The sequence below is a fragment of the Panicum virgatum genome, chromosome 4K (assembly GCF_016808335.1).
Source record: "Panicum virgatum strain AP13 chromosome 4K, P.virgatum_v5, whole genome shotgun sequence".
In the NCBI taxonomy this organism is placed as follows: Eukaryota; Viridiplantae; Streptophyta; class Magnoliopsida; order Poales; family Poaceae; genus Panicum; species Panicum virgatum.
Window position 1 is genome coordinate 13,098,786 of NC_053139.1, and position 72,089 is coordinate 13,170,874.

The 72,089-nt window shown below is 44.3% G+C and overlaps 1 protein-coding gene, 2 long non-coding RNA genes, 2 other non-coding genes and 1 pseudogene across 6 annotated transcripts; 5 read left to right on the plus strand and 1 right to left on the minus strand.

Moving 5' to 3' along the window:
- Nucleotides 1-5,765: 5,765 nt before the first annotated feature.
- Nucleotides 5,766-9,061, plus strand: LOC120703196. Of its 2 annotated transcripts, XR_005686829.1 has the most exons (3): nt 5,766-7,533; nt 7,824-7,971; nt 8,706-9,061. It is a non-coding gene; the product is annotated as an uncharacterized LOC120703196 (long non-coding RNA). The 2 variants fall into 2 exon arrangements; XR_005686828.1 differs by lacking the exon at nt 8,706-9,061 and having other exon boundaries at nt 7,824-8,515.
- Nucleotides 9,062-9,377: 316 nt separating this feature from the next.
- Nucleotides 9,378-15,936, plus strand: LOC120703198 (protein BOLA4, chloroplastic/mitochondrial-like). Its single transcript, XM_039987207.1, has 3 exons — nt 9,378-9,705; nt 9,797-9,864; nt 15,473-15,936. Exons 1-3 carry the CDS (start codon nt 9,442-9,444, stop codon nt 15,624-15,626), a joined length of 486 nt encoding a protein of 161 aa, XP_039843141.1. The 5' UTR covers nt 9,378-9,441; the 3' UTR covers nt 15,627-15,936.
- Nucleotides 15,937-16,234: 298 nt separating this feature from the next.
- LOC120703197 lies at nt 16,235-19,477 on the minus strand (annotated as a pseudogene).
- A 20,765-nt stretch (nt 19,478-40,242) lies between these two features.
- LOC120705395 lies at nt 40,243-40,349 on the plus strand. Its single transcript, XR_005687973.1, has one exon. It is a non-coding gene; the product is annotated as a small nucleolar RNA R71 (small nucleolar RNA).
- An 18,083-nt stretch (nt 40,350-58,432) lies between these two features.
- LOC120705074 lies at nt 58,433-59,008 on the plus strand. Its single transcript, XR_005687771.1, has 2 exons — nt 58,433-58,709; nt 58,826-59,008. It is a non-coding gene; the product is annotated as an uncharacterized LOC120705074 (long non-coding RNA).
- A 10,927-nt stretch (nt 59,009-69,935) lies between these two features.
- LOC120705273 lies at nt 69,936-70,042 on the plus strand. Its single transcript, XR_005687862.1, has one exon. It is a non-coding gene; the product is annotated as a small nucleolar RNA R71 (small nucleolar RNA).
- The last annotated feature ends 2,047 nt before the right edge of the window (nt 70,043-72,089 follow it).

The window sequence follows — 72,089 nt, forward strand, 5'->3', positions numbered from 1 at the left end:
AATCTAAAGCCGATCTAGTATGCTTCTAGCAAATAAGTATGATAATGGCCAAAAAACATTGGAAAAACCTACAAATCTAGCAGATATCGATAAATTGTGAATAAATCTAGACGAGAAAACAACGATGCGCCCGAGATCAAAGCCTAGATAAACTCGATAACTTTTGAATAGATCTGAACGAAGCCACAGCGATGCACCCGGTAGCTAAAGCTCAAATATACTCGGTAAAATGAAAACTCACCAGCAAATCAAGTCGCCCGAATGTGAGGCGTCCTTGATCGACTTGAAAGAACTCGTCGAAAAGAAAAAGAAAAGGCGAAGTCACCGGAAAAGTGCAAAGGAATTGTAAAGCTTTATTGTATTGGATGTGTATCAAGTTTTTCTGGTCCCTTACAACTGATATATATAGCCTAGCGCTATCGAGTCCTAGCCGATTACGGCAAACATTACTTGACTATAAAGAAAAGACTTTCTAATCTAAACTATACTAAAATATTACAACCGATTCGCCAGAACCCTTGTAGAATTCAGGTTTTTCTTCTTTCCGCCTTACTTCATCGGCAACTCCCATCGGCTGAGCACTAGAGTGAGCGGATCAGCATCTTTAAAGCATATTCCTCTGGTCCATCGGACGGGCTCCATCGGCCGATTCTAACCTTGTACATCTTTTGGTTTCTTTCAAATCGGCCATCTTCCCTTCATTAAAATCACCTTTCTTGACATGTGTCAAAAAATGGTGTCAACAATTGGTGATGCCAAAGTGTCGTGATTTGTGCCCATATAGAACTTCAAATGGCGCGTGCTGTAATGCAGAGTGGAATGAGGTGTTGTACCAAAATTCTGCCACAGGTAACAACTTAGCCCACTGTTTTGGACAGGCATGGACAGTGCAACGAAGGAAAGCTTCCATGCATTGGTTGAGTCGTTTAGTCTGCCCATCAGTTTGAGGATGGTATGATGAACTCATCAGGAGTTGAGTGTCAGACAGTTTAAAGAGTTCTTGCCACAATCTGCTTGTGAAGATCTTGTCTCTGTCAGAGATTATGGACTTAGGAAGGCCGTGGAGCTTGTAAATCTGATCCATATAAGCCTGAGCCACTTGTAATGCTGTAAAAGGATGAGCCAATGCAATAAAGTGGCCATACTTGGTGAATTTGTCAACTACCACCAGGATCACATTCTTCTTATTGGACATTGGTAAGCCTTCAATGAAATCCAAACTGATGACAGTCCAAGGAGCAGAAGGTACTGGCAAGGGCTGCAACAGACCTGGAGTTTTGACATGCTCCACTTTGGCCTACTGACAGACAGTGCATTCTTGAACATACATCTTCACAGTGTCCTTCATATTTGGCCAAGCAAACAGAGCTTTGATTCGGTGATAGGTTGCATGAAACCCTGAGTGACCACCTACTCCACTGTTATGCATGGCCTGAAGAACATGCCGCTGAGCTAGTTTTTTATGTCCAACCCAAACTCTGCCTTTGAATCTAATGAGTCCATCCTGTAGTGAAAACCCTTTGGCATTGGGTGACTGCACAGATAATTCAGTGAGCAATTGTTTGTCCAACTCATCATCCTGGTAACCTTGCATAAGATTTTCCTGCCATGTTGGAGTGCAAAAGGATACAGCCAAGAGAGACTCAGTTACTGGACACCTAGATAAAGCATCAGCAGCATTATTTGTGACACCCTTCTTGTACATTATTTTGTACTGGAGATTCATTAGCTTGAGTAGGGCCTTGTGCTGTAATTTAGTGTGCACACGTTGCTCTGTCACGTACAAAAGGCTCTTGTGGTCTATCCTGATGATGAACTCCCTTTTTTGCAAATATGAGCGCCACTTCTCTACAGCCATAATGATTGCCATGCACTCCTTCTCATAGGTGGATAAGGACAGATTCTTCTAGCATAGAGGTTTGCTTAAGTAAGCCACTAGGTGACCTTCCTGCATCAGAACAGCCCCTAATCCATAATCACAGGCATCTGTTTCCAGCACAAAAGTTTTGGTGAAATCAGGCAAAGCTAGCACTGGGGCCTCTACCATTGCTTTCTTTAATAACTGAAATGCCTCTTCAGTTGTGGGGGTCCATTAGAAAGGAGTGCCCTTCTTGAGGAGCTGAGTCAGAGGTCTGCAAATGATTCCATAATGCCTTACAAATTTTCTATAATATCCGGTCAGACTAAGGAACCCTCTGAGTTGTTTGAGATTAGTTGGGACAGGCCAAGATTGCACAGCAGTTACTTTAGAAGGCTTAGTTGCCACTCCATTGCCAGAAAATATAGTGGCCCAAGTACTCAATTTGCTGCTAAGCAAAAGCACACTTTGATAGTTTAATCAAAAACTTGTGCTGCTGAATTGTGTCAAATACTCAAATACTTTGGTCAGAAGTTGCAAATGTTCCTCTAGTGTGGAAGAGTACACCAAGATGTCATCCATGAATACCAGAACACCATGTCTCAGCAGAGGTGCAAATATTTGATTCATCACTCTTTGAAATGTAGCTAGTGCATTTGTCAGACCAAAGGGCATTACCAAGAATTCATAGAGACCACTGTGTGTCTTGAATGCAGTCTTGTGTTCATCCCCTTGCACAATTCTGATTTGGTGATACCTAGATCGAAAATCTAATTTAGAAAACCATTTAGCTCCAGCTAGCTCATCAAATAACTCCTCCATAATAGGCAATGGATTCACAATTATATTGTTCAAATGCCTATAGTCCACACAAAATCTCCAAGTACCATCTTTTTTCTTGACAAGTAGTACAGGAGATGCATATGGGCTAGCACTAGGTCTGATCACTCCATTTTTTAGCATCTCAGATAACTATTTCTCAATCTCAGACTTTTGTGAGGGGGCATACCTATAAGGTCTCACATTCACTGGGTGTGCTCCAGGTATAAGAGAGATACTGTGGTCAAACTGTCTGACAGGTGGTAGAGAGGATGGTTCCTGAAACAAGTGTATGTACTTTGAAATGAGCTCTTGCACCTCAGGTAACTCATGCTGGAAACTGTCAGCACAAATAGAATGAACCACCAATTCCTAGTCAACAGTTTGCAAACTGGAAGGGAGCTGCTTTAACTGAATGCAGTGAGAGATGGATCCTCTTCTGATGAGGCCTTTCAGTTTTCTAGCACCAATTGTAGGGCATCTCATGGTTTCAGATTTAACACCATGCTGTGTGATTCTCTTGCCTTGGTGAGTGAATCTCATGAACTTGTTCCTCCAATGCACCCACATAGGGCTACACCCACATAGGGCTACATTCCTCTAGCTAATCAGCTCCTAATATCATATCATAGCACTGCAAGGGTAGTATACTAGCATTGACAGTGAACAAGTGGCCCTGAGCTTCCCATTGTAGCTCTGGAATCCTTCTAGTACAAGACATTGGGCTTCCATCTGCTGCCAAGAATTTGGTTTCAGTGCACAACTAAGTGGAACATTGGAGCTTAACAGCTAAGTGCTCACTGATGAATGTGGCCACACTGCCTGAATCCACAAGTATCAATACATCCTGAGTGCCAATCCTGCCTTTCAGTTTTAAGGTCCTTCTCTTTACAGCAATTTGGGTGGGATGATCCTCTACTGCCATCAAGACATTAGTGTCGGAGTCACCATCAGATTCCAGTGTACCATCTTCAGGTTCCTGTTCTAGGGCATCCCATAATTCCTCAATGACATGGAGGGACACTTGGGGAGGGCATTTATGATTATGCCCCCACTTTTCCCCACACTTGTAACAGAGTCCATTCTTCCTTTTGAAGGACAACAGATTCTTCAGCTTGTCATCTGCCTCACTTTTTTCAGATTTGGTCTTGGATGGCGCTGACTTGTCAAGAGCCATCTGCCTAGGCTTGTCAGAGAATATACCAGAGCGATAGCTTGTTTTGTAGACCTCCTTTGATGATGCTTTCCTTCTGGCTAACTCCACTTCTTCCTCTTGAAGTAGTGCCAATGTGCTAGCTTCTTGAACATTAACTGGTCGATGCAGTGCAATGGCTGATCTGATTTCTTCTTTCAGACCACCAAGAAATCTTGTCACAAAGTAAGTATCATCATACTGGTCATTGTACAACAGAATTCCATGGGACAACTCCTCAAAACGCTCCAGGTATTCTGTCACCAAACCAATCTGGTGTAGGGCATCCAGCTGTCTCAACTGAATCTTGTACTGATCCCTGTCGAAACGATCCAGAACCGCTGAGCAAATTGAATCCCAATCCAGCACATGACCCCGGTGCTCAAAAGTCTGCAACCATGCCGCAGCCGGACCCTTAAAGTTGAGGGCCGCAAATCACGTCTTCAATCCCGCACTCACAGAGAAAACCTCAAAATACATGTTACATCTATCACGCCACAATCGAGGATTCTCCCCATCAAAGATAGGGAATGAAAGCTTGGGTAAATGCTGAGATCTCGGCAGAAAGGCCGCAGCCGGATCATGCGATTTAGAATGTAGGAGCTCAGGTTCAGGGATCATACCTATGACTGGGCATGGCGGACGAGATCCAAGGACCCCCCCCCACCAACATCCCGGTGATTGACATCCATGCGGTGCTCGCTGGGCCGCTCCGAGCCTGCCGCATATGGGCGTGACGGCTGAGGCGGAGCTGGGTTGAGGTCGAAGGGGTCGACCCAACTTGATGGCGGCAGCGGAGGCGGCGGAGGACGAACAGGTGGCTGTGGCGGCGCAGTCTCTAGGTGATGCAGCCATGACGCCGTCTCCTGCGACTTGGCGAGCAATGTGCCCAGTGACTCCTCCGCGGATGAGAGCCACGCATCGATGCCGCTGACCTTGTCCAGCGTCTGCTGCATCATCAACTCTAACCCCTCGAACTTCTTCGCGAGGTCGTCCATGGTGGTCGTCATTGTCGCCTCAAATTTGGTGGGTTTGCGCGGCGCCAGCTTGCGGTACCCCGTAGGGAATCTTCGTCCTCGGCTATCCTAAGCGGCGCGAACAGGGGTGGGCGACGACGCCGGGGTGGCTAATCGTCGCTATGCGGTGGCCGCGGGCGATGCAGTGTCGGCGGCGGGGCGTGGACGCCGGGATCAGGGATGACCCAGCGGAGCAACTTGGAGCGATAGAGATGCCCCTGGTGAGTAAGCGATTTTTTTTTGGGCGGAATCGAGAGGGGAAAAGGCTCTTGATACCAATTGTAACGAACTCGGGTAGCTGGGGAAAAGACTTGGACGAATCGACCAAGAATCGAGAGGACAGGAAGGAGAAAACAGAGGAAGGAGAAGAACAGAGGATAGGGTTGGGAATGAGTTGTTATTCAGTTCATGCCTAATACAATAGAGTCCTGGGGTTTATATCTCACCCCGTACAAGGCCTTGGGCCCAAACAACAGGTAACGCCTGGGCTTAGGACTCCCAACACCGTAATGGGCCTACAACTCCACACTACCCAACCCAATATATGAATCAGCCACTCCCGCCTGTAGAGATCCTGACACTTTGTTGGTGTCTCTTATTTACTTTTGTAAACTTTATGAGTGTGTTTGCAGACAGAGGTACTGCAATTTGATGTAATGAGTGGGCGGTAGGCTGTAGCCTCTATGAGATCAAGGCCGGGATGCTTTTTCCCGTCATCTAAAAAACAATGTACTTCGCCCTAACAATATGTAAGTATGTTTTCTTTGTAGTGGTATGGATCCAACTGACGCAAGACTGCACCAGCCCTTCAGATTTTGGATTTCCCAAATATTTTCTCGCTCATGCGTTCTTATCAGACCGTGACGGGTACCACGCCGCGGCCGCCGTGCGCCGGTGAATCCACCGCGGCCGCCGTCCGCCCTTCCGCTCCACGCTCGCCGCGGCCCCCGTCACGGTCCACGCCGGGATGTGGTGCCCGATGAGCGGTGGTGGCGCGCGCGAGCTGCCCAAGAAGGTGACCTTCATCTCCGCGTACAGGATCGTGCCTCCTCCGGTCTGCCGTGCGGAGGGCTATAACGAGGGGCTGAGCGTGCGTCGCCGCCACGGTGCCTGCCGCGGCGCGTGCTCGCCAAATCCGGTGGGGGAAGACGGCGCAGCAGTTGAGCTGGCGGCCGGGGGGTGGGCTCACTCTTCCAATGCCGTTTTCAGCGATTCCATGTGCAATGTTGCAATGGCGGCGCCGGCAATGACGTGTTATTGGAGTGCAGCGGCCAGTAGGGTTCGATCCTGCATTCCTGCCCCTAGCAGCGATGCTAGACCAGGTGTTCGTGGCGATGTCCACCAGCGCCGGGCGGTGGTCCGCGCTGTTCTGTCCTTGTTACATGAGATCGACGCGCTTGTCTGACTCGAGGTATGGACTCGTTCTTTGGCTATATGGAATAGTGTACTTAACTGTTATTTTGTTGGGCAAAGCTCACCCCCTGACTGTGCTGCAGATTGAGAGGAAATGTAGGTTAGCTGTTCGAGCTAATGCTTGAGTAGCCGTCAGTATATTTGTTGATTAGATGTTGTCTTCCTAATTGAAAATTTCAACTAACATGAATTCTGACTACTAATTTGGACAGATGATTTTGCCAGTGCCCTTCTTCATGGCGGGCATCAGTGAGATTGCTCTTGTTGCTTGCAGCATTATGATAAATCAATGGTGTGTTCAAAGTTCGCATCTTTCTGAAATTTGTTGTGCTACTACTTCTTATCTAAAGAAACTTTTGAAAGTCAGTACAAGAATAGTTCTTACTGGATGGCTTTGTAATATCATTGAAGAGGATGTCAAGCACTTCCATTCTGTATATCTCCTTCACTTGGTCAAAACATAAATATAAGTCCAATTATGCTTTATATTTTTTTTTGTTTGAAAGTAGCATGTTCAAGGTGACATTTCTTTAGTTCCTATGTGTGTTTGTTGAATGTGAACATATCAGGTGCAAACCAACCCCTCCGTGCAAACCATGCAAACTTTAACCTGGGCCATCGGATCAACATCCAAGGGGAGGAGCGCAGGAGGTGGGAGGGGGGATTTGCAAAAGTGTGATTACCCAATCCAAGGGCGGACGGTTAATTGTAAAATTACCCAATCCCCCATGTCCTTGGATGTTGATCCGGTGGTCCAGATTGAAGTTTGCACGGTTTGCACGGAAAGGTTAGTTTGCACCTGATATATTCCCTTGTTGGATAACTCATTTGTGTTCTATTATTGGACCCTTACAGGTTTAGAAACAATTATGTGATAAATTTGATCCTATATTTAAGAAAATGATGCAGTGACTACTTTTATATCAAGGTTAGTTTGTTCAGCTGTTCATATTATGTTATTGACTATCGTAATATTTTTAATTGTCAATTTTCTTGTTGCTGACACATGGCAAGTCTCATGGTTGTGTTGATCCAGACATCTGAAAAGCACTATTATGTTGGCCTTCTAATTGAGTGTTGTGCACTAGATAGCTATCATGCTTGTCTGGTTGCAAGATGAAGTCGTGGAGATGATTATTCATGTTTGACTGCAGCATCATAGTGAACGACATGGGAGGGGTGGAATTCTTTTGATGATCAGTATTATTAGAAAATTCTCCTTCTGTTTGCTACAGGTATCAGAAAATTCTCCCATTCAAAGTGGATCATGAGTTGTTCATGATCTAGTACAAGATGTATTTGCAGCTAATAAGTCTTAATCGATTCGTTATCTTAGTGATCTTATTGAGATTAACTTGCTAAAAGAACAAAATAATTCTATTGCAGTTTCAGACTGTAGTTTGTCTGATATTTTTTCTATAGATTAATTTGAGATATGCATTTGATTAGTTATTTGTGGTAGCATTGGACACTAGGATATTCTGTAGTAATTGCTAAACTGAATTCAAGAACTTAATTCAAGCAGTAAAGCTCACACCATCTCGCGGTGGGCTGGAGGTGCTGGTCATGGGTTCCGGTGGCTCTGTGGCCACCTGCCACGGTAGCAGAGGGGTTGTGCCTGATGCCGCGATGCCACACTTCACTGGTTCTATGTCCGCACCCTGAAGCATGAGGTAATCCTCTATTATGCTTCTCGAACTAGCCTTGGAATGTTAGTTGTGATGAGGATTTTGTGGGTGAGTTTTCTGTTTGTTACCCAGTTGTTATGCTTGAGAAAAATGCATGAGAATTATGTAGACAAATAATGCACGATTGATTCTTAGTATCTTCATAAAAAGCATATTCCAGATTATGTTTTTCTAAAAAGAATGGGCAGACGCAATATATTAGCTTGGCTGTCACAAGGTGCATCCGCTGAAATCAATTATGCTCTTATCCTCCCAGTTATTGTTGTACTCAAGATACTTTGGGGAAAATTTGATGTAGCTCCAACAGTAATTCCTGTGCTTAAAGAATTTTTTTCTTTTTTTTTAGTGTGGTGGACGAAAGAAACATTCTGATTCGTTGCAATGTGGACAACTTTTTTTGTTCCTTTTCTTGAATAATTCAAATCATCAGGCAATGAGGGATACTGATAGCTGTGAGTTAGATTGTGTACTTTTCAAATTCTGTTATTCCATTTCTAAATATAGAGAGTGAATGCTGTTGAAATTTAAAGCACATTGCACCAAATGCCATACTGAATTTTGCCAAAAGGACAAGTTGAAGGCATATGGCATTTGAATTGAGTTGCACCATCATAAATCATAGTTTCTACCCGATTTTAATGTTCTGTTGTAAAACTAAGCTCTTCTATGTCCATTTTACATGTACATTTGTATCTAACTCATTTTATGATTAATGCCAGATTTGTGCCATTTCGACTGTAATCACCAGTAAAAAAGATGGATCCAATAATGGACTGGATTATTATATGTGAAGCTCTGTCCAAAAAATTTAGACTGTCATTGCATCTCACTGTGCCATCTCCACCAACAAATACTTTTGAGAGAAGCGAATATCCGAGAAAAAGCAAAAATGAAGTAGCTTTCTAATTGCGACACAGATGGTGATCCATCTTAGTGCATTATTTTCAACATTTCTACAAAGTGTTTTTAAATTGTCAACCTATTGTAAATGGTTGCACTCAACTTTGGAACAGTGAAGTTTAAAAATATTAAAACCTCATGCTAAACGCTTCAGCTCGTCTAGCCTGTAAAAATAGATCTGAGCTTTGAACTGCCATTTTGTACACCGTATGGGCAATCAACTATAACAAATAATTTTTATGATGAACTTTTGTCACCCGTAGCAACGCACGGGCATTCACCTAGTCTAGAAAAATGCCGATCAATCTCAAAAAAAAAGAAAAAGAAAAATGCCTATCGAATTTTTCAGCCATCTGGGACGGAGAAATATGGAGACGAGGAAATCCTACTGACTCCATTTTCAGCCCACGAGAATTTCGTTCGCAGGCCGCAGAGGTTTCGGGCCCAAAACTAGAGGCTACACGCCACACGCCCACACGCCCACACACCGCACCCGTAGAAATTAGAATCCCCTCCTGAGTCCTGACCTCTGCCTTCGCAGCTCCGGCAAGACCGATGTTGCCGATGAGGTCCGCCGCCGCCGCGCCGTGCTCGCTGGCAGCGCTGCTGCTCCGCCGCCTCTCCTCCCACTCGTCCTCTTCTGCCTATTCCGTCAGCCGCCGCGCCTCCTCTGCCCTGTCCTCTCAGCCCTCCGCCTCCCACCTCGCCACCAGCCCCCCTTGCCCCCTTTCCAGCAGCCGCAGGACCAGGGGATTCGCGGCCTGGGCCTCGGCGCCGGGGCCCGCCGAATCCCCCGCCACTAAGGCGCTAGAGGCCAAGGTACCTTCCTTTGCCACGCGGCCACGCGGGTTCAGCTTGCCGCTTCTAAGTTTTTGTTGCAAGTTCCAGAGATTCTGTTGTTTCTTGGCAGATCAAGGAGCAGCTGGAGGCCGACGCGGTCAGGGTCGTCGACAACTCCGGGGACGGCCGCCACGTCTGGTAAGTACCCACTTCTTCGCCTACAATACTCTCTTTTTCCTGCTGCTCGTTGGGTGGATTTTGCGAGCTCAGAAGGACACGGATTAATTTCTTGCATCTTGTTCTAAGCATTGCTGCTGAATGGTTCGGGAACGAAAGTCATATGCTCGATGTGAATCTAGGAGATATAAGCTTTTGGGAGTACAGTGGTTCTTCTCATTAGACAAATTAGAACTTACGTACTGGCTTTGCATCTCAGCACTGCTTTGAGTTTTCTTGTGGAATGCAGCTTACATCACTTTGGAGCATGTCTAGATAGTTTCTTCTCCATAAATGACGGGAGCAGTTCTCATAAAACTAAACAGAATGTACTGGTTCTGGCGTTCTGCATCTTGGCTATGCTTTTCTTTATAAGAGCTCTAATATATTAAGACAGTGAAAACATATTACAAAGCTCTGGGATCCCTGGTCCCAAAGAACAGACTTGTAGCTTCATAGCTATGACTAATGAGTCAACACAGTGACCAATACAGTGGTGCTCGATAACAGGGGAGCAGAGCAAACTAAAAAAGAGTAACCTGGACTCCATGGTAGCACACATAGGTGGTATCTTCTTCGAGGGCACCGGGCTCCGGAGAGAAGTGGCCATGACTTTAACACCTGGGATCCTCATTGCCGCACCCGATAGTATAGCCGGTGCTCCCCTTAACTGTCTGATCAGCCTTTATCGTCGAGGATTTGAGGGCTTGAGCCGTAGATATCGAATGAGTGTTGCTGGACTCAAGCGGTTGGCTCCATGTCGGAGCAACTTCAATGGATGTCTGACCGGTAGCAGACACTTTGCCACATACATGTTTGCTAGCAGATAGATGCACAGAGCATTGAAAAGTATAGTGCTCTGCTATAACTGAAGCTATTTTGATTCCTGCAAACTTGCTCGTGCATACTTCAGTTGCATGCAGCACATGTGCCCCCATGGCCCCATGTGAAGCTCTGCCCATGAGTCATCTGCACACAGGACTCCTAGGGACTGTCAAGGACAAGAGACACTTAGCCCACCATCAGAACTACAACAATGAGGTTGCCGGCATGCCCAGGGCTTTAGGCAGCACATGAGGACAGCCATCCCCACCACACAAGATGGAGGAGGTGCAGCCCACACCACCTGGTAGTAGGGAGGACTCAAATGCAGAAGGCATCCGCTTGTCAAGTTTTTTTTTCCTCGAACGCTCTGGAGAACTGCGCATCATTATATTAAGAAGAAAAGGGGGGGTTCCCCCCCCCCCCAAATGTTACAGATGAAAAGGGGCTGTAACCCCCCTAAAACAACTACACTGACTTGTCAAGCTTGCAGAAGCACCCGTGTGATCAACGGCGAGCGGGTGGTCCGCATACCGTCCAAGATGACAACGCTGCTGGACGCTCGCCGGCCCAACCTCCATGAGTGCACCCTGGGCAGGGTCTGGGAGACTGTGCCCAAGTTCCCAATCATGGAGAGTGGCAACAGCTTCGGAGTAGATGGTCACGTGTCCCGACCAGGGTTAACCAAACCGGTGGGAACCGGTCCGGTTTGACCGGTTACCGGTCCGGCCCGGTTCCGGTTTGGGCCGGTACCAAACCAGCCCAAATTCAAAATTCAAATTTAAATTTAAAAAAATGAAAAATTCCCAAAAAATTCCTAAAAATACTTCAAGGTGCGATGAATCTAATGGTGTCAAATTTTCTCAAAAATTCGTTCATTTAGTATAGTTTGCGGGGATTTGAAGTTAAACAAAAAAAAGTGTGCATACAAAAGTATACAAATACAATGTAAAAGTAGTACAAAAGAGGGTTGGAGGGTTCATTTAGGCTAAAATATGTTATACAAACATTTATTTAGTATACTTTGCGGGCATTTGAATTTAAACCAAAAAAGAAAAAAAATTGAATTTGGCCGGTTACCAGTCAAACCGACCGGTAAACCGGTCTAACCGGCCGGTATACCGGTACGAACCATTCGCACAGCGGATTTTAAATTCAAATTTGACTTCGACCGGTTTGGACCGGTTTCCGGCCAAACCGGTCCGGTATACCGGTACCGGGCCCTGCCGGTTTGGCCGGACCGGTCGGTAACGTGAACCCTGGTCCCGACACAGCTGGAGCAGCACCATGCTGCCCCCATGTTCACCGAGAACACAAAGAACCACAAAAGGAAAGGGCTTTATTCGATCACCCACCTCGTCTCGCGGGTGGAGTACACTGCCGGCAACCTTGCTGGCAAGTAGCACGCCCACTACCATCAAGACAAGGGAGAGGAGGACCTCCGTCCTTGACACGGCACCCATACGGGCCAAACTAAACTATTTGACTAGGCCTAAACTAACTAATAGGAGAAGGGGCCGTCCATCCTCCCTCATGCCGCCGGTGAGCATGCCGGAGGAGCGGAGGGAGGGGGCCGGAATTTGGAGAAAATTTGGGGCTGCTCGCACGCAGTTGGAAGAGGCTGTGTATCTCAGCATCTGTAAAGTGTTGGCCTGAGTTTGCTTGTGGAATGCAGTTTACATCACATGGAGCATGTAAGGATTGTTTTTTTTCCATAAATGGGGGTTTGTTAGGTTCCACCTGGGTGGAGGTTAACATTGCCTCCACCCACCCAAACAGACGACAGGTCAGCTCATAAACATCTCAAAAGGCCTAGATCAATTTGCCCTCCCTCTTAGCTTGTGGCCCAGATGCTTATCTCAGCACGTCACTTAAAAAACATTGGGCTAGCTAGTTTCTACTATTATATTTGTACACTATCCAAATAGCCGACAACATTTTTACTCACTCTTAGCACGGCCAATGGAAAAGAAAGAACAAAATTAAATAAAGGAAAAATGAAATGGGCTGTTAGCCAGTGTTGGCCTGCTTGGATTGGGTGGGTGGAGGAAGGTTTCCTTTCACCTGGGTGGAAGGGAAGATTCCTGTCATAAATGGGACCTTCACAATTGTCATGAAGTCCATATGACCAGTCACTGAAAAGTAAACATCTTCTAGTTTCTTTTGGCACTTGTAAGTTTAAACATTGATTTAACGGATGACAAGCTGGGATCTTTTACAAATGTGATGTTTATAAGCCTGTTCAGTATGGCATGAGATCAGTTATCAATTTTGCAGAAGTTTATCTGTTGTGTTCTGAATTAGAATCGTTCACAGTTTATAACTTTATTATCGATCTTTGAAAAAGAAATGATATAATTGTAAACAGCCAATCATGAGCAAGGTTTTAAAAAACGCTAGACGCTAGGTGAACGCTAGCCTATGGTTTAGAGTTTTTTGTGATTAAACGTAGATTAAACGTCTTTTGTAATTAAATGATACTGTGATTAAACGCAACGCTAGGCCAAAGTTTAGAGTTTAATCAAGATTAAACGTAGTTTTAAAACGTTTTTTAAAACAGGGATCATGAGATGTTATGTTATCATGGACCAACAACTAAGAAAATTCTACTGTGAGTTGAATGAGTGATCAGTGGTAGTGACTGTTCGGTCAATTCAAAAGAAAACAGATGATTCAACAAATGTACTTTTATTTTTTTTCTCGAACACGCAGGAGAGCTGCGTATCTTTGTATTAAGAGGAAAAAGGGGTTGGTCCAATTACAATAGACATCACGTCACCTTAGACCAGAGTGAGGGCTGCAAACTTAGTAGACTGTTACAAACAAGAGCCTGGGACCTTACCACACAGCACCTAACGTCCTAAACTTGCTCAATCAACCTTCCTGGGTTCAGGGCAGCAAGCCCCTTAGCCCAGCAAACCTCCAAAGCATGGATTCATCCTTGAAATCCTGGAGTGCCCGCTGCAAATTTGGGGTCATCCCATCAAAGACACATGCATTCCTATGTTTCCATAGAATCCAAGCTCCAAGAATGCATAGGGAGTTGAAGCCCTTCCTATGAACTTCTATTGAGAGTTCCAATGAATAATTTAAGATAATTGTAAGACGTTCCACATTTCATAAATTGCTGCATGTTCTGTAAAATATTAGGCATACAAGTTTGAAGCAATTATTCATCCTTTTGTTCATTTACACTTACAGAGAGTTAAGAACATAGCCTGTAAGTTACAACTCAGTTGGAGCTACTCATGCATGCAACGAATGCTAATTATGCATGCTCACTTTGATCACCAAAAGGGCGTACCCAGTGCCGTAGGCTTCCCGCACTGTGCGGGGTCTGGGGAAGGGTTGTTTTTAAGCCCCAAGCCTTACCCACACAAATGTGCAGAGGCTGGGGCTTGAACCCGGGACCTTCCGGTTACAGACGGTAGGCTCTACCGCTGCACCAGGCCCGCCCTTCCTCACTTTGATCACCAAGCATGACTAATTGGCAGTTAGAAAGCGGATGCCATTCGTTTAAAAGTAAAGGGTTTATGGCCTTGACATGGAGAGGACAAGGCTTTTAATGATACAGTAGAAGCATATCACACTGTTTTAACTACCATTCAGACCACTAATCCTAGCATTCATCAACCATTTATAATTCATTGTGATACCATTAAGTTTTTAATCATTTTATCTGGCATTTAACTTTCGGATGTTCTGCTGAATGTTCATATACATCAAAGCTGCTCTTTTCTTCAAACTCTGTGTAACACACTTCTATAAGTTGATTCCAAGAATTTAAATCATCCTCTCTACAACATAACACACTTCTTTTGTGAAACTCGTCGTCATTGTTTAGCATTCAGTTACTGAATAAACAGTTAATAACAGAAAACCAGGGTAATATTTATGCTAATAAATGATACTTCATGGTTCCTTCTATTCAACCACTGCACACATCAGCTGTTGTTTGTGGTTTTATCTCACGTCCTTTGGTGTTCAGTTTTTTCCCATCACATGTTACTGACTTTACCAGTCCATTAACTTGGGATGGAGTAAATTGTAACAAAGACGGTTGAGGCCATATAAAATGTTTGCAATCCATCATTACATTGTCCAGCAGCTTCTTGTCAATGTCGATGCATATGGCCACATTAAGCTCAAAAATCATAAGATCCATCATAAGTTGATCTGTTTATGTGCCATGCCCTATGTTGGCCGCACAAGTGTTAACTGCCTTCACTAGATTTTCGAACTAATGATGGAAAATTAACAAAATGATGAGAATTTCTCCAAGGAACATAGATATTTTCAATTAAAATTTTGATTATTTACTATAAGCATGTAAAAATGCAGCATGAAAGTAAATAGGAAAACATATAAGGGTAGGCTTCAATGCAAGAGCCTTTTGAAGATGAAAAAATGTAAGATGTGGAAAAGAAGAACGCAGGAACAATTGTACAAAAGATCCTTAAGAATTGTTACTGTTCCATTACTTCTTAGATGTAACTGAGTAACTCCCCAGGGACCCACTTGTTTTCTTGTCATATTTGTGATGATGATTTTCAGCCCTTTCCCCCTCTTTTTATTGTATTTCAATTTTCAAATGATTGTTTTGGACATTATGCGGATGATATGATTTACAGATTGGCTGACAACATTATGTTTTATTTTGGATATGTAGGATGTTTATGCATTTTTTGTAGAATTATTTATCATTGATGTCATTTTCTGTTAAATGTAATTCTGAAGCTGAACTAACCCCAATCTGTTATATTCTCAGCATAGATGTGGTTTCCAAGGTATTCGAGGGAAAATCTGCAGTAAATAGGCAGAGAATGGTCTACAAGGTTATATGGGAGGAGCTTCAGAGCACCGTGCATGCCGTGGACGAAATGACTACCAAGACACCAGATGAAGCTGCTGCGAACAAGTAATTCAATACTCCTGTGGAGGCAGTTAAGCTCTCCGTCGAAGATCAGGCCCTTGCCTTCACCAAGTTTCTGTTTTTTTTCCTGAATAATCAATAATTCGCGATGTGATTAGTGTGCTTTCAAAAAGAAATATATGCCATTCGATTTGCCTCCACAAACAAATTGTGATGCTATGTGCAAGCGTCTGTGGCTGCTAATTAGCTGTGTAAGGGCTAAATATAAGTCATGCAGAGTATAAAGTGGGTAGACAGGTGTAAACTCCAGCACGCCGATGTATCCAAAAAAAAAACTCACGTTTTAGGCCTACAAAGCTCATGCCCAATGTCTTGAAGTCTTGTAGGCTGTAGGCTGCCTGTTACGGCAGTTAGGGGTGATGGGATCGTCAACCTATTTCTCGTGAATGTGCTAACTGCTTAGTAATTCTAAACTCACCATTCCGTAACCTCGACATGAGAGGACAGTGGTACAGAATAATCAGAAGCGAGAAGAATTCTGATCCGCAGAGAGATTCTACCACTGAGCAGAATAGACGGCCTGCTGCTACAAAGAACAATTCTAGTACTAGCTGTGAATGAGCAGAATAGACGTCGTCCCTCACCTTTACTCCCAAGTTCAGTTTAATCCTTTGACATTCATTTTTTGGGTTCAATCTAGTCCTCGTCTGCGGTTTTATCATATACTCGTCTGCTGTGAATTAAGCAAAGTTAACCGCAGAGTTATGAGTATTGATCAATTACAAACAAATTTGTGCTTCTTAGAATGGCCTGATAAAGAGTATATAAGAAGTTAAGAACAAATTTGTTCATTATAATCTTAGATTGAGCACAAATCCCTTGTCTACCAAACTGATGTGATGGAGTAGTCAATTTTGCTTAATTGCTGCAAACATATCCTGAAGAGGGCGATTTGGGGCATCAGGGCGGGCAATAATCTCAACGACCTTGTACAAGATTCTTGACACAACAATGCTTCCACGGCTACGTCAGCAACCTGGTCCCTAGATATGGATCCCGAATAAAGTGTGTCCTGAAAAAATGCAACAACGAAATGGCATGCACTAATTATCAGTTCAAAACGTTTTTTTCCTGGTAATCCAATGTAAGATGAGAAAACACTAAAACGCACTGGGGGGGCAATAAAATGTATTACTGTCGCGTAGAATAAAAACATGTTACTTATAAATTCAGTCTATAAAAAGTAACCCCTCCAGTAAAAGAAATACTAACAAATTATGAAGACATTGAAATGCATAGTGAAACCAATTATCATCAGTAAACGAAATGCTATAGAGTGCAGATGTGCTAATCCCAATCTTGGACAAGATCAGTTATGAACTTAACATTGTGTCATGTACAACAAGAACTTATATGTTCTAAAATTCTTTTCCTTCTTGGCCAAACCTGACTGACTATATCTGAGCAACTAAGGAAACACCAATGCTAAATTATGTAAATCCACTAATATACACATACAATTTTGTTTTGGTAATAACACCAGCAACTAAATTTAAAGCTTTTACCTCAGGCTCCATGACTATATTTCCAGTTGGTGGTTGATCTGTCAGCCCTCCAGGCCTTACAATGGTGTAATTTATTCCTGATCTCCTGATGTGTTTCTCTGCCTGAAGCTTTGCAACCAGTGTTAACCCAAGCAGGTTGAGCACAATGTAGGCTGGATTAAGAAGTTGACCCATAGCTGCACCATTTACTAAAATGGAGCTGACGAGAATGAATCTCGTGACACCTGCTTTTCGGCATGCTTCAACAAGGTTCACCGTGCCAAAGTTGTCTACCTGCAATAGTGAAATTCTAACATGGTTGTCATTTATGAAACAAGAGTATGCATTGGCATCCAATGAGATAATATGATCAGAGTCCTAAAGCTTTTATTTGAAAGACCACGGACTGATAATTAGTTAAAAATAGTTAAAATATAGAGGCATCAGATTTTAATAATACTATGAGTATTTGTGCCAATATTTTTTTTCCCTGAACAAGAGAACAAGAGATTTGCTGTGAATTTGTTAGAAGAAAAAAAAGAAAACACACAAAAGAACAAAAAGGTTACAACTGATGGAGACCCTAGCCATGAACAAGCCCCCACCCCAAATCAAAACAAATGCGGAAGTAAAAACCCCTCAGAACCTGATGACCAACTAGAAACTCAAGAAGCAATAGATTGCAACAAATCAGCTCCCCCAGAAAGAAACAGCAAAAGCCTCACAAAAGGTGATGGTGGACAGTTAGTCAGACTATGCGTCTGTTATTGCTGAAGGGTTTGGCTGGCGCGTCGTTGAAATGTCATTACTATTGAATTGCTTCTTAATGAGAGGTATGCCCCTTCGATTGGAGCAAGGGATTGTCTGGAACACACGCCAGTTTCTTTCCTTCCAAATCTGCCAACAGAAGTAGATAATGATCCCAGAGGTAAAAGCTTTCCTTCCTGAAGTTCTCTGCCTAGATAAAGCCCCTTACAGATTGACGGAGGACAGTCAAGTCGAACCAAGTTGTAATCAGTTCCCATACTTGCCTGGAGTAATCCCAGTGTTTACAAACTCAGAGGGTATATGGGAACATTGATCATCCTCTGAACGAAAATGCTTATAATTGCTCTTCTGACAAAAGAAGGCTAGAATCTAAACTTGCATTGTCCACATAGGCATCCATTTCAGGGGATGGAAACTCTTACTGACGGAGTGGATCCATTTCAGGGGATGTAAACAGGCTATATCAGATCAAACATGAATCGTCCACATAGGCATGTACTGAGCCAAAACACATTAGGAAAAGCAAAATAATTATGTGCCAAATGCCAACAGTCAGAAGATAATCTTCTTTGAACTAGATTGGAGAACTAGACACCACATGTGCAAAACAAAACAACAATATCGTATCTTTGGCTCTTTTAATTTGTACTTAATTAAACAAGGACAGCATAACTCTTGACACAAACTAGGCAACTAGCTAAACATGTACAATGTTGTATTAATTCGGTTCGCGTTCACGTTGGGTTTAGGAATTGGGCCAACCTACGTTTACAAAGCTTCTACCAATTTTCAACACTTCTCACAGGCACAAACATTTCACTATTTCAGGGCACATCCAGTAAAGAACTTTTCCCACACAACATCGAGATTCAATCCCATACGAGCAGAAAGATCATCGAATGTAATCAATGGACAAGAAAGAACAAGCTGCCACTTTCTCTACAGTCTACATATAAATAATCGGGTACAAACCTTCCACGGAGCAAAAGGGTCGAAGGACCGCCGGAACCCCGTCGCGCAGACGACGGCGTCGACACCGCGCACAGCCTCCACCAGCTTGTCGGCGCCTTCCGTCACATCAGCTGTGACCTTCACTCATAGCACAACCCCAATTCGCACCACCATCACCACCACCGACCAATAGAAATTGGCCCATTTAACACGGGCAGCGACACAAGCGGAGCAGCTCAAAACTCACGAATCGAAGGTTGGGGTCCGGGGGCAGGCTGCCGCGCGCCCTCTGCAAGTCTGTGGTCCCGGCGACGACGCCGAATCCCTTCGCGAGCAGCTTCTCCACGACGCGCTTGCCGGTGCGCCCCGTCGAGCCGGCCACGAAGACGGTCGTCGTCTTCTTCTCGGAGGCCGGCGAGCTCGCCGAGGCCGCGTACATGGTGGAGGCGGCCCTGGAGCGGAAGAGGAACTTTCTTGCGGTGGCTGCAGGGAGCTCGAGGGCTACGGCGGGGTGTAGGTGGGGGCGAGCGGTGACGGCGCCGAGAGCGCTGGCCATGAGTTTCCTGTGGCGTGGGCGAGTGGGCACTCTGCTTGTTTGGGATGTTTCTAGTGCGGTTTGCATTTCTCGGTTTCTCGCCCCTTTTTGGACCTTATGTGTCCATATATATTTTTATAGCAAATGTCCTTTCTCTAACATTAGATGGAGAGAGATGGAGCCTTTATTTGGTAGGATGTAGTACAATGCTAATTTCTCGCAGAAACGTAGCAAGGGGATATATAGTGTGCACGTGAATTTTGATCATGAGAGCATGAAAAAAATTCTTCCAAGGATCACAACAATTGGACAATGCTCAATGCAAAGATAAGTAGCATATGCATAAAATTTTTAAAGTAACTCATCATATGGCTTTGGTAGGACTTTGACAAATCAAAGAAGAGTGTGTAAAGACTTTTTTTAAAGTTTTTCAAATAAAATTTCCCAAGTACTTAAGATTAAGAGTGAAGATCGGATCATCGAACCATATCACATCAACTACTTAGATGAGCATGCTGTTTTAAAGATTTATTTACAAGCATCAAAATGATAAGCATGGAATAGAACTTATGCAAGCCAACCATAGAGGATGCATTTGGTTGTTAGACTAAGCATAGCATGACTAGGATTCTAAGCCAGGTTAGCTCAAGCCATAATAAGATTGTGCAATAGAATATGTTTGGTTGGCTTCATTGGATAAGCTTGGCTCGAGTAAATTTTTGTTTGGTTTCCAGCATAATGTGGTAGAATAACCTTGAATGCGTTGAAGGCGAAGTTCCCACTCGAGTTATCTCTCTCCCTTCTGTTTTGTTCTCTCCGTTCATTATCAATGGTGAAAACATCTGAACCCCCATCAATAAAAAAGAAAATATTTGAGTAGAAGCTAGCTGGTAAGCAACTCGACAGAAAAACCAACGCAAGCGTAAATAAAAGACGAATTACCAACAATCATCCAAACTTCAAATTCTAAAAGAGGTGAATAACCCATCAAACAAGAATAAAAGACAAATTACTCGTCATCCAACAAAATGGGTAGGTTCAACTGGCGGACTCTTTCCTTTGGTGATGATTTTCTTGCACTTTCCAGCCAAATCACGCCCAATCCACACGTCGTGCTGCTCAGTCTAGCACGAGGACAGGAAGCGAGATTACACCGACACTCAATCCAAGCACCGTCGCGCCTTCAAGGACAGCAAAGGGGGAGCAGCATCCCGTGTCAGATCTAGCAGGGCCAGCTATCATCTCCGCCGGATGCGTCCGCCTCCACCGTCGGAGACGACGAGCAGCATGTCGGAGCGAGCGAATCAAGAAGAAGGACCTCCATCTCGCCAGAAACACCGCGGGATTGGAAAACGCGCGCCGGCTCAGCGCCTCCATCTTAAAGGACTATGCACCTCCGAGGAGGCGAGCTCGCCGGAGCAGCACCTCTCCGACCTCCCTTACCAGGCAGTTTTGACGGCAGCAGTAGACTCAGGTGGTGCGGGAGGTGGCGGCGGCGACAACAGGAAGTAAGGCAGCGGGAGGTGAGGAAAGCTAGGCCAGTGCCTTGTACAAGCCTGGCTTAGTTAGTATGCTCGGACGGAGCGTTTTCAGCAAGCCTGGCTAGGGGCGGCACTTTGCATAAGTCTAGACTGGCTAGCCGGACTGACCAGGCAATCAAACAAGCTCATCCTGTATTACAGAAGACTGGCTAGGGGATATACACCCAATCAAACAGCCCCAGAAAGTATGTAGATCATGTTGATTCATTTTATTTGAGTTTGATCTAAAGGATTTGATCTAAAATTCATTTGAAACTCAAGAATCAGGGAGATCATGGAGTTTAGAGACACAAACCGACGCGGTGGATGAAGATGGACTTTTGAGTGGGCCACCCTTTTATGTGTATGCTGGTGCAGCGTGGTGTGCTCTTTTCGTGGGTGCCTGTGCATCATTTCAATCCTAGAGAGGCTATGGCTCTCCCTCATACTTATTTTGTACCTAGGTGCTACTTCCAAAAGACAAGTCGGTGACATAAGGACTCTACCAGGTTAGATGACCGGTGAGTCAAAACTTTATTGCATTGAAAAAAAGGCATTTTTCCTTAAAAAGTGGTTCATTTATCAAAAGAAGCCTATGATCCAAGTCGTTCCATGGTAATCTCTTGCTCAACCAGTTTAGTGGATCAAATAATGTCTCGGTTGCAAGGTTAGTGCACAAACGCAATAACAAGCCATGCATAGATATTATTATAAAGCAGAACCAAAGCACAACCTTCAAAAAGGGCACCAGGGGGAGTCCCTAAGATGATCATATGGCTTGCAGTGACTTGGTACAACCGATGGTAGATCTTAGAGATATCAAGGATGAGCATTACTTTTGTGATGAATCGAGATGAATCTTCATGCTCATGGAATGAGTGGCTGAATCTCCAGGTAGAACAACTCAAGAATGTTCATGGCACCATAATGAAAGAGGATGTGAAACTCTACGGGCCATATGAACGATTCCGAGTTTGGATCATGAGGGAAATGAGTATCGTCTTTCAACTCATCCCCTCCTTAGGTAGAAAGCCTCGTGTTTCATCATAGATGAATTTAGTGGCAAAGCAATCTAACCTAAGCTTCCAATAGAAGTTTATTTGATATGAAGGGTGAACATAACTTCTATTGGGCATCAATCATAATCAAGGAATGAGAAATGAGCTCTGATTCACTTGATTTGATTAGATTGGCATCGATCGATAATCGAGGGAAAGGGAATGAGTTTAATTCACTCGATTCAATCAGTATGGCGTGAGGATGAATCTCGTAACTGGATAAGAAACTGGGTTACAGAAAAGACAGCTCTAAAGACTCACCCGAAGGGGCGAAAGGTGTGTACAAGGATAGCCTTTCGTGGATAACAGGGGCAAAGGTAGAGATAAGAAAAGCTAAAAGAATGGTTTGAAAGGTGTGTACGAGGATAACCTTTCATGGATTGCAGGGGTGAAGGTAGAGACAAAGAAAAGAAAAAAAATATGAAGATCACTAGGTTTGCAAATAAGCAGCAACTGTTTCTCAGCAACGGCGCTAGAAAGCTTGTTGGGTATTTTAACGACTGCGAAAGTAAATCCGCAAGCGCACAGATACCGCTGTAGCTTCCCTTCAGAGAAGAGTATTCCAAGGGTATCCGATCCGGGGAATGTGTGCGTATACCTACGACTCTAGTAGTACAAGGACACCCAACCATCTACGGTAGGTAAATGGTAGAGAGAATTCTTGAGGTAGCACTATAGATGAGTTAAAGGTCAATCTCTCGGGTAAAAATACTCACTTCGGACACTGGCTTAATCCTGAAATGGCCAGGAGATTCGGGCCAATGAATCTACATTATATTCGAACGTGGAGGATTACGAAGGACCAACAGAGCTATCACCACATGTGACCTACCTCTGCAAACTGTTGGATATAAGACAAACAAAGGTAACCCTTACACTAGACACCACGTCTATGCTATTGATTACTATGCAAGACAAGAATCATAAATACTAACTTATTCATATCAGAGGAAGCCAACATCTATAGAGGTACATATTTGGAACAAAGTGCTAAGGAACTCAGTACTCCTCCGAGCTACTCTCTCTCTCTCTCTCTCACTCTCTCTCTCTCCCTCTCCCTAAGGACTATATATCCTAGGCAGAGCTTCGCCAAGGAGTGGTGCACTACATCTTCAAGTGGAGATGCTGGTCTTGGTGGTGGTGTGAGTTGAATGAGGGGGGTGAGGAGCCCTTTTATAGTGCTCAAGGCCGGTTCTCTCCATCTCCAAGTATAGTAAACTTAGCCACGAGGATTAGTAGGGAGCATGCCACGTCGAAGTGCACCTAGACGAGACTCTGTCCAGGGTCGACCGACCCCCAAGTGGAACTTCCCCGGCTCAACCTTCTCCGGCTCGCTAGCAGGTGGGCCCTTGTGTAGATTCTCAGGTGCATCTTGCTTGTCGTGTCCGTTTGCTATGCCAGGTGGGCCCTCTTTGTAAGTGAGACGCCGAAAAGGATCTTTTGTGCATTCTTGTGGTGTCTTCTGCATGTTTTCCTCTTATTTTCGACATTGTTCCTGAAATGGCTGCGCATACAATAAATGTGGAACTAAGTTAACTATAACTCCTACCACTACTATTTATGTTCACTCTTTGTTGGTTCAATCAGGAGTTGACGACATATATTTTGCACTTAAGAGCCGTCAACACCATCCATATGCAGCTTTAAGTGGACTATACTAAGGATATCAAATAATTCAAGTTAAAATTTAGGCTTTCCTATGCACAAGAAATAGTATCAATAATATCATCCACATTTCCCGACATGGGCCATTCCAACATTTAGGACCCCTAGTCAACTCACACCTTCCAAACCACCAAGTTGGCACGAGAGCTCCCACTCCTCGCACCTCAGCTGCACCCACAGGAAAAGTCACTGGAGGAAGGTAGAAATCGAGTAACACTAAATATGAAAGTGAAGCTAGATCAAGAGGTGTACATGACTAGTACGCGGCTATACATATAGTTTTCACCCTGTAGGGGTTGTACACTTGTACCCACTCACCTTGACTTTAGCCTACAACAACTCTGACTAACCTTGAGGCATCGGTCTACTAGCACGAAACTAGCGACTACGGCCGCCATCTCGCTTTCCTGTGTCCAGGGTACGTCCTCCCGCGAGAGGTTGCTCCGAGACTGTTAAGCCTGCTACGCCTCAATCCCACATACAATCCTGCTATTCTAGGGGATGTAAGGTCAATACCTCCTCCCCATAACACTGATACTAAATCCTCCTATAGGCTTGGTGCCGCACGTAGCTAGCTCTGACTGGGTTCACCCTCCTAATGGAAAGTGGTGTGCATGTTTGACAAAGTTCCATCTCCAGGTCCACTATCTCGGCCTTATGTTGCCGAGGTGAGTATCTTCATCGCTTTTGCGCATCCGCCGCAACGGTTCGTATTTGGCACCCGTTACCAATCACCATAAGTACCACAAGTTCCTTTAAGGAATGGTCTCCCATATGAGACATGCACCCGCAACAGGTGCTCCGTAGGATGTGTGTCCAACACACACCCCTAGCCCCTGATCTGAGGATCAGGTTAATTCACTCCCCCCGCTAGAAATCTCTATCCACCAACTCCTCATGTGCTGTTCTCCACTCACGCCAAGACTATCATCACGTATTCCGCACATACACATGCAAGAAGCACAAGGCATCTAAAGTATTCCAAGTATAAAAAGTGATCAAGGAATCTAGGCATACAAGGGGGCATGCAGGTTCATCTCATTAACAATAATAAAGCATAAGCAATACTAGCAAGCAATGCCTAATGGGAATTCAAACATAGATGGGCATAAACCTGGTGGTTCCTCGTAGTACTCCTGGGTCTCCGAGTAGTTCTAGCCTCTAGTTAGCTCCTCAGCATCTAGTCCTATTCGTAATTACGAATAAGTATAGGGGCCAAAGTGCAAAAATGCACAAATGTATCCAAATAAGATCCCAATCACAGCAAAAGCTACTCTAATGGATAGATCATGATATTAGAAGAATTATCAAACTGATTTCATAATTCTCGGAGGTTCGAGATTAATTTATTATGAATTATCTAAGCTGATAAGTATTTCTCGAAACATTAAATGGTTTTTGGAAAGACAAAAATACATAGGCAGCCTCTGAGCGTGCCACGTGTCATGCTAATGTCAGCATGATGTTGTCATGACATCATCCTAGGGTCGGGCTGTGCTGACATGTTAGTGGCTGGTCTCACCGATAGGTGGGACCCACATGTCAGCCCTGTTTTAATAGAAAAAGAAAGAGAAAAAGGTTGCGCTACCACTAGGCTCAAAGGAAGACTAGGCTGACTCGGGCTCGAGTTTGGCTAAACAGGCCGGATCGATGGTGCTTGGCCAGACTATGGCCCACCTTGGCTCTCCTCCTCTTCCACTAACAGATTGGTCCCACAGGAAGGTTTTTTCTCCTCACACTAATAGCCTAGTCCCACATGTCATCCATAGAGCGGTCAATCAAACGCATGCGTATGTCTGGCATCTGTGTGTGTGAGCGCGCTAGGCGCTCGAGCAACGGCCCCAAAGGGCTCGCCACACCACGAACGCAATGTCATGGCGTGAGCACGAACACTACCGATGGCGGTGGTGAGGCGAGGCTGGGCAGCGCTGCCCAGGCTAAAGGCATGGCCTTTAGGCCTTGCAATGTGGTTTTGGTGCATGTTGGCATTTCTTAGCGCAATCACTAGGAATGGTTAGTTCCTAGCAATGGCGCCAAGAAACGCCGGGATGGCCGCCCCATAGCGGTGGCGCCATGGGACGATGTGCGGTATGTCTTAATGATTACAGAAGGATCCGCAAGTGCACGGATATACCATTGTAGTATTTCACCCAGAAGTATTCAGGGTATCGTTATTTTTGGTTGTTTTTGGTGGAGCTGTAGGTATGGAGGATATGAAAGCATACTTGCTTCTTACATTTTGCTAAGTCAAAGACCGGATCCAAAGGAGAAACAAGTCATAAACCTTGATCAAGATGTGCAAGTGTGTGAATATTTTTGGTGTATGAACTCCTTAGCATGAACCATCTCTCTTTCTTTCTTTTGGATAGGGGCTATCTCTTCTCTTTTTTTTTTGACATGCCGAAGCATGTGGCATACCTTCTTTGGGTATGCTTCTTTTATTTTCTTCTCTTCTCTTTTTTTTTGACATGCCAAGGCATGTGGCATACCTTCTTTGGGTATGCATCTTTTATTTCTTTTCTTTTTGCATAGCCCCATATCCTTGATGTAATTTTTTTAGAGATAGGTGTCATACACAAGCATGGAGTTTTTATTTTGTGGATGGATAAGTGGAGTGCTTGCTCCTAGTGTAGAAGCTTAGCATATGGTGTGAATGTGTATGTGATCTTGATCATGGGAGTATGAAATGAATCTCACTAAGGGTCACAACAATTTGACAAAGCTCAAAGAGATAGCAAGTTGCATATGTGGATGGTTTGCAATGAGATCAACATATGGCTTTGGATAGGAATTTCAAATCATCGAGGAACTTTTTTATATTTTTGTATTTTCAAAATTAAATACTCCGGATATCAAGCATCACATAGAAAAAGATCATAGCAACTCTATTTAACCACATCATAGCTCACAACAACTTATATTTGGATCATGCTTTTGCTACCCACAAGTTTCAAGTTTTAAGGTTTGAACTTATAACCAACAAACTCAAAGCTAGGTAGAGCACAAAGTTGTAACTAAGCATATGAAGGAAATTAACAGAGAAACTATTCATCATTTCAACAAGGAAAACTCACACCATGCTTACTACACATATTAAAGCAAGGAAAATATTTTTGGTTTCTCTAAGTTTTGCAGATTTTTATTTGGTTTTAGTTATGCAAATTTTTATGAATTTTTAGTTTTGCAAATTTTTATTTGGTTTCATGTAAGATTTTGAAAGCGGTTAAGGATAAAGTTTGATACAAGTTACCTCTCGTGGGGTCCTCCCCCAAGCTAGCTTCAGGTTTACTGCTGTTGGTTGGGATTGAACCCAGCCCAACGGTAGTACGCCCTTCACTCCTCCTGTGTTTGCTGTTGTTGTCGCTCCAAGTTGTGGATCCTCTCGTCTGTGTATCGCTGCCAATTTTGTGTTGACTCGATGTGCTGGCCCAGCGACTCGTCGATGTTGGTGGTGCACATGTTCAGCTCGCCCATCTGCTGAGTCAGAGTGGCGAAACCTCTGGACGAAGCTGAACGTCCGGTGGAGATTGGAGGTCCGCTGGAGCTAGAACGAGTGGACCGATGCCTTGGGGCCTGCCGTGACAATTCCTCTGTACTTGCGCTGTGCCATGACGAACCACTCGCCTCATGGTGGTATGAGGTCTGAGTATGCTGAGGTGGTGATGTCGTTTCTGCTTCCCTTCTGGTCCTGCTCCTTGTCATCTTGACAGGTAAACTAGAAGTACCATGCCTACGGCCCCCTTCTCGTCGAACGAGAGGGATGGTTAGCGAACGGCAATTATACAAATAGAATTCCGCATTGGGCTGCGAAATCTTATTTGTATAGCCCACGAAGAAGAAAATCAAAGAGTCATTCGGGCCTCTCTTGAGCATGTGACATTGAATCAAATAAGACTCGTCGATATACGCGCAGACATCCTCAATGAAGGGAATGGAATTCCCCTCTAAGGCACCGACACATGTAGCGATACGAGTAATCAATGAAGTACACTCAATAGGACCCGTCATCTTGAAATTCGAAAGTCATTTCTTAACCAAAGCTTGCGCGGGGGAGATTTGGATCTTGTTGACCATGGCATATAAAATGAGCAACTCATCGTTGCGCATGGGTCGGACATCATCTCTTGCAAAGAGAGTGATGTCTAACCACTTGTGCATCAAGCGAAGAGTTGGATTATGAATGTCATTGCACCGAGGTGCAAATCTGCCATGGACAACTTGACCCGAAATCTGCCACCAAAATTCATGACGATTAAAACCACGGCAAGCTTGCTCAAGAGAAATGGGCCAGTGTTTGTTGAAATCGAGGTGGCTAGCAAAAGTTTTCCAAGAAAGCAAATAATCTTTCCCAAAAAGTCGAAAATAAACCCCATTTTCCACCTCCCGAAGAGTGCAAAGAAATTGGATGGTGAGGAGCCGAGAACCGTACTCCTCAACGGGAACGAAGTTGTCCCATCCAATTGCGTGCCAAACATTAGCGAAGTCTTCATACGTACCTGTTTTGATGAGGAGTTCCGGATCGAAGGCTCGGGTGTGGATGACGCTTCGGTTCTTGATGATGGCGTAGCCTTGTCGTTCACGGGCATCACGCAAGTCGAGGTAGGGAGCGTCATCTTCATTAATTTCTATGGCCTCGGCTTGTGGTTCGGCTTGCATCTCTTCGTATTGTTCTTCCTCTTCGTAGTCCATCATGCTCGGGCTTGGCATAGGTTCGGGAGTGTGCGAACTTGAGCCACCCCGAGAATGGGATGAACTCCCACTCGTCATCTTCTTGAATGCGCTGGAGACCTTTCGCCCTATGCCCTTCATGGTTGGACAAAAACACGTACAACTCGGAACAGGTTACATTAGTGAAACCAAAATGAACATTCTTACCCGCGAGTTATAGTCCTTGGGTGTGCACCTTTCTTGTAGCAAAGAAATGAGAGAGAGATTTCTTGAAATCAAACTTGAGCAAAAATCCAATGAAAACCCGAGAGCAAAGTTTGAGAGAGTTTGAGAGGGAGTGAGTGAATGAGAGTTGAGTGTGAGAGCTCAACACCCACCCTTCGGCCTCTATTTAAAGGGAGAATGGCTGGGCACAACGGCTAGGAGCTGGAGACAACGGCTACTAGCCGTTAGAAAAAGATGGCAGGGAGTTGCTGACAGGTGGGGTCGGCTGACCTAGGGGTTCGGCCAGCCCAGGTGCTCCCTAATGGCTAAAAACTTTGAACATTTGAGTGCCTGGCCAAACTTTGCCTCGAAAGATTTTCAAAAATATTTATCAAAGAATTTCAATGCTCAGAAGATATTTTTGGATTTTTATACAAACAGAAAAGGTGCTAGAAAAGATTCTAGCATGCAATGATGTTTTAAAAATTCAAATATGCAGTGGAAAAAATTTCAAAAGTCAAGAAAAGCAATTTTGGCGGAAAATTAAATATGAGATACGTACCGATTTGCCTTCGGCAAGGGCTCGTCGTTTTGAGTCTGATGAGTGGGACCTTTCTCCTGCACTGACTTACCATTGTTCGGCTCATCCTGGAGAAGTGGACGAGGATGAACTCTCAACCTTACGCTACGCCTTCTTTGATCGTCTTCTTTTGGTTTGGGTGGTCGTAGGTACTTCAGGCTAGGGTTCGGGTGAACCCCAGAGCGGGCTCCCGTCATGAGTCTACTGGATCACAAATCTTTGCTCTTCCCTGTGGAGAAATTTGAAAAATATGTTGTCGACCCCGATGCGGCACTGGATTTCTCCAGCCCAAACATCGATCCTAGCCTTGATGTCGTTTAGGAAGGGTCGTCCAAGAATGAGATCTAAGCCCAGGCCCCCTTCCATGTCGAGGACGACGAAGTCGGCGAGGACGAAGCAGTTCTTGATTCATACGTATATGTTTTTGACTATCCCCTCGGGGTGTCGAACTGTGAAATTTGCAAGCTGTACGAACATGTGGGTCTGGGAGAGAGCAGGATATTGTAATTGTTCAAAAATTACCTTGGGCATAATGTTTATGCTGGATCCAAGGTCGCAGAGGGCCCATCTGTAGAATTGATCGAAGATGGAGCAGCTGATCATGGGCAACCCTGGATCTCCACTTAGCTTCGCTGTCAGTCCTCCCCACACATTCATCCTTGGTGGGGTGTACCTACCTGCATGGTTAGTACATGGGGCCCGTCGGGGAAGGTTGCCCCACCAGGTAGACACCATATTAGCGGTTTCAACGGGAGATTCGGGTTGCCCCGGGATCTTCCCAGACTCAGTAGTAGGTATGGCGGCAGCAACTTGAGCCAGTTGTGTTTCTATCATTTTGTTAAAACTTAACTGATTTTTCAAGGTAGAAGAAAGAGTTTCAACTTTTATATTTATATTTTCTAAAATTTTATCATTGGCAGCAAGTTTTTTATTTAAAGATTCATTAATTTTAGCTTGGCCAAAGACAAGATCTCTCAAGGAGGGTTGGTTCAAATTAAAATTTGAATTGAAATTGGAGTTGAAATTATTACCTCCTCCTTGGAATGGTGGGCGTGTGTTAGTACTTTGCAACGTCACGAATAAAATCCGCAAGCACACGGATACCACTGTAGCTTTCACCCAAGAGTATTTCAGGGTATCGTATCCACTGAGGAACGTGAGTACGCTATCTACGGGTTCAGGCTCATCTAAGGACACACACGCCGGTGTGGGAGAGTGTTGGCGCTCCTTAAGTACCCATTTTATTATACAATTAGGAGAGGTTTTGGTAATTTCATCGGGATGATTCATGTACTAACCCGCCACTTGGCACCCGAACTTGACCGTTTTCGATTTTGTCCTAGATTTTGGAGCATGTTGTGTTTTGGCAAGAAATTGAACATTTTCGGAGATGTTTTGACGCATGGTCACAACTGGGCTAAGATGAGGAATAAGGAGAAGAGGCCACACGCGAAAGATGGGACCGAAAGGGCCAGAAAGGGCCCAGGCCGGCCGGCCTGGTGCCCTCTAAGCCGGCCGGCCTAGCCCATTCCGAGGCCCAATCGGCCTCAATTTTCTTCAGCACGAAGTATGCGTCAACCCTAATCTGTGTTTTACCAAAATTGCCGACCAGAACCGCCTATATATACCCGAAAGCCACCGTCAAAGAGAGGGATCGCAGAAGGAAGAGAGAGGAAGCATCCAGAGATGAGTTTCAGAGATCCATTCGAGTTAGACACAAGAGAAAGGCGACACCGGAGGCCTCATCGTGCCTCGGCGCCGCTGCAAATTGGAGGACAGCAAGGGATCCATCCCTTGTCGGAGATTTCGTCACCATGATTGACTACGCTTCGCTTAGCTTCATGGGGTAAAGTCCTTGTTTGTTCATGGGGTTGTAAGGAGATCTTGAGTTGTAATTGCCGAATCCTTTATGAGATTGATCTATCACAATTCTTGTTGATGATGCTTTGATGCCTAATAGTTTGCGATTTGGCTTTGGGTTTGCTTTGCTCTTGCATGGTTTACTTAAATTACATCAACTATCGTGTTCTTGTTGATTCGTTACCGATTATCCTCGTGTAGTGACAGTATGCGGGAGGGAAAGGTTTTGATCTTGGAACACACCTTCGGTAGATTAGATCCGTTCTTCGTTGCTTAGCGGTTACATCTCTAGTGATCCTAGACCCTATGGATAAATGCTCTTCATATCTTGTGCACACACCTATTATTGCTCACTAGCCTAGATTAGATTAGATTGGTTAGATTAGATCTATTTCACACTCAATCATTCAATATAGATCTTTTACCAACATCATTAGTGCTTAGTTAAGCATAGTAATACACTTGTTCCGTGGATTGATAAACCTTGGGGGAATACTCTAAAGGAAAAGCTACACGATCCGTGCGCTTGCGGTACGTAAATTGGCGCTCTAAGGAGCGTCAACAGAGAGACAGAAGAGAGGACTTTCTATATCTAGAATCTATGCTTAGAAGAAGAGATCACGTCGCCGTTATACTTCGAGCTAAAAGTATCGACAGGCTTATACAAGCCGATAGCTCCAATTATGATGCTCTATCCAATATCCGAACATGGAGAATTACTAGGGCTCGAACAGGGTTGTCACCACCTGCCGGCTACCTCTACAAACCGTGGGACTATCAGACAACTGAGTGGAACGTCGTGTCTTGGATCAAACCACACCATTGTACTGCAAAATCAGCTAGAAATCATCTGCACACATTCTAGAACATCATCTATGGAATTCGTTAGTAAACAAATGTATTCTAGCATTTATTCCACATTTTGGTTCCTTTTTGTGCAGGAGTTGACGGTCTAAATTGGTCGTTAGTGACCGTCAACAAGATCCCCCACACTTGGCCCTTTGCTCGTCCCGAGTAAAGGTCAGGACTGAAGTGAAGTGGTAGCTTCCTGATATAATATCCTGCACAAAAGTTATTCCATACCTTGCTCTTGCTTGTGATATCTTGAGTTGTTGAAGAGCGGAATGATCTTGGCTTCAAGTGTCATTCTGACATGTTGCCAGACTTGGAGATTTTTGAAAGAATTTTCTAGAAAAATTGTTCATGATCTTACTCTCTTCCATGGGTCTCTCAGAGTCGCTCATAGCTTCTTATCAGCATTTATTCTTATTTTACCTCACCGGCTCTGATGGTATATGTGGAGTTTCGATGGATGAGGTAGAATGTCATCTGCTTGGCTCAAATCTATTGCAAGATCAAAGATTGGATCCACAGGTTTACACTCATATTTACGACTGATCAGGTTAGTGCACAGATAAATACATGCTACTTTTCATGTCTGATTTTATTTGCTGGGTCATGCTTCTTTGGCATGCCATCTTTTCTCTCTCTATTTTCTTTTTTTTGGGTCATGCTTCCATCTTTTCATCTCTCTCTCTCTTTTTAATACTATTGTCAGATAGTATTTAAGGAGCACGAGGTTCATCTAAGCGTAAAACCTTAAATCAAGTGCATAAATAGAATAGAACCATGACGGGTCACAAAATTTGATCAAGCTCAACATGTAGCCAAGAGACATAGCATGGGATTTTTTTTTCAAGTGGATAGTATCATATGGCTCTGGTAGGATGGTGGCTAAAGAGATAAGACCAAGAACTTCATTTTTGTTTTTTATAAATAAAATTCCCAAACTGGTCAACATGAAAGAGATGAACAACTTTAAATCAGACATATCACGTTAGTCAACAACTAAGCATCATGGGTCCTATAAAATATGGTTCACAAACTTAAGTGCAGCATGAAAAACATTTATGCAAGGCATCTATCAAGAGATCTTATTAGCAAATTTCTTAAACAGGTTCAAGAATTTGAAAAGATATGCTCATGTTTAGAAATGCTAAATGGAGGAAACAAGTGAGGTAGTGCAAACTCATGAGTCGGAGCGGGAGGTGCACGTGACGTGTGAATGTGATCGTGGATGTGTAGCGTCATGGGATCTCCCTCCACACTTATTTTCGACCTGCTCTTCGAACATAGACAAAACAAACTAAATATAAAAGATAATGGGGCTCTACCGGCATTAACACCGGGGAACCAAAGTTTACAATTCTAAAATAAAACTGGGGCGCAACTAAACTGACCTAAACCTAAACGAACCGACTAATACTAGCGCCCTACTAAACCTATGATAATGACCTTTCTTAGGAAGTGACTCCTAATATAGGTCCTTGTGACCCGTAGCCTCAAACAAGCGCTTCATCTTAGTGTTCAACCCTCTCCGCAGAAGACGTAGGTCATCCCGAAGCTCTTCTACCTCGATCTTCCTCTCCGCAAGCTGGTCCTCGAGATGCCTATTCTCCAGGCGTAGCTGCTGGACCATTGCGGTGAGGTCGGCGATGGTGGGTCCCACTGAAGTCATGTCGTCTTTGGGCTTTGCAGGCGACGACCGAGATCTGGTCTTCTTCGGCAAAGGACTGGCGGCAACGCTCCTCCTTTGAGCGTCTGGAGTTTGTGTTGAGGTTGCCACGTCTTCCATTGTTGCTTCAGTTGCAGGAGTTGGGGTGTTGATTGCTGGAAGAGTCGCTGGAGGAGTCATGGCCGGTGTGGTGGCTACGGTTTTGGGTTCTCCTTTGCCGGCCATGGGTTGATGATGGTGGGATGCTGTTGGAATCAATGGAGGTTTTGAGGAATAGATGGAAACAAGGTGTGGAGTTAGGGTTTCTGAAGAGAAGAAGAAGGGTACGAGACTTTTTTTCTCGTCGCGAAACGCCATCGCCCCTCATGGAATTGGACTCTAGGTGGGTCAAGGAGGCCGTGCACCGAGACTGGGCTTCACAGGAGCTGGCCCAGGTTCGGCCGACCTAGTGATCGGCCGACCCAGGCTGGGCCCCAATGGGCCCCAGCTCGCGCGGGTCAGTAGGTGGGGCTAGGTGTTTTAGAGGTAGGATGGGCCCACCTGCCCTTTTGGCCTATATGGCTCTTTTTTACGAGATCGACTAAGTCAATCACGTCTATCTCCTCATCAAGAGCTTTATTATGGTCTAGGAAAAGCTTGAGTCGTTGACCGTTTACCTTATAGGCGTTACCATCGTCATCTTGTATCGTGATGGCTCCATGTGGTGATGTATCGATGACGTGGTACGGTCCTTGCCATTTACTACGTAGCTTCCCATGACCAAATAACTTGACCATGAAATTAAAGAGCAATACCTTGTCTTCGAGATTCAAGTTCTTGGGCTTCAATCGCTTATCATGCCATCTCTTGGTTCTTTCTTTGTAGATCGAGGCACTAGGATAAGCTTTATCTCTCCATTCCTCTAGTTCCGAGATCTGGCGCTTTCGGTACTCTCCATCTATTTTAAGATCCATGTTCCACTTCTGGATAGCCCAGTTCGCACTGTGCTCCAGCTCTACGGGTAAGTGGCAAGTTTTCCCGTAGACAAGTTGATAGGGTGACATTCCAATGGGTGTCTTGTATGCTGTACGGTATGCCCACAGTGCATCCGGTAATTTCAGCTTCCATCCCCTCCCCATCTCATTCATGGTTTTCTGCAGAATATTCTTGATTTGATTGTTAGATGTTTCTGCTTGACCGCTGGTCTGAGGGTGATACGGAGTCGCGATGTTGTGCTTTGTCCCTAGTTCCTTGAGAAAGTTCCGGAAGGCTGAGTCAATGAAGTGTGACCCTCCGTCACTGATTACCATCCGTGGTGTGCCAAACCTTGGAAAGATAATCTCATGGAACATCTTACGGGCATGCTTCGCATCTGCGGCTCTGCATGGCATGGCTTCGACCCATTTGGAGATGTAGTCTACAGTAACCAGGATATACTCGCATCCTTGGGATCTTACAAAAGGTCCCATGTAGTCAATACCCTAGACATCAAAAAGATCGACTTGAAGATTGTAGTTCAGGGGCATTGAATCATGAGCTGTGATCCCTCCATGCTTCTGGCAGTTTGGACACCTGTGGATGAAGTTCTTTGTATCTTCATACATAGATGGCCAATAGAAACCGCTCTGCCAGATTTTTGCTTGAGTGTGAAATACACCATAGTGACCTCCATATGGTGCTGCATGGCATTTCTCTATGATCTTTTGTCCTTCTGCCGTAGGTACACAACGTCTGAGTAACCCATCTGCACAGACTCAGTACAGATATGGTGCATCCCATAGGTGGCGTCTGCTATCTTGAACTAGCTTATTTTTGCTCTCTCCTGGGGGTATATACCTCGAAACCATGAAGTTCACGATATTTGCATACCAGGGGTGCGAAGCAGTTACTTTGAGAAGCATGTCATCCCATAGGAAGTCATTTATCTGTGGGTCTTGGGTATTTGTATTGGTCATGCGCAATAAATGATCCGCCACTGAATTCTCTACTCTTTTCTTATCTTTAATTTCCAAATCAAACTCTTGGAGAAGAAGAATCCATCTGATCAACCTCGGTGTAGCGTCCTTCTTAGTGAAGAGGTACTTGAGTGCGGCATGGTCTGTATAGACGATGACCTTGGTACCCACTAAATAGGACCTAAACTTGTCGCTAGCAAAGACAACTGCTAGGAGCTCTTTTTCTGTTGTGGCATAATTGAGCTGAGCTCCTGTGAGTGTTTTGCTTTGCGTACGTGATCGCGTGATGCTTCTTATCCTTGGTTTGACCAAGTACGGCCCCCACCGCATAGTCACTAGCATCACACATGATCTCGAACGGGAGCTTCCAATCTGGGGGTTGAATGATTGGAGCTGAGATGAGTGCCTTTTTGAGAGTGTCAAAGGCTTTATGGCACTCATCTGTGAATTGGAAAGGAACATCCTTGGCTAGGAGACTTGTGAGGGGTCTAGCGATCTGGGAGAAGTTCGCGATGAACCTTCGATAGAACCCGGCATGGCCAAAAAAGCTTCTGATTCCTTTCACATTGATGGGAGGCGGAAGTTATTCAATGACTTCAATCTTCGCCTTATCCACCTCTATCCCTCTTTCGGACACTAAGTGTCCTAAAATGATGCCTTCACGGACCATGAACTGACATTTCTCCCAGTTGAGGATCAGGTCCTTCTCTTGGCATCTCTGCAAGACTCTGTCCAAATATTCTAGATAATGATCGAATGTTGTTCCATAGACCGAGAAGTCATCCATGAAAACTTCCATAATTTCTTCGATCATGTTGGAGAAAATGGACATCATGCACCTTTGGAATGATGCGGGTGCGTTACATAGCCCAAACGACATTCGTCGGTAGGCATATGTTCCATAAGGGCATGTGAACATAGTCTTGCTTTGATCTTCGGGATGGATGGGTATTTGATGGTAACCATAATAACCATCAAGGAAACAGAAGTAAGAATGCTTTGCCAACCGTTCTAACATCTCATCGATGAAAGGTAGTGGGAAGTGATCCTTCTTAATGGCCTTGTTGAGTTTTCTGTAATCTATACACATCCTCCATCCCGTGACCGCTCGTTGGGGAATTAGCTCGTTCTTGCTATTTTCCTTCCTTTCTTGGGCACGACTTGAACTGGGCTTACCCACTCACTATGCAGAATAGGATAGATAATTCCGGCATCTAGGAGTTTGAGAACCTCTTTCTTTACCACCTCCCTCATAGCATTGGTCAACCTTCTTTGGGGCTCCCTAGAATGTGCTATTGTGGGATCCAATGGGATTCGGTGGGTGCAGAGGGCAGGACTGATGCCCTTGAGGACTTGTAGGGTATAGCCTAGGACTGATCGATGCTTCTCTAAAACAGCGATGAGCTTATTCGTCTCCTCATCTGAGAGTTTGTCGCTAATGATTACGGGAGACTCTACATCGCTATTCATAAAGGCGTATCTAAGCCCGGAAGGTAAAGGCTTTAGCTCAATCGGAGGTCGTGATGGCTTCTCAGTCGCGAGCAGTTCAGAAGTTTCACCGGAGTCTTCTTCTGCATCGCTGACTTCTTCCGACATTTCCTCGAAATCCCCCTCGAGGTCCAAGTCAAAAGGCTCGAAGGTGGAAGTGGCCATTATTTCCTCGATTGGCTCTAGAATAGAGAGATCTTCCACTGAGCATGTCAATACTCGATCCACAGGGATGTCGAACGTGTCCTTCCCTAACTTGATGTTTAAACATCCGTCTTTAGGAACATCCTTAAAGAGGACCTTAAGGAGATGTCCTATCAAGAAGTCGAAGTTGAGATCTTCGAAGATATGGAAGTTCAGACGGATTTTAACATCATTGTGCCAAAATGGCACATCAGTGATTATCCCGTAGCTACTCGTAAGAGAACCTGTGAGTTTGTAATTGCCTAGAAAGGCTAAGGCAAACTCATCTGACATGAGATTAGCCCCAACAGCGGGACTATAGAGAGCGTCCACATTTTGATCTTGGAGACGGCAACGGAATGAGGAGGAGGGAGAGTTTAGATAGATTGGAGATAAGGATGATTCTCCTTCCTGCAGTCATTCGTTGCTGATCAATGTTGTCAACTCTTGAATCGTCTCTCGAAGAAAATTCTCCTCTAAGGGATCCGTAGGAGTGACAAGACTTGGTGGTCTCTTCTGGCAGAAGTATCTTGAGGTGTTGCCGAAATCTTCAAAGACATTTGGCTCGATATTTCGGAAAACTCCGGAGGTAGAGGGTCTTCCTCCTCCGACGTTTTGGATTTATGTTCAGGGGCGATCTCATAGATCGAATCTACTGATTGACTTTCAGAGTGTTCCGATTCGATTTCTGAAGGCTCCGCTTGACACATCTCGGGCTCTGTGGGGACTGTCTCATGGATACAAATGAAAGAGGTTCTGTCCAGAGTTTTGTCGAGGACTTCCCTACTCTCAGTTGGGGTAAGATGAGCGAAAGATCCTCCAGAGGTAAGATCGAGATGGTGTGCAGACTCCTTGTCAAGACCAGCATAAAAATGCTAGAGCAATAAATGCTCAGGTAATGACAAGTCTGGGCCTGATTTTACCAATAAGGTAAATCTAGCCCAAGATACACCGATTGATTCCTTATCATTCTGACGGAAAGTTAAAATTTCCATTCGTAAGGCACATATTCATGAAAGAGGGAAGAATGCAGAACAAATTCTGTCCCGAAGTTCAATCCAATTTCCATTCACACAGCCTACGACACGAATGTACCATTGCTTTGCTTCTCCCGAAAGGGAAAAATGAAACAATTTCCATTTAAGAATTTCGTGTGTCATGTCCGAAATTTTCTTGCATGAACACACTTGCTCAAACTCGCGCAGATGATGGTAGGGATTTTCACAATCCCTTTCTGAAAAGGAATTTCCCTGAACAAAGGCTATGTAGCCTGAGTCGAGTTCATAGCTAGTAGAAAGAATTGGGTCAGCAGAGGGTGCTGGCTCATAGAACTCGCTCTTGGGTGAAGAGAGCTGTAAAAGGGATAGCTGCTCCATGGGTAGCGGGGGTTGAGGTAGAATCAAGAAAAAAGAAAAAAGAAAATACGAGGACGACTGAGTCCGTAGATAATGTAGCTACCGTTCGCCGGCAACGGTGCCAGAAAGCTTGTTGGTACTTTGCAACATCACGAATAAAATCCGCAAGCGCACGGATACTAGCTTTCACCCAAGAGTATTCGAGGGTATCGTATCCACTGAGGAACATGAGTACGCTATCTACGGGTTCAGGCTCATCCAAGGACACACACGCCAGTGTGGGAGAGACAGAAGAGAGGACTTTCTATATCTAGAATCTATGCTTAGAAGAAGAGATCACGTCGCCGTTATACTTCGAGCTAAAGGTATCGATCGACTTATACAAGCCGATAGCTCCAATATGATGCTCTATCCAATATCCGAACGTGGAGGATTACTAGGGCTCGATCAGGGCTGTCACCACCTGCTGGCTACCTCTACAAACCATGGGACTATCAGACAATGGAGTGGTATAGTCCAGCCTAGACACCACGTCTACGCCTTTCCCTACTAACCTTAGCCCAGGCCAAGACTACCCTTTTCTATCTGGGGTCTTAAGTTAAGATCAAATGCTACTCGCTAGCATACACATCAACTAATATAAGGCAGAGATGATAACTTGCGATCTAAACTCTAATTCTAAATAAACAAACAAAGAAAGTCTCGAACACTTACAACCGAATAAGCATCCGTCGAGGTATAAGCGGAGAAGAGTGCCGACAGACCCGGCAGTTCCCCCAACTCCTCCTCACTCTCCTCCTCTTCTTCTACACCTCCTAGTCTACCTAAGCATCTAGGATGAAGGCCTCAAGCTCCAAGGGAAAAAGGTGAGTTGAGAGGGTGTGATGTGTGTGTGTTTATTTCTCCCCCCCCTTTGTATTTATAGGAGGGAGCCACGGCCAAGGGGAGTCCATTCTGCAGCTGATCCTTGGCGAACCGACTTAAGCATCCAATCAGCTTTCTCCACGTGTCCAGTTTAAGTCAGTAGGGCCCACGGGCAGGTCGGCCGGCCTCCCAGTGGGCCCACCGACCTTCCCTTTTGGTCCATGGGTTCCTTGCTGGGCCCACTTGTCATTGGCATGGGTTTTAGCTTTTATAATGTCGGTTTCTTGCTCTGGTGGGCCCTGTACTCCATATTCTGACATGTGTCGCGTCTTGATTCGCTGGAACATCGTGTCTAGGATCAAACCACACCATTGTACTGCAAAATCAGCTAGAAATCACCTGCACACATTCTAGAAAATCATCTGTGGAATTCATTAGTAAATAAATTTATTCTAGCATTTATTCCACATTTTGGTTCTTTTTTGTGCAGGAGTTGACGGTCTAAATTGGTCGTTAGTGACTGTCAACAGCGTGCTTGACCCCACCCTAAGCCTCCTTGTGGACGGAACCCGTTATTGTTGTTGTTGATGTAGGCTGCATCTTCACGGGTCTCGGGGCAGTCATTCCCCGAGTGTCCACCATTACCACAAACCTCGCACATTAAGTACGAGTTCATGGCTTGGACGTAGTTGTTCCTGTGCTCTTTGAATTCCGCCCTTTCGTGTAGATGTTTGAGTAGGAGGTCCATCTTGGCGACAAGCATATCCTCTCCTTGGCGGTATGCATTCCGCCCTTGGTTCGGGGTTGGGAACGCTCCTCGTTCCAGCCGTGGTTGGAGACCATCTTCTCAATCAAGGCCTTGGCCTTGGCAATGGTGAGATCAAGACAGGCTCCTCCAGCAGCAGCGTCCAAGTCGGCTCTTGATGTAGTCATTAGCCTATTGTAGAAGCTTTGGAGTACGAGCCACTCTTCCATCGCATGATGAGGACAGACAAGTATGTACTCTTGGAGTATCTCCCAAGCTTCCGGGATGGATTCCATCCCTATCTGATGGAAACTTGAAATTTTTCCTCACAAGGTATTTGTTTTGCCCAGCGGGAAGAATTTGGCGAGGAACGCCGCGGAACATTTGTCCCACGTGCTGACAGCTTTCTTGTTCTGATAAAACCATTGTTTCGCTTTCCCCAGGAGGGAGAAAGGAAACAAGCGAAGCCTGATGATGTCAGCCGTAACACCCCGTATGGTTACGGTCTTGCAGAGCTCCAGAAAGTTCTGGAGGTGGGCGTTGGTGTCCTCATTTGGCTTGCCACAGAATGGGCTAGTCCGCACCATGTTTATGAGGCTGGACTTCAGCTCGAAGTTCACGTCCCCAACATCAGCGTTGGGTCCATTCGCCACATTGGTGGCTGAGGGGACAGAAAAGTCACGGAGAGTCTTCTCAGCCATGGGTTCGGTTGTTGTTGCTGGTGCCTGGAAAGCTTGTTCGCTTGACGACAACGAGAGCTGACGAGGGACGACACGAGGTCGGACCCTTCTCACGAGCTTCTCGGGATTTTCAACAAAGTTTGTCGTAAAAGAGAAACCAGTCATACACTACCCTATTTTCATCCAATCAGGAGAAAACAAAAGATAATATTAGGCTGTATAAGCAGTAGCTACCTCTTTTTTCACAATGCCATGTTTATGTATTAGTAAAATCTTTACACCTAGTGCCATCCCCTTCAACGGCGCCAGAAATGCTTGTTGGCATTTCTTAGCGCAATCATTAGGAATGGTTAGTTCTCAGCAACGGTGCCAAGAAACGCCGGGACAGCCGCCCCATAGCGGTGGCGCCATGGGACGTCGTGCGATATGTCTTAACGATTATAGAAGGATCGACAAGCGCACGGATATACCATTGTAGCATTTCATCTGGAAGTATTCAGGGTATCGTTATTTATATTTTCCCAAGGGATGGCTATGGTGTGTAAAGATGTTTATTAGATACATAACCATAACAATTGTGAGATAAGGTGTAAACTGCTGATCATACAGGGATACGTGATAATAAAGATAATCAAGGGTAATGTGACACACACAAGATCAACCAACTCTCATGAATAAAGAATAAACTAATACACCTAAGGTTAGTGGGAGCATAGGCAAACAAGATCCTAGTATACTATTTATGTTAGCAGAGAAGTCATGTTAGTCACATGCTTAGTGCTGCAGGTGCCGGGAAATTAGGGACATCGGGGATAATGACCCGTACTGGAGAACGTCCAGTCCATTTCATCTTTGCATGAACTCCTACACGATACCCAAACGTCAGGGAGTACGTTAACTGAGAAGCAGTTTCCTGGCGGACCGCCAGGGCTGTCACCACCTGCGGTCTACCCCAGTCACACCATGGAGCACCATCATATCCAAGGGATCCCGCGTACCCGGGCACCATGCCCGCATACGAGGTCACTACCCAAGCGCCCCCGGGTCCCCCACCCTTCGAATGGACAGGTAAGACGCTAAGGCAAGCCCGAAAGCACAACGAACTGAAATCCTTATCCAGATCATCTGGTCTAAGCAGGCAACTAATACAACTTGAATAAGAACAGAACTTGGCTAGGCAGGCTAAGAATATATCAAGGTAACCAAGAACGAGCACTTTATGAATAGCATAACGAGAGTCGGAATACAAAGCCATACCAGAGGCCGAGGATTGCTCACTGACCTCGAGACGACTGGATTCGCTAAGAAAATGAAGTACTAGCCTAGCTCCACTACCCTAAGGAGTACAAGTCACAATAAGAGTGAGAGAGAGAGGCTTCTCCAAGTGGTGTGTGTGGTGAGAGTGGTGGGAGGCCCCTTATATAGCTTGGAGAGGTCGGTTCCCGACATCCCCTTGTATGGAAACGTTGCAAACCGACTTCTAGAGGATCAGATCAACCTTTCCGCCAAAATACATCTGGACGGAAAGCAAGGTAGGTTCGGCCGGCCCCACTTCATCGCCTCTGGCCACCGTCCTTCTCTGGTACACTGCCTGGTGGGTCCTGATGTTAGATGGTTGGTGCCGGGACTTGGTTGGTCGGTTTGGACTGTCAGGTGGGCCTCTTTTGCTCTTGCTTCGTAGGACGCGATATTCTGTGACTTCGCCTGCGCATACTTCGTGTTTTCTTCTTATTCCGGACTTGTGCTCCTGAAATCAATAATTCTCCAAAACAACTATGGAGCTAGATTAGTGATACAAATATGTGAGTAAGAGGCATGATTTTCCTTCTCTTGTGAGTATCGTTGATGGTCATATTTTGCACTTAACGACCGTCAACAGTGCACGCATGGTAGGTCCATGGCGGTGGCGGTGAGACCGCACGAGTTCGGCGAGGCACGAGCAAGAACTTGTCCTTGGGTAGGAACCAGGGGCTTCGCGCTCACGCACGGGTTCTCAGCATCCCAATGCCACGCACGATCGTGTCGCATGCGAAGCAGCGACATTCGGGCACGCACGGTGAGAGGAGAGGGTAAAAGGCGACGCGATGAGTGGGTTTCGCGGTGGTGCAGTGACAGGTCCCTGCCGACACAAACAACGGTGTCAGATGGTTCAGACCGAGTTCCTGTGTAGTCGCTACTTCGACTGCAACTTAAGCAGTCGTGGGAGCATCAGATCTTGTCCGCTCGCGGGGAAAATGGATGGCTCAGATCACGTGCAGTCCTTAAGTTGCAGTCGCTTCAGCGACTGCATTTGATCTGCGTCGGGATAGTTCTATGGCTCGCTAGTGATGGCTCATCGGCTGTGGCCAGTAGGAGAAGGGATGACGCGAACGAACGGCAGCGTTCACTGTTCGGGTTCGTAGTCGGGGGTGCTCAAAGCAGTGGTGAGGCGGAGTAGGTGAACATTGTGGCCGTGCCATGCCGTGCAGCTATGTCAGTGGCATCATACGAGCGCGAGCGCAAGCGTGGTGAAGCTCCAGCAGTCGGTGACCTGCTCCTCCTCCTTCTCCTCCTCCTCCTCCTCCTCAGCCTTCCTTCCTCCTCATCCCTTCACTGCTCAGCGGTGGCGACGGAAAGGGGAAAAATTCCCCATAGGCGGTCTAGGGTATAGGGCGTGGTTGAATGGAGCTTTATAGGTGGCACGGCAAGGGTCACGGTGGGCCCGGATGCTAAGCACAGCGTCGACGAGACGGCCACAACACGAGGCAGCGTGGCATGCACCTAGCGGCTCAGTGCGTAGGGTTTGCGCACGCGCTATCAAGGAGGCGCGACACGAGATGCAGCGGGCATCGTGGCGCGAGGCGAGGCTATTGGGGCCGTCGTGTCACGACATGTGCGAACGCCATGATGCTGGGATGACGCGGGCGACGAGCGGCAGAGTGGTTGGGGAAGAAAGTGAGAACCGGGTCTCGCTTGTCAGTGGCTTGGGCAGTGCATGGGTTAGGGAGACCGGGGTGGGCTGGCGTTGGGCTGTGGACTGGCCTGGGCCTCGTGCGCGCATGCAGGGTGTCAGGCTGGGGTTTGCAGACCAGGCTGATGGGAGTTAGGTGGGTTTGGGCCTAGGTCAGTTTAGGGTTTTGTTAGATTTTATATTTAATTTCAATAGCCTATTCATATTAAATGCCACACAAATTCAAACAAAAACCATTCAATAAATTTAAACAAGGTAGAGCAGTAACTGCAAATAAAATCCGAATGTTTCACACTAACATTCAAGTCCTTATTTTTAAATTTGATTTTATTTTTCTAGGACCTTGAGAGAGAGAGAGAGCACATTTTAATCTTAGGTTTTTCTAGCTAAAGACACTTCCACATCAAAAGTTTTTGAGAATCCTAAATTTTGGAGTATAAAACATTCCGTAAAAATACGGAATGTCACGGTCTGACTACTACAGAAATCTTATTGGAGGCGGGCAAAATGACTTTTCCGAGGCGGGCAAGCTAACCGCCTCCGAGGCATCATCACGGTAAATCGAATCATTTAACGAGGCGGTTGTACAGCCGGCGGACCGACACTAGTTAACTAAGGTGGGCTGGCAGCCCACCCGGCTTCGAAGCCTTTTGAAAAGGTCGCGGTAAATGAACTTTTGTAGTAGTGTCTGCATGCTGTAAAACTACTTGGAAGATGGCTATGTGAAGATTAAAGGCGAAAATGATTCTGCAATGCATGCCCTGTTCTTTAGATCTTTTTTTCCCTAATTTGGGATTTGGATTCAAAGCTGAGGCTACAGGATACGTGTCATCAGCGATTTGTGTTTCAAAGATATTTGGAAGACAAAGGAAAGAAGATTCAAGTTCAAGATTCAAGATGGACCCTCAGCCTGACTCTTCGATTCAATTTAAGGCTCAGGGGCTACTCTATATGAAGTGTTATTTTCCATCGCACACCATATATGAAAATTATAATTTTTAAAGATTGAAATCTACTCGACCAAGAGCATCACACAGCCTAAAAGCAGCCACAAAAGTCATATGCGCAACGCGGGACGACCATGCCGACCAGTGCATGATGGCCGTGGACGAGCTACGTATACGCGGCTGCCGCGCCTAAGGAGCTCCGTTTTTCATCGGCATTGAGGGCAGGCGAGGCCGGCACGGCGGCACGCCATGGGGATGAGGGCATGCGGCGATGAAGCCGTCTTCTTCTCTTAAGCTCCATGAGCCTCGTCGGGAGAAACAAGAAAGCTCTCAGTTTGGTTTAGGTAAAGGATAAGGGGCAACGTACGTGGTCAATCCGCATGGCTAGAGAAAGAAAAAAAAACTAAATGGATTAAAAGATCAAAATGGCAGTAAAATCAAAGTGGCAGTGTTACTCATGGTAAACCAACGAAGCCAGTTGTTTGAACCGGTGAAATGGCAAAATATCACAGTGGAGTGACGGTAGATCACTGTGATGCCCCCTCGAGCGGGCTATTTCTATCTGTTTCCACTACCGGTTCTAAAACCGGCAGTGAATGAACGCCTATTTCACAATAGTAAAATTAATACCTCTTAACACAGTTAATTCATATTGATGACCCTTCTGAACGGAAGCAACGAAGGTACCATACCGCCATGTGATAAACAAAGCATATATAGTGTGATAAATATATCTGGAATTGAAAAAAATATAAATTTATAAGATAGCCTTCAACTGCTTGATGCCACCATCATTTACTGAGTTGCTCAGCTATTTGTTTCCTTCTGTAGCTCAAGCCAAGCTTGAAGCTTTTCTGGTCGAAGGCACAACTTTCTTAGTGAAACACATTCCTACAAAATGAAAGGAATCTTTAGTCTCAAACAAAGAATAGTACATAAGCTTAAGGATGCAGTGTGGCTTTAGATTTACTAAAGGGAAATATGGGTAAATTTAGCAATTCAGTTGATTGTGTTGTAGATTTAGCATTATTGAGTCCTTAACATTCAGTGCATTTGGTTCATAAACACGTAGAGGTTGAATATTAAAATGTTTTAGCTAGTTCAAGAATCCATGTTCATATTCCCAATTGAAATAGTTGTATGACTTCTTTTTAGGAGTAAGATGCATGACCAACGTTAGGGTCATATTATGTGCATTGGCAGGTAATAAACAGAACTAGCCAAATTTACTTAATTGCACTAAAAGAGGGCAGATATGCATCTTCCTTGCCACAAAATGGCACATGGGGTAAATATTTTTTATTGCACATGAGGGAATATTTTAATTGTCAATGGATATAGGGAAATTACTCACTAATCACGGTCATAAGAAAAAATGCATATAAATTACTACAATTGCCATCAGTGCATGGACTATATTAGAAGTGGAGAAGTACCTCAGATCGATCATGCAGATAACGAACCAAGAATTTGCAGTCACATGCTGCTCTTGAATCATGTGGTTTTCTTATTATCCGATCCACTTGAGCATCAAAATAAAGACGACTATGTTCACTTAGCTGAACATTTCAGAAAAGAAGTATATAATCATGTGAGATAAGAATACTAAAAGGGTAATGGGTAGAACTGGGGAACAAGAAAATAAGAACAAACATTAGATGGGTAGAACTTGGCTACATTAGTAATCATAATAAGAAACAATACTCAATCAAGAACTTCATGCCTTCACTTTTTTAGAAATTCTTTTCTAATAAAGCTGTGAAGGAATAAATGCAGATCCAATTTTTCACTATATATACTGTAGTTCAAATCCTATGAAAAACTAATGAAGTCAAATTTTGTTTAATCTTTAATTTATATTTTCCCTATATCTTATTTCTTAACCCTCTCATGAATCCAATGGCACCCCCAACTCGTGACTCCTTCCATAATCAACCTTTCAATCTGCAGTTATGAACACAAAGGTGGGAAGCCCAAACTCACTTAACAAAAAAAAAAGATTCTAAACGCCACATGATTTTGAAAAATTAAAAAGACTCCAGCAACTTTGGGAACCTTTTTTGACAAGCATACCAACTATATAGGCTATTAATATAATGGCCAATGCTTCAAAGGGATGGGGCTAATAAAATCATTACTACGTACCCTCTATATAGTTCAAGAAATATACTTATTATGAAAGTAAAGTTTATTTGTTGAATGCAAAACAAACCAACATGTTATTATGCTAATGAATATAGCAGCTATAAAAGGCATTTAAGATCCTAATACCTTATAACAAAGCACATTGTCCCTAGGTTTCACAGCTCCACAATATTTGGTGTTGCATGGAAGAGAACGACGACGTAAAGATGTACGAGCATTGATCCATTCAGCTTGCTCTGCTCCAAATCCAGAAAAGTGGACCAGTACTTCCTGAAATTGAAAAATTAAGCAAGAGAATGTCAAATTAATTAGTAAATGTCATGTACGAATACATAAACATGCAACATATAGCAAAAATGATACTGACATATCTGCAAAGCTATCCAAGCACATAAAAACTATGTATTATTTGTTAGAATATAAAAAACATGTCGGTTACTAAATGTGCATAAGTTTATGTAGACAAAAGGTAGTGCCAGATTTTTCCAGTAATATAGAATAAGTTTTGAAAAAAAATCGAGACCTATAAAATACAAATATTCGAGTGTCCAATAATGATATATCTTATTGTAGAATAATCATTTAGAGAAATCTACAATGGATTCTTCCCCAGCACACACATATATAGGTTTATATATGGAAGATATGGTAAGGGGTTCTTCACCATCGTTAGGACCTGATAATTGATTGCAAGTAGTGTTGCTGTAGTGGGATAGTCGAGGTGGGGAACATGGAGACAATTTAAGAAATTAGAGGCCATATATTAGCAACCAGGATAGAAGAAAAATATTTTTTGCTTGTTCAAAAATAATAAACTCAACCTAGTTTACTAATAACTTGACCTATACTATGCTGCCAGTGTGAAATGTCTCCTGAAAAACCTTATACTGATAGCGCCCGTCGTCGAATCTGTTAGTTTGTATCCTCTTTCTAGCACACGGATATTATTTGTTGCAATGTCTCATGAGCTCATTAAGATTTTACTATATATCTCCAGTCTTAGACATATGTAATATATATAAAAGTCATATCAGGGAACTTGGTACATAGTTAGTGGTGTTTAATTTTCATAACATTAACAGGAGTCAAAATAACTTTTCACAGAGCGAGTAACTTATTATTGCATTTATCTTCAGAGGTTCTCTCAGTATAGACAAATGGAAAGGGTGAATATATGTAGGATGACTATATATGGGACAGCAAATTAAATTGATGGAAATCACGTCCTTACCCGGTCACCTGATTCACCCGACCTCTGAAACAGGAAATTATGTACATCATACCTGCAATATATAAGTCGGCAAAATTGAAAAATATTTTTTTTAAAAAACAATTGAACAACAACATGCCAAATGTCCGAAGGGTAGAAAGAAATTTATACTAAAGTTATGCCTCCCCTTTATTTCATGCATTTAACATCTATTGATTATGATATAATATCCTCAAACATTTGAAAAAAATCAGTAGGACATAGAAATCGTTATTTTAATTTGGATGTCATCTACATACATAATAGATTGGTTTTCTTGACTCACATAACAAAAAAACATGGCAACGGGGTACGATGGTTAGCTAATGAGTTGATAGTTTGCTTGGCAGATGAATACATAAAAGCCCTATATCTATGAATTAATAAGTACTGTTATTGTATTATTAAGAGTCCACATTGTAATTAAGATACAATGCCTTAAATAAAATTCTATGACCCCATGCAGAAACCAGAAGCACAGTGGAAGTGTACTACAACCATCACCCACATCACTCTTAAAATTAAAAACCTTATAATAGGTGGAAGTAAAAAAAGTAAAATTAAAGGATAAGGACAAGTGCAAGTATCTTTCCATACCATGCACCATTGCTAGCTGACTTAGCTTCATAGCTGGTCAGATCACCAACCAGAGGATTGTTCTTCTTCCCTGATTTTCAAACAGAACTAAACAATTAACAAGGTAAAGGAAAGGACATATGGTAAAACATTGTCATTAATTAATTTGCGATGCATATCTGTTGCAAGAATAAAATCATAACATTACCAATTTCATAAAGAACAAAAAGCCGAGAAGTTATCAGGAAGCATTGGCAAAGGCAGCACACAAGTTCGATATTGCGTGTTGTCGGGACAACAATAATGGATCCATATCAATATATATATGCAATAGGCAAGGATGGAATTAAAAGACTGCGTAGAACTAATCCTAGCTATCAATTTTGCTTGAAATGGAAACAAACTTTCTGCGGCAGATAAAATCATAGAGCATTAATCAACACCCACCATCAATTCGTTGAAACTGAGTTACATATAGACCAGGACATGGAGCACAATACACATGTGCATAACAATGCACAGATATTTGACATGACCCAATAATATAAATAGGTTGGTTATACTCATGGTTCTAAATAGCGGGTTAAGGAGTTTAATTAGTGGCTGGACTCTAAAAATAGTTAATAGCGGGCTTAATGAGACTATATATAGTGGCTAAATTACACGCGAGTTCAAATAGCTGTAACCTACCTCAAATAACTATAGCGGGCTGTAGTGGGATATTTAAAATCTTGGTTATCTGCTGCACTCCTAAAAGACATTGAGTAGCAGTACTACATTGCCATTTTCATAGTTTCGATATAGAAACAAGAAAACCGCCAACCCAGCCTGAACTGGACCATAGCAACGTGTTTAGACGCGCTAGTGGGTTTACGAGATCAACAATTGGTCTTGGGAATAGGTTGGTCTGCACACAGATTGAAACCAAGAAAACCTCTCGCAGAAAAAAACATGAAATCCAGTCAACCCGTCCCAACTTGTTGCATTGCTCTTGTAATCACGTTGGCAATGAAGCCGCAATCAGAGGCGGAATCGATATCGGAGAGCCTGAGATCCATGGTAGAGGCAGAATTGGAGACCAGTGTGGAGGTCCAACTTCATCATCCCCGCAACAACACAGAGGAGAAGATGCGAATGCACCTTGCTCGGTTGTGACACGCCGTGCAAGAGATGGTTGATGCTCCCAGATTTGGTCGATCGTGAGGTCAGCTGGTCGTGAGCTTTGCCGTGTCTCACCGTGTCATTCCGGACATCACCGGTGGCTTGGCAGTGGCTCAGGGGTCGTGTGGCTGCCCCCTGAAGGAGGCCGTGATATGATACTGGTAAATATAAATAACGAGGGGCGTCACACAGCACACCCCGGCCCCCTGTTCACCATGGCAACCTTGCAGTCATCGACTCATGGTACTGCTATGTTATCAGCAAAAGAAAGCTTTAAGTTTAAAAAATTAGTATGCCCCCCGCACCCTTGATGATGCCTACTACTGTGTGCTTGCATATGCAGGGTAACTAGCCAAGAAAGTGGTGATTTGGAAGAGAAATGGATCTATCGAGCAGCCTTTGAAATGCCTGTCTGTGGTTTGAGAAACCAACAAGCAAAAACCATGGATAAACAGGCCTAGTTCCTGTTCCACACACCAAACAATGCCACGAAACAAAACATCATCAATCACAGGTAAGTAATTAGGATCTACAACCTGCAGTGGACGAGGATCCTGCATCTTGCCGACGGACGGGCCCAATCTCTGTCAGCTCTCTTAGCGGCTGATGGACGGCTTGGAACACCATCATGCTCCACTGCGCAGGCGGCGGCGGCGGCGGCGCTTCCCTTGCTACCTTGTTGGTGCCCTTGTTGTAGCAGTGGTAGTGAAACCAGTTGAGCACCTGCGGCGTGGGCACAAGTTCCCCAGCGCAGATCGGATTGAAAACGAGTTGCTGAGGAATTCGGAATCGCTGCTGGTCGGCTTGGATCCCCGTCGCCGGCGGCGGCGCTTTCGTGGCAGCTACCTTCTTGTTGCTCTTGTAGTAGCGGCGGTAGCGAAACCAGTTGAGGACCTGCATGCGGGCAGCACAAGTTCCCCAGCGCAGATCGGATTGAAACCGAGTTGCTGAGAAATTTGGGATCTCTGCCTGAACATGAAAAATCGATGCGAAGAACTACAACGTACCTGCTTTGGCGTGACGGGGGTCGTCGTGCCGGCGCGACCCCGGGACTCGCTGAACTTCAAGGCGAGCTCCCTCATGAGGACGCGGTCCGGACGGCTAGTGGTGCGCGGCTTCAGCTTCTCCTCCATCTGCTTCACTTCCTTCCGAGTGAATCGGAAGGATCTCTTCGCGTTGAAGCTGCTTGCTGATCCGTGATCCATCCTGCTCCGGCCGGCTGCTGTTCCTTGAATCGCCGGAGGATCGGAGAGATCGGAGATTGTAGAGAAAGGGGGGAGAGCGAGGCCGGGGATGGTGTTCGGAGACGTTACAAGTTCAGGCTGGCAGACGCTGTGTGCCCTGGAAGAAGAATTGCTGGGTACTGTGTGTGCCAATAAATGTGAACAACCCTGACTCTCCGATCCGTTCGATCGACAGATCACAAGCCAAGCAACAATCTCAAAGCAATGTATCCTCCCCCAGACACGTACTCTACGCTAGCTGTTAGGTGTCGATGATGCACGGTGCCCTTTCGTCGGGCGTGGGGGAGAGCGCTCGTCGTTTCTTCCGGGAGGCTGTGGCCGCGTCGTCGCGAGAAGCCGTGCAAGGCGTGAGGCCTGCGCTGGATGATGATGGCTGCAGCGCGTGAGGATGTGGAAGAAGACAGCTCTAGCAGCCGTTATTGGTTGGAGTGACGCGACCAATCGAGTGGGGTCTCCCTTGGACGCGAACACGTACGGCAGTGAACAATGGACATGAAATTTGGCCATTACACGCCTTCCACGGCTTCGCAGGCTTCTCATGGCTGATCGACGATGGGATGTTCTCTAAATGGAAGATTAAAGGATGGTGCCACAACTACGACTAGGAACCCATGAATCTGAAGGGCGTGATATAGTACATTCAGGTTTAATAAAAATTTAAGGTCGGGGAAGATTTTCTGGGGACGTAGGACCTTCACACTACTAGAAAACATGTCTTAGGTCCATCCCAAAAGTACTAATACGAAGATGAACCGGTATCTACTTTTGGGGTGGATGGAATCTATAAATGAGCCTTAGGTACTTATTGGTGTTACCACCCGGTAACTAAGCCTAGACATAGGTACCAGTTGGTAACACCAACCGGTACCTATATCTAGCCTTAGGTACCGGGTGGTATGTTAGCAATCGGTACATAAGGCCCTTCATGGGTTGCTTTAAAAGGAAAATATCTCTCTTCTCATTACAAGTGCTGTGTAGGTGAGATGGTAAAGGAGGTGCACGCGAGGTAGGAGGTCACGGGTTCGAATCCCAGCTACTGCATGCGTGCGTATATTTTTCTATGATGACAAGAGCCTTAGGCACCGGTTCTTTTACCCGGTGCCTAAGGCCTAGACTTTAGTCCCGGTTATGGGGTACCAGTTGGCAAAACCGGTACCCAAGGGCTTCACCAACCGGTGCTATAAGGCACTTTTCTAGTAGTGTCAAGATAAAAGATGGGTCACAAACTAGATTTTGAGAGGATACTTGGGTTGATACTAAACCCCTAAAGGATCAATTCCCCAACTTATATAATATTGTCCATTGTCCACATGACACAGTGGCGAATGTGATACATCAAACGCCATTGAATGTCTCTTTTCGAAGAGCTCTAGTTGTGGATAAATTGATTGCTTGGCACAACCTAATAGCTAAACTCTCCAGTCAAACAACTTTTGAATGAATGGGATACTTTTACCTGGAACTTACATAGACATGATCATTTCACAGTTCGATTTCTAATAAACCCGGGTACCCCATTTCGAAAAAATTTATTTGGAAGCTCAAGATTCCACTAAAAATAAAGATTTTCATTTGATATCTCCAGCGAGGTGTTATTTCAACCAAGGATAATTCAGCGATTGCAATGAAACAATTAAGAACCAATTTTTTATTGTCAACATGCTAAAATTATTTGGCGTATTGTTTATATAGCTACTGGCCCTACTACAGAATCCTACAATAGTCCCGGTTGACAACTGACTTTTGTCCCGGTTTTTCAACCGGGACTGTGAACCCGGGACTATTGTGTCGGACCCTTTTATCCCGATAGATATATGCAATTGGGACCAATGTGATTTTTCACAAAAAAAAATCAGCTTGTCTGCGCGCGCAGACCAGCTCATCTACGCATGCAAACCAATTTCTCCATTTCCAAATATTTCTCCAAAATTGCAATCAGAAAATCACTTACAATCACAAATTATTCATTCATAAAATCAATCACAACCACACGAAAGAAACATTCACAAATCAATCCCAGTCATATATACACATATATTGTCATATATACACATATATTTGAAAAAAAATAAAAAAAAATCAGGCCTCGGTCTCGCACGCCGCCGCCCACCGGGGTCTGGTCAGGCCGCCCACGCCGCCGTCTGCTGTGGCCCGAAGGAGCGCCCCTGCCAGGACTGGCCTCGCCGCCGCTGCCAGGGCCCGGCCGAGCAGCCCCGGCCGAGGCCTGGCCATGCCGAGCCGCCGCCCGCCGGGCTTGGCTGCGCCTCCCGCCAGATCTGGCCACGCCGAGCGGCCGCCCGCCGGGCTTGGCTGCGCCTCCCGCCAGATCTGGCCTCGCCTCCTGCCGGATTTAGCCACGCCAGGCCGCCACCCGCCAGGCCTGGCCGCACCTCCCGCCAAAGCTAGCTGCTCTGGTGCGCCACCCGCCGAGCCTGGCCGCGAACTGGGGCACCGGCCAGCCGGAGAGGATGAGTGGTGAGAAAGATGGAGAGATAAGGATCCGAGAAGATAAAGAGAAGGGAGAGAGAAAAGGTGTTGGGGGTTGGGGCGGCTGCACAAAAAAAGCTTTGGTCCCAGGTGGTAGTGTCGCCCGGGACTAAAAGAGCCCTTTTAATCCCGGTCTGGACCTACATCCGGGACTGAAACCTTTAGTCCCGGTTGGTAGTTTTAACCGGGACTAAAGGGTAGTACCAACCAGGACAAAAGATCTCTCCTTCCTTTCTACTGGCCCCAAGCCATTGGACCCGGGACTAAAGCCTTCATTGGTCCCGGGTCCAATAGCAGTAAGGACTAATATGTTGGATCAAAGGCCCTTTCTATAGAAGTGTGGGCTAACCCCACTTAAATCAATATCTCATATGCTTGGACATTGGTTAAATGGCATAAACAAGAAAGATAGATTATTGTTTTTTGTAGGGGCTACTGCTCCTATTTGGGCTATTTAGTGTACACGTAATGACTTGATTTTTGAGAAAAAAACAGGTTACCTCTTTTATGCAGGTTATTTTTAGAGGAGCATATTGGCTGCGATTTTCATCCCTACTATAGCCTGAGGAATCAAGGGTGACTGTCCGTTTGGCAAGCAAAGCGTTAGAGGTCATCGCTTTGGATATCTTCGCCAAAAATAGTTGGAGAAGCAATAAGAGAATTTGCTTTTAATTACTTCCTTTAGTTGGTGTAAACTTTTACTTATTATTTGTGATCAACTTCAGAGCTAAGATTGTTGTGTGTGGTTGCAGAGGTCGGAAACTTTCCTTTTTCTAAGAAAAGGTTTAATAAATTACGCGCGCACCTGCCTATAAGCTATGTCAGAGTTTACAATGTAGTATACATGGTAGCTGGATGTCCCAAAGAACTGATATACTAGAAATATTTGTCACGACCCAAAATTTAAACATGATTAAATTTTAGGTAATGTCATCATGAGCATCATTGAAGTATAATATAGCATCATGTTCATGTATGTGTTGTCCATAAGTTTATTTTACTTCTTGTCTTGTTTGTGTGACTGTGATGGTTGTGAAGTAAGTTTAAAATTTTTCTATGCAAATGTGCCCCCAAAATTTTACTTAAATACTATAAAATGATGAATTTAAAATATATTTTTTTGACAACGAAAATGAAGCATAAAATTCTTGGAAAGTTCAAAAACTGCTGTTTGTTTATTTTTCTTTGAATGTTTTATGGCAGATCTTTGAGTGCTTGTTTTGTTGCAGTGTGATATTGGTATTATTTTTTATCTTGCTCCAGTAAAATTTTGATGACTTTTGGATTACGGGAAGTCCTAGTTTTCGATTTTTAAAGTTGACCCAGCATTTTACCCCTTTTCCTCGCTTGGGCCCACTCGTCAGCGACGCCCTCCTTCCCCATGCCTCCTCAAGCTCTGGTTGGGTGCTGCAGGTTCTGCTCTCCACGCCACTGACCTCTGTTCGCCACCACAGCCCCGGCCACGTGAAAACCCGCTTCTATCACTCGCCCTCGCCGCCCCTATCTTTCAATGCTGCATCTAAAACTTGTGCCTTCATCGTTATAAGTCATTCAACACTTGCTCTTGATCATTAACTTTTTGTCGTAGTTATGCTGCTTAGTATTTCTTGACGTATGTCAAGTTCTTACTATATAGTGCTTTAAGAGAATATCACAGATTAAGCTTGTTTGTGAGGCGGACTGTGTAGCCATGTTTCTCCTTGAGGTGTATTATGGTCTCGTTGACTATCAGACCCTAAGACCATAACATTTTAAAACTTCTTAATACTAGTTGTCACGCACTTTAGTTTTGTTTCATAAAGTTTAATTATATAATTTTTTTGAATTAATTAATTATATAAAAATGTGTGTAATAATATAATGTCTATTGTGCCTCCATATGCAAATTCTGAGTATATCAATGAGATAATAGTTCGAATGTGGATGATTTGGAAATGCTTGATGGACCATCAGATTTACACCATTTCAAATAATTACCACGTTAATGATTATTGGGCGCTCTGGAACCAGTGTAAATTGGTTAGTTCCGCCATTCCTAGTATAAGAGCTCACATATGCCTTATCCGATAAACCCTTGAGACTCTATTCTGATTAATCATAAATATTTGAGTCAATAGATGGTAAAGCTAATTTGTTTGATTATGGTATTTACTTTTTGTCAAAACTTACTATTAGTAACAATGCACCTATATATACTCATATAAGAAAGATAAAGTATTTGTTATTTGGTTATGAGAAACTGATATCATCCATGCAGCATCGGACATGAAATGCCTTGTAAGGTGAGTAAATACATTTTTGTGAATAATATCAACAATCCTAATCGTGTCCCTTGAGATGTGGCTTCCTTGGGGACATCTCATATTGCCAATATATGACATGGGGTGTATAAGTCGTCTATCATGCGACGGTGGACCTGACCCTGTAGCGAGGGCGTGTTTACTTGGCAACATCCTGTATATGGTGATTTGTATTGGAAGTGAATAAATTGTTCTCAACATATACAACACTGCCACCTCTATAGTGACAGGTGATGAGTGGATATCCCTGTTTCTGCAGGTTACTAACTTTCTAACCGTGAACCCATAGAATCAATTGTATATCAGTGCAAGAAAAAGCAGCACTAGTACCGGCTGCCCGGTACTAAATGGTCCACCATTTATTACCGGCCGCAGTAGCCGGTACTAAGTGCTCCACCCAGAAAAAATGAAATTCTGAGTAAACGCGTGTGCGTAGTCACAATAAGTCGAATCGACAACCTCCAGCCTCATGTGTAGCTTTCTTACACTCCCACCTAGACATCACATGTAGTTCAGTGGGGATCCTTTCCTTTTGAATAAACCCTGGAGTACCCTTTAGTACTGGGCCAAGACTCCGGCCGGTACTAAATGTCGCCTTTTAGTACCGGCCGGTGTTTGTCCCGGTACTAAAGTGGCTCGGGGACCGTTTAAATTTGGACCCGATACTAAAATGATCCCGAGGAGACTTTAGTACTGGACCAAAAGTTAACCAGTACTAATGTGTAGGAACGAATGCTCATTTTTCTAGCAGTGTATAGAGAGCCTCGTGACACCAACGGTTTCATACATGGAGTTTAAAGGATAGAAAGAACGTAGGAAAAGACTTGCATATTAGTTAACAACATATTTTGAAAACTTTTGGGTTTAGGGATCGGAGTGTTGGTAGAACTAAACCCTATCGTGTCACATATGGCTGCAACCGATGTTTGGATGGATGAGAATGAGTGGTATCATGGTGCCTATGTTGACAAGCCAGGCGATTCTAGGGAGTTTGGGGGTATACTGAGTTTATACCCTGAATACCTCTAGAAGGAGATGTTGACTGAGTACATTTACATATGTGAGGTGTATCTTCATATTCATCTAAATATGGGGCAATATCACTAACCACTACTACAGAATACATCATCGCAAACGCTCCATCACCGCCGGTTTGTTTCGAACCGGCGGTGATAGTCTTTCACCGCCGGGTCGTATTACGAACCGGCGGTGATATATTAACATCACCGCCGGGTTGTAATATGACCCGGCAGTGATGTGTTCTCCACCTATTTTTTTTCATTCTCCCCTCCCTCTCTCTCTCTCTCCGGTATGTTTTTCCTCCTCCCCCTGGCGTCCGCCCACAGCCCTCCCTCCCTCGTGGCGCCGCCCTCCTCCCCATTCCTCTTCCTCCTCCCGCGCCCTCCCATGGCGGCGGCGCCGGCCCTCCGCCCCGTCCTCCTCCCTCGTCCCCAACCCGACGACGACGGCCGAAGCCTCCCACCAGCCCCTACCATAACACCACGAGCCCCCACCGCCCGCCCATGCCGTGCTCGCTCTTCCGCCCGAACCCCCACCCGCGGACATGCCCCCCCGCGATGGAGGATCCGGGCCTGTCGTCCGCCGCCCCTGAGCCTCCCCCGCCCTCGCCCCCGCCGGAGGAGGAGGACGGCTGGGTGATCCTGCCGCCCAGCAAGGTCGAGGGCATCGGCGATCCCAAGGTCATCCACTGGGAGGACCTGCAGCAGGAGCTCGCCCGCCTCTGGAGCCTCTCCGCCGCGCTCCAATCCGGCAGGGACCGCAAGGCGCAGCTCGCCACGCGACTCGAGTCCGCATTAGAGGTAATAATAATCACTGAGGTTGGGACTCGATTGGCGCCCCTCCTTGCTCGATCCCTAGTGGAACTGTCGGATCCTATGCGCTCTACCAATGGGTGGGTGCTCGGATCTTGGTGCTTTCCTTTTCAGCCCGGAATTATTCCTGGGAAAGGTTGGATTCGTCTCCATACCTTCGGTTGTGCTTCGAGTGTCAAAAGGAGGGGAACACACATTCCCAGTTCTTGACTGGGCAGCGTGTCCTGAAAAGCTGAAACTAATTGAATAACATCCATGGAGTAATTGTAATTCCCGTGTTTGGTTTTGGAACCCAAGAAAACACAGATTTGTAACATCATTGTGCTTGTGGGCAGGCTAGACGGGCGTTTCTCCAGAACATCAACGTTGCCAAATGGCTCTCAGAGAAGACCTCTGGCCATATTGGGTCTACAGCTATTGAAGCCAAATGCCAAAAAGACTGGCTATTTCAGTGACAAGACTGATTTTCATAAATCTTCTACTGTTCTGGGATATGCTGCACATGTAAGTATATCTAGTTTGATTAATTATTATAAACTGGAAATTAAATTCACCATTCTTTTGTCAATTCTAATTTCTTTGCTAGAGCATTTTGAAATACTATCAGTTTATGACTTCATTCTGTTCTAGAAGAAAGAAGATATTCAGATTGGGTGGACATATAACTAACAATGCTCTCCAGATGGTACTATTTTACAAACCTGACTGTTTGTTTGTTATGAATCATAGGCAGTCTCCCTCATTGCATCATATCTCAATGTTCCTCTTTGATATCCTTTGCGCTTTGGAGGTTCGCAGTCGTATATTCTTGATCCTTCGCCCTCAGTTGAACCATCTATAACAAATCTCAGTCAGTTTGTGTTATCATATTGATCTCTTTGACATTAGCCTGCTGAAAGAACAAAATAATCCTTTCAGTTTCAGATTGTGGTTTGTATGATTTTTTTTCTCTATAGATTAATTTGAGATGTGCATTGAAAACTAGGATGTTCTGTACCAATTGCTAAACTGAATTGGAGAACTGTTGTTTTTCTGCACAGAAATGCAAATATCCTGGTGCTCTTTTGGGACAAGTGTTGTTTCTATGAAGAGAAATGCAAATATACTTCAAATACACTATATAGGTGTACTCATTTGCTACCTTGTGCTGTTTTGGGACAGTCACTGCATAAGCTTTTCTGCATGAGGCATTCAGTTCACTATGTTTTTTTTAATTTTTACTTCCTACCTTCAAATGCAGATGGATTTGCTGAGAAAGGTTGGTGCAGCTAGAGAAGTTAATTGTTTTTTATTGTTTGGACATTAAAATGTCATGATTATAGGGTGGAACCAAGCATTAGCTAGCTTGATCAAATTATATGGTAGAATATGCCAGACATGCATGTTTAATGTAGAATAAGCTATATATTTTCCTGGTGAATGGTAGAAACTGAAAACATGTCTATTGTCTGCTTCTTTCAGATGTTTATGTCTATATTATTTCTTTCAAACCAAGAACTGTACTAATTCATATCCCATTCCATGTCAACTTCAGCAAGTACTGATACTAGGATTTGTGTGGAATATAATTGGCTAATAAAATGTGATGAGTCAGATTTATCCATTCACCTTTAACTTATGTTTGGGCAATAATCTCGATGTATGAGCTCATAAGGTTAAATTCTGCTGCTATAATTATATATTATATATGTTGTACAAATGATGCAATATTATTATATGAAAATATTTTTTTATGGGAAAAAGGTCTTCACCGCCGATTCGTGTCTTAAACCGGCGGTGTTGATGTCTCCATCACCAACGGTTCCAGATACGAACCGGCGGTGATGGGTGCACATCACCAACGGTTCTGGAACCAGCGGTGATAGCCCCGCTATCACCAACGACTTAAATCCAACGGTACCCAAAACCGTTGGTGATATACTTTTAGAACAGGCGGTGATAGGGGTGGCTGTAGTAGTGAACGCTCTCTAGCGGACCAATGGAAAACTATTGGGCATGTAATTTTTTACACGTTTGTGCTGCATTTTTGTGACCTATAGTGTGCAGGACTTCTAGCATATTATTTTTTAACTATGGCAACCAAATATTATATATGTTGAACCATTGTGCTGATAAATAGCTACCACCGATGACAAAGATATATAAGAGCCTTGCCAACCATAGCCAATATGTGACATTATTATTACCTCTGATCTGATCATCTCGCAAGTATGATCTTTTCCTAGTGGGTAAGATTATATTTGTTCAAATAGTGGGTGCAAATTGATGACTCTTAGGTGCACCTCCAACCCTTTTTAGTTCAAATATTTGTGCTACTTCTCCAAAATTGAATCTTATTTTTTAAAAAATAGCATAAATATTTGAACTAAAGATGGTTGGAGGTGCATTTAAGGGTTACCAATTTGCACCTTTAATATATAAAGACCGGAGAAGGAAACACAAAGGTACAGTGCTTTGGAGTGGAAATGGCCGCATTGAAAAAATGACAAGCCAAATGTTTGTGTGTCCTGCAGTGGAGTGACGGCGGCAGATCACACTTTGTGTAGCAGTGCACGATGCCCCCCTCGAGCAGGCTATTTCTGTCTGTTTCCACTACCAGTTCCCAAACCAGCAGTGAACGAAGGCGTATTTCACGCTAGTAAAATTAATACCTCGACACAGTTAATAACTTAATTACCCTGCTAAAGCAATGTTCAGAAGCAATGAAAAGGTACCATGTGATAAGCAAATCATATACGGTGTGATAAATATATCTAGAATTGAAAAATAATAAATTTATAAGATAGCCTCCAACTTGATGGCACCATCATTTATTGATTTGCTCAGTTATTTGTTTCATTTTGTTGCTCGTGCCAAGCTCGAAGCTTTTCTGGTCGAAGGCACAACTTTCTTAGTGCAACATATTCCTACAAAATGAAAAGAATCTTTAATCCCAAACAAAGAACAGTAGATAAGCTTAAGGATGCAGAGTGGCTTTAGATTTACTAAAGGGAAATATGGGTAAATTTAGTGGTTTAGTTCATTGTGTAGTAGGTTTAACATTGAGTCTTTAATACGGTATCAGATACTGAATATCCAGATACGGTTGGATATCAACTCCTCTAAATGAATCAGAACTCAAATAACAGGTATTATCCGAACCAATTACACCCCTACTTGCCACATAACAGTTGACTACCGGAAGTGGCATAGAAGAAAAGTGAATTTTTTACTATTTCACATGAGGGAATGTTTTAAATGTCAATGAATATAAGGAAATTACTCATTAATCACGATCATAAGTAACACAAAATGAAGCACATATATATAAATTACTACAATTGCAGTCAGTGATGGACTATTAGTAGAAATGGAGAAATACCTCAGATCGATCGTGCACATAACGAACCAAAAATCTGCAGTCACACGGTGCTCCTGAGTCATGCACTTTTCTTATTATACGGTCCACTATGGCATCATAGCGACCGCTCTGTTCACTTAGCTGAACATTTTAGAAAAAAAAATGTTCATGTGAGATAAAAATACTACATGGTTAACGGGTAGAAATGGGAACAAGAAAATAAGAACAAAAATAGATGTGTTGGGAATCCTTTCACAATGTTACATAAACATTAGTAATCATAATAAGAAAACACTATTCAAACAAGCACTTATTATTGACTACACCTTGTTAGATATTCTTTTCTAATATAGCTATGAGGGAATAAATGCAGATCCAGTTTTTCACTATATATACTCTAGTACAAATCCTATGAAAACTAACTCAACTCAAATTTTATTTATGTGTTACTTTAGTTTCTCTACTATATCTTATTTCTTAACCCTCTCATGCCTCCAATATGGCACCCTATCCCGTGATTCCTTCCATAATCAACCTGTCTATGTTCAGTTATATATGAGCAGAAAAAGTGGGAAGGCCCAAGTGACTTAACAAACAACAACAACAACAATTATTATTATTATTATTATTATTATTATTATTATTATTATTATTATTATTATTATTATAGTAGTAGTATAAAAGCAACACCATTATTAAAATTAAAAGACTCCAGCAACTCCGGGAACTATTTTTGACAGGCATACCAACTATACAGGCTACTGAATATAATGATCAATGCTTCAAAGTAATGGGGCAAATAAAACCATTACTCCCCACCATATAATTTTAAAAAACATACTTATTATGAAAGTAAAGTTCATTGGTTTTGAATGCAAAGCAAACCAACATGTTGTTATATGCTAATTAATATAGCATCTAAAATGTGTTTAAGATCCCAATACCTTATAACAAAGCACAGTATCCCTAGGTTTCACAGCTTCACATTCCGTGGTGTTGCATGGAAGAGAACGTGTCGCAAAGATGTACGAGCATTGATCCATTCAGCTTCCTCTACTTCAAATCGAGAATAGTGGACCATGACTTCCTGAGATTGAAAAAAATTAAACAAGAGAATATCAAATCAATTAGTAAATGTCATGTACGACTACTCCGTCCATTCCAAATTGTAGGTTGTTTGACTTTTTAGCCTCATATTTGACCATTGGTCTTATTAAAAAATTTGTGCAAAATATCACTTCATTTGTTGTGGGTTGCTTTATTAATACAAGATCTTCGAGAATGACTTAAATTTGGCAATGTTTGCACAATTTTTTTCAATAAGACGAGTGGTCAAATTTAGGGTAAAAAAATGCAAACGAACTACAATTGTGAATGGAGGTAGTACATAATAAGCATGCAACATATAACAAAAATGATATTGACATATCTGCAAAGCTATCCAATAAAAACTATGTATTATTTGTTAGAATGTAAAAAACATGCAGGTTAATAAATGTACATAAGTTTATGTAGACAAAGGTAGTGTCAGATTTTTTTTAGTAATACAACATAAAATTTTGAAAAAATTTAGAACCTACAAAATACAAATAGTTCCAGTGTTCAATAATCATAGATCTTCAATACTATTGTAGAATAATCATTTACAAAAATCAACAATGGATTGTTCCCTAGTAAACATATAGGTTTATATATGGAAGATGGTAAGGATGCTTTACCATCGTAGGACCTAATAATTGATTGCAAGTGTTGCTGTGGTGGGAAAGTCGAAGTAGGGAACATAGAGATATTTGTTGCAATGTCTCATAATTTCATTAAGATTTTATTATCTCTAGTCTTAGACATATGTAATATATAAGTCCGAGTCAAAAAATATATATAAGTCATATCAAGTAACTTGGTACTGCATAGTTGGTGGGTGTCTCCATAGCATTGGCAAGCTAGAGTCAAAATAACCAATAACAGAGCGAGTAACTTAATATTGCATTTATCTTCAAAGGTTCTTTCCGTATGGACAAATGGAATGGGTGAATACATATATGAGACACCAAATTAATTTGACGGAAATCACATTCTTACCAAGTCACCTGATTCACCTGCAATATATAGGGTAGGAAAATTGAATAATAATTTTTTTAAAAAAATAGGTTGCAACTTTGATTATAAATAAAGAACACGGATATAAAATCATAGAGCATTCGCGTGATGCGAACACCCACCATCAATTCGTTGAAAGTGAGTTACAGATCGACCAGGCACTGTTGGAGAAACGCTTATCGGTACCAGCACGTTAGTGCCGGTCACAAGGGAGCCGGCACTAACGTGCATCTACAGTACACCACAGTCACGTTAGTACCAGCTAGACTCCCCAGCCGGCACTAAAATGTCACCCCCAATGGTCAACAGCCTGCCCCCTAACGGTCAGCAGCCAATTTAGTGCTGGCTGGACCCTCCAGCCGGCACTAACTTGGCACGGTGCAGGTTAGTGCCGGCTTAAGGGTCCAGCCGGCACTAACTGTCTACAGTTTGTGCCGGCTGAATTCACTGGCCGGCACTAAGTTGCCCCGTGTATACTGCCCCCTCCCTTCTTCCCCAGCCCGACCCATCCATTTGGCCGAGCTTCTCCTCTCTCCCATGGCGTGTCAGAGGGGAGGTGCTGCCCATTTTCTCCAAAATTTGTGAGGATTTCGCCTATCCAAGTGTATTAAAGGTTAGCAGCTTCTTCCACTCTTCTTTCACAGTGTTTATTCTTTCATTTCATGCTTTCTAGGTAAAGAAAATAGTGATTTTAACGTTGAGGAACAATGAGCATAATTTTTCAATTTGTTCATTAATTTGAACAAAATAGAATTGATTTGTTGTGTTTTAGAGAAGGATTACTAGATAGTTTGAGTATGACACATTTAGATTATTTTTTTTGAATTATTTCATGGGGACATGTCTATATGTTATTATGCAAAATTTTAAGGATTTTAAGGATGAGGGAAAATGAACATGATTTATCAATTTATTCATTAATTTGAGCAAGGTAGAATTATTTGTTGTTTTTTAGAGAAAGTTTACTATATAGTTTGACTATCACATATTTAGAATGATTTTTTCGAATTATTGCATGGTGACATGTGTATATGTTATTGTGTCAATTTATTTTGCTATTTACTTTAGGTTTACTAGATAGGTGTCCTATGACACATTTACAATTTGTTTTCGAATTACTTCATAGTAACTTGTTTTGATATATGTAGAATTGATTTTTGTTTTTATACGGTAATTAATTACAGATGGACCGGCAATGGATGCACGGCAGCCGGAGCACCTCGGCGTGGATTCAGGGTTTAGATTCTTTTCTCAAGGCGGCAATGGCAAATAGGTCGCCAAAGGGTTTAATGTGTTGTCCATGCAGTATTTGCGAAAATAAAAAGGACATGCTTCCTGAGGGTAATGAACTGCTGTCAACAACATACGAAGCTAAAAAGATGGTTTGCCCTCTTGGATTGGACGTGCAGAAGATTCACGCATGTCCTAACGACTGCATCCTGTATCACGGCGAATACAAGAACTTGGAAGCTTGTCCCGTTTGCAGCGCATTGCGGTATAAGATTAGGCGAGATGATCCAGGTGATTTTGATGGGCAGCCGGTAAAGAAGAGAGTTCCCGCAAAGTTGGTGTGGTACTTTGTAACGAACATGGCACCATTTATGCCATTTCGAGTGATTTTGGTGATCGAATGACAACACAACACTTGGACTAATATGATTGTTAAGATGATCATTCTTAGGATTTTAGGATCAAGTGATGACAAAGAGAAAGAGAAAATAGGCGTAGCAAGGCCCGAAGGGCCGCCCCTACGGGGGTTCCGCTACCCGGTTAGCGGATGGGGGTTGAGGGGGAGCGCCCTAAAAGCTCTTCGGATCAGGAGCACCGGAAGAACCGATGCTTAGGCATCGGTGCATCCGACGCTTGTCGGAAGAACCGGCGCTATGAAGTTTGGTGCAGAAGGGAATCGAAGCCAAGTCAGCCTATAGGCACCGGTTGAATCGACGGGTCAAAAAGGGGGCATCGGTGCATTGGGCGTCCTATGTTCCAGAGACGATGTCAAGAGCCCAGGAGAAGATTCTTCAGCACCGGTTGAACCGGTGAAGCATCGGTGCATACCATCGGTGTAATGACGTCAGCTGTCAGGAGAAGATTCTTAAAGCACCGGATGAACCGGTGATGCATCGGAACAAAGCATCGGTTCAACCGGTGGTCACTGCGTCAGCTGTTAGGACTTCAACGGCTACTTCGGTTTATGAGTGACCGGAAGAACCGACGCTACCCCTGCCAGAGGCATCGGTTCTTCCGGTGATACGTAGATTTTCAGCTAACCGTTGGAGCAACGGCTACAAGACTTGGTGGCCTATATATACGCCTCACCCCGGCCATTTGAAGATTGCTGGAGTTGCTGGACATCCCACACACACCCAAGAACATCTCCAAGCCATACAAAAGCATCAAGATCATATCCTTAGCCCTTAGCACACTTTGAGAGTGTTGTGTAAAGGATTAGCTCTTAGTGAGTGAGATTGCAAGGCTTAGAGCCTTTGAGCTGTGGTTCATTAGCGAACCAAAACAAGAGCTTGGTGTGCCGGTACCTTGGAGCGTGAAGCTCGCCGGCAACATCATCGACCCTCCGACTTGGTGTGGAGCGGCGACGACATCTTTGTGCGGGGGACGTGGAGACCCCCATCCTTTGTGGAGAAGCTCCTTAGTGGAACTCGGGGCCAAGGTGACCGTGATTGTGTTCACGGAAGAGACTTGGTGGCCGAGTAGCAATACTCTTAGTGAGTGCTACAACAACGTGGATGTAGGTGTGCCTTTGTGGCTAACCGAACCACGGGATAAACACCCGCGTCAAGAGTTTGCTATCTCCTATCCCGCTCTTTAAGCTTCCGCATTTCATACTAGCAATTTGTGTGCCTTTACTTTCATAGAATAGTTTCTTGATAGAAAAGGCTATAGGTTGCTAAACTCTTTTGGGATAGGGTTTTCACACTAGAACAACCTAGTTGCACATCTAGATAGTATGTTTTAGTTTAAGTTTTGTGCAAACTAGTTGAAGCTATAGGTCTATGTTTTTAGAGTGCCTAATTCACCCCCTCCCCCTCTTAGGCTAGAGCACCCGATTCCTTTCATACTTCCCTATAATACCACGTCTGAAGCGCTTTTTCAAAAACAAGGATAACGCTAAGTTGATGCGGTGGCACAAAGAAGACTGTAAGGAGGATCACATGATCAGACACCCAGCAGATGGGTCCCAGTGGAGAAATCTTAACCGAGAGTATCCTCAATTTGACAACGACCCAAGGAATATAAGATTTGCTCTAAGTGCGGATGGAATGAATCCGTACGGTGAGTTTGGTAGTGCTCATAGTACATGGCCTGTGACCCTATGTATGTTCAACCTTACTCCTTGGTTGTGCCTGAAGCGTAAGTTCATCATGATGCCGGTGCTTATAGAAGGGCCAAAAGAACCTGGCAACGACATTGATGTGTTCCTGCAACCCTTGATGGATGATCTATTACTACTCTAGAAAGAAGGTGTACGTGTGTGGGATGAGTATAAACAGGAGTCCTTCAACCTCCGAGCTTTGCTTTTTGTATGCATCAATGATTGGCCTGCACTTGCAAAACTTTCGGGACAGTCGAACATGGGATACATGGCCTGCACCCACTGTTATGATGAGACCGATAGCATTTTATTTGAAACACTGTAAGAAGTGCGTATACATGGGCCATCGTCGATTTCTTCCTACCGATCACCCCCCTAAGAACCGAAGGGAAGCATTTGAAAGGAGAGCCCGAAACTCGTCCTAAGCCTCTATTCCGTAATGGAAAGCGTGTGTTCTCGATGATCAAGGATGTGAAGGTAGTATTTGGAAAGGGTCCCGGTAGCCAACCTGTTAGCATGTGTCCCTTCATTCTCTTGCCATACAACCATCAGTGAGTCGTTCTTTGTTAGCCTTTTTTTTCAATCCCTTCGTATTAATAATACTGTTTAATAACTATTATAATCAACATTAATTGGTTATGCGTATGTATATGCACAGCTTTCATTGGATATTGCTTTGTATTCGGATTGAGGAGCACAAGGTCTTGGTGTACGACTCGTTAAGGCAAGATAAATCAAAGTACCAAGATATCATCGAGGTGGTAAATACTGCATGGAGTCGCTACCTCCACAAACACATAGGCTTGCCCATAGGTGAAATCGAGCCTCTTCATTGGGTGACTGATTTTCCGGTATGAATATACTCTCGCTACTAATGTCATTCGCAATAAACATCAGAAAAATTCTATATCATAACCCACATTTGTCCATAGTGTTGGAGACAGGACCAAGGAAACAACTTATGTGGATACTACGTATGCGAGTGGATCAACTCTTTTGCAAGTGAAAAAAGGCAAATGACAGTGGAGGCATTCAATGTACGTGAGCACAATCACATCTGCTCATTATTTTAATTCATTATTTTTTATTCTCATGTTTTTATCGAAAAATGTGACAGCGTTGGTGGATGAAAGAAGAACTCATTGAAATCGCTCGGATCAGGGCAATTCAAGAAGCTAAATGCGGATTTCTACTCGATGAAGTCATAAATCCTAAGGGCGAATTTCATGGCAATCTCCGTATAAGCGTCGCCCAAGAAGATCCGACGACGAGGGAGTTGATACGTTACTATAGTTGATGTGCTTAATAATTTGTAATATCTCATGTACTTTTGAACTCCTAAGTGTTCCATACATGACATATATATATATATATAATGTTAGTGTAATATGCTGTTCTAATAATACTGTGCAATGCAAAGAGTACGACTATGTAGTCACGTACGGTAGAAATACGCATAGCCATACGTATAAAAACAAAAAGAAAAGAAACATAAAGAAGAAAAAACATTTAGTGCCGGCTAGTTATATCAGCCGGAACTAACCTTGCTGTCCGGACTCGGGCGGGGTCGGGCACGTTAGTGCCGGCTGGTATTACGGACCGGCACTAACATATGCACGTTAGTGCCGGTCAGAGTAGCCGGCACTAACGTCTGTCACGTTAGTGCCGGCCATTTAGTGCCGGCCACAGGGACCGGCACTAATACGTCTTGTGACCGGCACTAATAAGCCGTTCTCCAACAGTGAGGACATGGAGCTAGCAGCACAATACTCATACGCATAACAGCGCAATACTCAGAGGCGGAATAATCTGAGCCGCGGAGATCCATGGTGGGGGGAAATTGTTGGAGACCAGCGTGGGTGGAGGTCCGATTTCATCATCCTCGCAACAACACAGAGAAGATCACTACGTCAAAAACTAATAAAGAAGACACCAAGATTAGTGACATAAAAACAATGCACATCACTAATGTGAGATTAGTGATGGGTATACTTCAAACACGTCACTAATATCTTTGTCCAAGTAAAAAACACCTCTAGCCTGGATATATTGGTGACGTGTCTCAGTAAAACGCGTCACTAATGACATATGATCTTTTATTGGAGACGACTGTTGTTGATACCCGTCACTAATGTTGGAAGTAATTTGTGACGTGCTTTGTTTATCCACGTCTCGACTGTGAGCTACTCGGATCTATGCAACGGCTAGAATAGTGCTCGCAATCTGGACCTGGGCCGCTGCGGCCCAAAAGATCCGCACTACCGAGCCCTTAGCGCCGCCACCTCAGCTCTCAACCACACCACCGCTCGCATCTATCGGCGCCGCCCATCTCCTCACGACGAGCTGGGCTAGGCCGCTAGGGTTTCGTTAGCCACGCCAGGCCGGTGCCATGGTGCCCTGCTCCAGGAGCTCGCTCCCCACAAGGATGACCGCCGCCACCTCGCTGGTCGACTTCTCCAGCGACGGCGCGCCGTCGCATCAGAAATCCTCCACACCGCCTCCTCCTCCTCGTCGTCCCTACGCCGGCTGCTGGGGTGGACAGCTCGGGTTGCTCGAGTGCGAGCTCTCCACCATTGCGGTCTCCGCCATCATCATGAACCCCATCGACGTCACCAAGGTAGGTCGTCCCAGCCTCCCAGGCACCTCTCCCTCCCTCTCCCGATGTAGACGAGGTAGTAGTAGAGATGCGGATTTCTAGCCTCCCCTACCATCCTCGACGCCTTCGGCGCGCGACAGATCTACAGGTCCACACTCATGCCTGGTTCTCTCTCATTCTATCCGTCCTCAGGCCCACACTCGTCCCATCTTAGATCTAGATCCAAACACGCACTGGCGCACGGCCGACGGGGCAAGCGGCGGCAAGGGTTTTAGCTTTTATAATGTCAGTTTCTTGCTCTGGTGGGCCCTCTACTCCATATTCTGACAAGTGTCGCGTCTTGATTCGCTAGAACATCGTGTCTTGGATCAAACCACACCATTGTACTGCAAAATCAGCTAGAAATCACCTGCACACATTTTAGAACATTATCTGTGGAATTCGTTAGTAAATAAATTTATTCTAGCATTTATTCCACATTTTGGTTCTTTTTTGTGCAGGAGTTGACGGTCTAAATTGGTCGTTAGTGACCGTCAACAGCTTGCTTGACCCCACCCTAAGCCTCCTTGTGGACGGAACCCGTTATTGTTGTTGTTGATATAGGCTGCATCTTCACGGGTCTCGGGGCAGTCATTCCCCGAGTGTCCACCACTACCACAAACCTCGCACGTTAAGTACGAGTTCATGGCTTGGACGTAGTTGTTCCTGTGCTCTTTGAATTCCGCCCTTTCGTGTAGATGTTTGAGTAGGAGGTCCATCTTGGCGACAAGCATATCCTCTCCTTGGCGGTATGCATTCCGCCCTTGGTTCGGGGCTGGGAACGCTCCTCGTTCCAGCCGTGGTTGGAGACCATCTTCTCAATCAAGGCCTTGGCCTTGGCAATGGTGAGATCAAGACAGGCTCCTCTAGCAGCAGCGTCCAAGTGGGCTCTTGATGTAGTCATTAGCCTGTTGTAGAAGCTTTGGAGTACAAGCCACTCTTCCATCGCATGATGAGGAAAGACGAGTATGTACTCTTGGAGTATCTCCCAAGCTTCTGGGATGGATTCCATCCCTATCTGAAGGAAACTTGAAATTTTTCCTCACAAGGTATTTGTTTTGCCCAGCGGGAAGAATTTGGCGAGGAACGCCGCGGAACATTTGTCCCACATGCTGACAGCTTTCTTGTTCTGATAAAACCATTGTTTCGCTTTCCCCAGGAGGGAGAAAGGAAACAAGTGAAGCCTGATGATGTCAGCCGTAACACCCCATATGGTTATGGTCTTGCAGAGCTCCAGAAAGTTCTGGAGGTGGGCGTTGGTGTCCTCGTTTGGCTTGCCACAGAATGGGCTAGTCTGCACCATGTTTATGAGGCTGGACTTCAGCTCGAAGTTCACGTCCCCAACATCAGCGTTGGGTCCAGTCACCACATTGGCGGCTGAGGGAACAGAAAAGTCACGGAGAGTCTTCTCAGCCATGGGTTCGGTTGTTGTTGCTGGCGCCTGGAAAGCTGGCTCGCTTGTCGACAACGAGAGCTGACGAGGGACGACACGAGGTCGGACCCTTCTCACGAGCTTCTCGGGATTTTCAACAAAGTTTGTCCGCAAAGAGAAACCAGTCATACACTACCCTATTTTCATCCAATCAGGAGAAAACAAAAGATTAGCCTGTATAAGTAGTAGCTACCTCTTTTTTCACAATGCCATGTTTATGCATTAGTAAAATCTTTACACCTAGTGTCATCCCCTTCAACGGCGCCAGAAATGCTTGTTGGCATTTCTTAGCGCAATCATTAGGAATGGTTAGTTCTCAGCAATGGTGCCAAGAAACGCCGGGACGGCCGCCCCATAGCGGTGGCGCCATGGGACATCGTGCGATATGTCTTAACGATTATAGAAGGATCCACAAGCGCACGGATATACCATTGTAGCATTTCACCCGAAAGTATTCAGGGTATCATTATTTATATTTTCCCAAGGGATGGCTATGGTGTGTAAAGATGTTTATTAGATACATAACCATAACAATTATGAGATAAGGTGTAAACTGCTAATCATACAGGGATAAGTGATAATAAAGATAATCGAGGGTAATGTGACACACACAAGATCAACCAACTCTCATGAATAAAGAATAAACTAATACACCTAAGGTTAGTGGGAGCATAGGCAAACAAGATCCTAGTATACTATTTATGTTAGCAGAGAAGTTATGTTAGTCACATGCTTAGTGCTGCAGGTGCTGGGAAATTAGGGACATTGGGGATAATGACCCGTACTGGAGAACGTCCAGTCCATTTCATCTTTGCATGAACTCCTACACGATACCCAAACGTCGGGGAGTACATTAACTGAGAAGCAGCTTCCCGGCGGACCGCCAGTGCTGTCACCACCTGCAGTTTACCCCAGTCACACCATGGAGCATCGTCATATCCGAGGGATCCCGCGTACCCAGGCACCATGCCCGCACACGAGGTCACTACCCTAGCGCCCCCGGGTCCCCCACCCTTCAGATGGACAGGTAAGACGCTAAGGCAAGCCCGAAAGCACAACGAACCGAAATCCTTATCTAGATCATCTGGTCTAAGCAGGCAACTAATACAACTTGAATAAGAACAGAACTTGGCTAGGCAGTTAAGAATATATCAAGGTAACCAAGAACGAGCACTTTATGAATAGCATAACGAGAGTCGGAATACAAAGCCATACCAGAGGCCGAGGATTGCTCACCGACCTCGAGACGACTGGATTCGCTAAGAAAATGAAGTACTAGCCTAGCTCCACTACCCTAAGGAGTACAAGTCACAATAAGAGTGAGAGAGAGAGGCTTCTCCAAGTGGTGTGTGTGGTGAGAGTGGTGGGAGGCCCCTTATATAGCTTGGAGAGGTCGGTTCCCGCCATCCCCTTGTATGGAAACATTGCAAGCCGACTTCTAGAGGATCAGATCAACCTTTCCGCCAAAATACATCTGGACGGAAAGCAGGGTAGGTTCAGCCGGCCCCACTTCACCACCTCTGGCCACCGTCCTTCTCTGGTACACTGCCTGGTGGGTCCTGATGTTAGATGGTTGGTGCCGGGGCTTGGTTGGTCGGTTTGGACTGTCAGGTGGGCCTCTTTTGCTCTTGCTACGCAGGACGCGATATTCTGTGACTTCGCCTGC

Excerpts from the sequence above, each read along its gene's own strand:
- LOC120703198 (XM_039987207.1), top strand. The coding sequence starts at position 9,442 with ATGTTGCCGATGAGGTCCGCCGCCGCCGCGCCGTGCTCGCTGGCAGCG. Across the intron at positions 9,706-9,796 it reads CTAAGGCGCTAGAGGCCAAG|ATCAAGGAGCAGCTGGAGGC; the intron begins GTACCTTCCTTT and ends GTTTCTTGGCAG. Across the intron at positions 9,865-15,472 it reads GGGGACGGCCGCCACGTCTG|CATAGATGTGGTTTCCAAGG; the intron begins GTAAGTACCCAC and ends TTATATTCTCAG.